General features: G+C 41.0%; 3 protein-coding genes across 6 annotated transcripts; 1 reads left to right on the plus strand and 2 right to left on the minus strand.

Annotated features, from left to right (window-relative positions):
• The first annotated feature begins 6,462 nt into the window (after positions 1-6,462).
• Positions 6,463-25,578, plus strand: ptk2bb (protein tyrosine kinase 2 beta, b). 4 transcript variants are annotated; one of them, XM_047573222.1, is made up of 31 exons: positions 6,463-6,608; positions 12,659-12,894; positions 13,153-13,331; positions 13,421-13,508; positions 14,534-14,613; positions 14,744-14,806; positions 15,041-15,095; positions 15,178-15,318; positions 15,424-15,498; positions 16,538-16,639; positions 16,765-16,882; positions 17,010-17,049; positions 17,154-17,188; positions 17,326-17,370; positions 17,454-17,551; positions 17,663-17,744; positions 17,853-17,953; positions 18,057-18,172; positions 18,930-19,030; positions 19,214-19,303; positions 20,935-21,139; positions 21,985-22,093; positions 22,176-22,235; positions 22,326-22,448; positions 22,532-22,684; positions 22,901-22,936; positions 23,236-23,260; positions 23,383-23,417; positions 23,611-23,745; positions 23,851-23,931; positions 24,720-25,578. In XM_047573222.1, exons 2-31 carry the CDS (start codon positions 12,697-12,699, stop codon positions 24,933-24,935), a joined length of 2,985 nt encoding a protein of 994 aa, XP_047429178.1. In that variant the 5' UTR covers positions 6,463-6,608; positions 12,659-12,696; the 3' UTR covers positions 24,936-25,578. The 4 variants fall into 4 exon arrangements, with proteins under 4 accessions (XP_047429178.1, XP_047429181.1, XP_047429180.1 ...); XM_047573225.1 differs by having other exon boundaries at positions 23,386-23,417; XM_047573224.1 differs by having other exon boundaries at positions 17,157-17,188.
• Positions 25,579-25,720: 142 nt separating this feature from the next.
• Positions 25,721-36,461, minus strand: chrna2b (cholinergic receptor, nicotinic, alpha 2b (neuronal)). The gene is made up of 6 exons (XM_047573228.1): positions 35,756-36,461; positions 31,618-31,769; positions 31,226-31,270; positions 30,990-31,099; positions 28,955-30,122; positions 25,721-28,068 (listed from the first exon to the last, which is right to left on the minus strand). The coding sequence occupies exons 1-6, from the start codon at positions 35,811-35,813 to the stop codon at positions 27,943-27,945; spliced, it is 1,659 nt and encodes a 552-aa protein (XP_047429184.1). The 5' UTR covers positions 35,814-36,461; the 3' UTR covers positions 25,721-27,942.
• Positions 36,462-36,878: 417 nt separating this feature from the next.
• Positions 36,879-40,992, minus strand: si:ch211-142k18.1. The gene is made up of 2 exons (XM_047573235.1): positions 40,451-40,992; positions 36,879-37,907 (listed from the first exon to the last, which is right to left on the minus strand). Exons 1-2 carry the CDS (start codon positions 40,990-40,992, stop codon positions 37,769-37,771), a joined length of 681 nt encoding a protein of 226 aa, XP_047429191.1. The 3' UTR covers positions 36,879-37,768.
• Positions 40,993-66,552: the final 25,560 nt, after the last annotated feature.

Raw genomic sequence — 66,552 nt, forward strand, 5'->3', positions numbered from 1 at the left:
CATAATGTTATGCCGGTGTATATGCATGCTGGGAAGTTATATTGAATTCATTATTTGAATGAGTTAAGTCTAGTCTCAGAAGGACAGTCAAACGCCTCAAGTCAGAGATGAAAATTAAATTAGTCATTAGGCGATATATACGCACAAGTGTAATTTTTATGGGGTGCTCCGATGCTCCGTCTGGTGAGGGGGTGACCTTTGTCTCACGTCACTGCCACTGCCATTATCTTTCTCTCTTTTGTGATGCATCAAAAAGCCCTAATAATACAATAAGTGTCCCATAAACCTGACTCACAGTTTATGGTGGTGCACAGATGCACTCAAACCTCCCAACAAATTGACCCCCCCTCCTCCCTTACCCCCGCCCATCAGGCCACTGCGAGGATTGACCTCTGTCATGTTATTACACCATCCGATGCCCCTGGCAGCTGACGCTCGTAAAAGCCCACCGAAGCATGCCCGCCATGCCATCACCACCCTTTGTACGTGTCCCAACACTCCCCGAGTATGCACCCCCCCGCCCCCCTCCCCCTGGGTCACATCCCTCGAATGCCTCGGTGTCGGACTGCGTCAGAGGTGCAGAGAGGTGACAGGTAAATGTGTCATCTCAGCCGCGCAGTTATTATTTCTGTGTCGGGGCTTTAGGTCGTTCACTTGCACAACTCTTCCAGGCATCCGGGTGGAACTGAGCTGGTCCCACTGGAAAGCAAAATAAAGATCTAAGCTGGGCGGCGACTCTGTGTAACCAGAAAGTTTTCAGTCAGCGCACCAAAAATAACTTCATATCCGGGGCCTTATAACAGATGCGCGAGCTGGAATTCAAACCTCACTTTAGTCATCCTACAAAAACCTTCAATTAAATCAATGCCCCATTCATTCTTTGTGGGAATTGTATTCTGCATCTCAATAAAAGCTGTAAGGGGTCTGAAATCATTTTAAATGGGTGACCTGGGCTTTCAGGTGACATTTAGTGTAAAATCAGGGCGTCGGTAACAAGCTGGTGAGCAGAGTATTTAACTGCTAAAGAGCCGGGTATTTGGTGGGAGTTAAAAGGAGAGGGAATATTTGCATTCATCAGCTGAGCAAGAAACGTGACCCTCAAATGAATGTTGCTCCATATCTGGCAACTGCTCGCTGGCGTGTCAGCCATACCAACTTTAGTAGGTGACAATGTGTCAGTTTGAAAGAAAAAGAAAAACACCGTAGTGTGTAAGGACTGAACTACTGTGAGATAAAAAATAAAATATAATTCATTTTCTATATAATATATATATATATATAATTCTCACTTGAAATTCTCCACATGCAGTAACTCACAAAACAGGGTCTCTGATGATAGAATTATACCATTTACACTTTATGTTTTGTGCTTCATATGTGTATTAACATGCATATATACATATGTGGTATTATTTTTTTTATGCACTTAATAACTAAATGAATGATTAGCAACTTTTTAACAAGTACAATAACTCTATTGAACACTAGTATTCCCCCAATAATCACAATAACAGCACAATCAGAACAAAACCTCCTCCTATAACGTGATCAGAAGGACGTTTCAATCAGATTTCACAAGGGTGCTGTAAACCTTTGATAACCTGTTCAATCGGAAAATATTAGCACTTAATAACCCCGCAAACGTTTGATCTGATTGTTTCTGTCTGGGTTGAAGTGGGCGCATTCTTTCATGTTGGCTCGATCTGAAGAACTCATCAGGTGATGAGTTTCTGGACAGAGACAGAAACAGAAACACGCCTGTGGCAACAGAACAGACGAACAAAGCTGGAGTCGACGTGGGACTCTCTCTGTTAACTTCTTCTAATGAAGGAATTCAGTGTTGGCAACAAAGTAAAAAAACAAAACCTTCTGTTATATATGTAGAAATCTGATTCTCCACAGTGGATAGAATGAATTTGCGCATGTTGATATGTTGGAGTAAAGTCACATTTATTATCACATTAATATACGTTATGGTTTTATTTTATATTACGTCCATGTATTCAGTAAAACAGGAATCTGTCTTGCTTTTAACGTCCTGAGAACCGAGCTTTAGCTTGGTATGCGTTTTTTTATTTACTTAGAAAGACATAAGAAGTATAAAAACTAAACATCATCTTTGATCTGGAAGTAAAAATGATGTCCCCATGGGTGGACATAGGGATTATTGCACCATATATTATAATAAAGTCACCAATGTGTAACAAAATATAAAACTGAACATAGTTGTGCAAAGACAGAATTGCAAATAATGAAGTCCCAATGTCCTCAAACAAGTATTTTCTAATTAGCGAAGTTATAGCTCGTCACTATAGATGGAATTTGTTTGTTTCATCTCATTAAACTAGATAAGTAAATAAGCATAAAAAAATCTGTAAAATTTCATGAGGTTTGGTACCACTTTTGTTGTGTGATTGGCTCAAAAATGAATCCACTGCCTGCTACCATGTTTTCACACCAACTAGTATCTAGTTATGAGGATAAAAGTTTAAATGAAGCAGAAGAAGCTGCTATGAACCTAAAAACTAACGTCCCCATATGAGGACGCAGGGTCTCAGAAGGTTAATTACATAATTAACACACACATATATATCTATATTACATTTGATTCATTTACATATATTGTGGATTTCAACTTTTAATAATGTTTTCTTCTTCACAGAATCTTTTATGCATGTTTGGTTATTAAGAGCTTCATTATTAATTCATTTTGGAACTTGAATGAAGTTAATCTTATCTTTATTCCCAATTCTGCATTAAATGACAACTGTCATTTGCGTTTTGTTTCTTTGTGGAATTTTTTAGCTTCAAAGAAAAATCTGCATAGTAATGAATAAACCTAATGAATCATTTATTTTTCCGTTAAAGCCCATTTCCCCATCATTAGATTCTTTAGTGATGGTCTAAACCTGCGTTCCTGACCAGTCTAACCCGTTTTTAATTACCTGCTGTTTTTTTGCTGTTTTTACTGCGGGACCCATTTTTACCACCGCTGTGACCTTTACCCTTCCCTCCAGGAGGCTTAATTGTATATCATTTTAAACAACAGGCCTCTGTTCAGCGTACTTCTCAAAGGATTCGCATGAGATATTCCTGTGCATTTTAATTTGTTTGCTAAGGCCTTAGCGCGGGTCCCTGCTGCTTCTCGCCTTTATTGTAATGCAGGGCAGGTTTGTAATCCAGTCCTGGCCGGGGCCACTTCACACCTCGGTGAAAACTGCGGCCTCCCGCTGAGTTTGGACGGGAGTCAATGGCCACTTTTTACAGGGGACGCACACACGCGTAAACACTAGAGACCTACTACACACCTGCAACCCAAACCAAATAACTCCCCCGCGCAATCTCTTTGTCCTGCAGGTGTCCTTTCGACGAGTCAAAAGGTGAACAAACAGAGAAACAGGGAGCAGTCAGAGCTAACCATTACTCAGAGAAGTGATGTCAACAGCTCTCTGACCTCAGAGGTCACCGGTGGAAGAATATGGTCTTAACGGCCATCGAGGGAAAGATAAATATTCCAGACATTATTAAAGAGACAGAAGGTGGGGGGACCTGTAAGATCAAAGCATTCCTCATCAACCATTCACACAGCAAGCACTCAGGGTGTGGACGTCGGTCATTAGAGGGGGATTCTTGAGCAGTCATTAGGGCATTTATAACAGTCCATCCCTCATAAAAGAGCGGCCTCTAAAAATAGGTGCAAGTCAGACCGATTCGACCACAAAAGAAATATTTGCTCTCTGGGTAGTGAGCGCCGTCAGACGTTCTGGGCAAAAGTGTCACACAGTGCCAGAATAAACATCAATTAAATTAAACACAACAGGCCAGACTCCACGCGTCAGCAGATATTATGTGTTCAGTGTTGACGTAATTGCTCTGCGCTTCATTGCATTTTAGAGTGAAATGTTGTTATTGTTACAGATAAAGTTATGTTTTTGCAGTTTAATCCATATATTTTTATGTGTGTGGTTTTTTTTTTTGTTAGACCCACAAACGTCTGTCAGACGGACTCCAATATCTCTCCCATCAGTGCCACACATCCTGGTCCAGGTGCACATTTGATTTGATTTTAGACTATTTTGAACTTTGTTCTCAGATAACTCTTTTTTATGCCATTGTATAGCCAGTGTTTAGGTCAGTGTTATTCAGGTAGAACATGGGCATTTCAGGAATTTTAGCATAATAATTAAATTTACTGCAATCTATTACCTTACACTATTAAATGTATATTAAATTTATACTATTATACAATTTTTTCCTTTATTTTAATGTTGTTTTGTTTCCATCATGTCGCTATATTTAACAATTTATTAATTACTTTCAGCAAGTTCTTTTGTTTTTTCATCTCTCTTGTAACCGTATATTCATTACTTAGACTTACATTTAGTAACTTGCTGCATTTGCTTTTTTTCAAAACAGGTAAAACTAGCTTTTCTATATACTCAATAAAGATTGTAGAAATACCTCAAGTGAAAGTATTTTGGAACTTGGTGTTTGTTGCTCTTCAACACCACCTGAGCATGTAAAACTGGCCCCTGACACTAATTACTAACGCACATTAAGACTATATGTTGTCGCCAGCGCTGAGGGAGAGGCAGAACATATATTTAATAACAACAGACAGCTCTGAGGACTCGTCGGTGGCATCCTCTCCTCACGCAGCCCCCTCCCCTTACCCTCACTGTACCGTAGCATCCAGTGCTCGCGTTCTGTGCCAGAGGGTTTGGAATAACTGTGTGAAACAGTGACAGCTGTAAGGGAGTTCAAGTCTGGGGCAGAACGACACCAAACCACACCCACCGCCCAGCAGAGTGGAGCGGTGTCAAGGGCAAGAATCTGCAACAGGTGCCCGTCGAGCTCGGATTTGTGTGCATTCAGACAGTAGCAGGCACGGCCACTGCATTGTTGAGCTTGAGCATTTACAATGATTTCACTGTTGGCCCGGGCACAACGTGATCATCAACACTGACTTTTTAATGCCCCATCCCCCCCGCACCCTTGGCCCGAAACTCCAAAATCATCACCATAACGTCCCCCGCCTCCTCCTCGCCTGCACGCCTGCATTGCTGGATGCCACCTCTTTGCTTGGGGCCGTGCCAGGATTTCAACTCAGGGTACACAGGTGGCTTTTTGGCATGCTCACACAGAATGTGTTTTGCACCCCTCCCTGGGGAGTCGGAGGTGTGTAGGGGAAAGGGATCATACATGTTATGGCAATGTCCAGCCAAGGAGCTAATAATAAGATTCACAGATATTCCAGTCGTTAAGTTATTGCAAGCACATATTGCAACGGAGGAATGAAAAACTTTCAACTTGAGGTTGCCCAGTCATGTTACCCGTTTTTACTTGTCAAGTATAAACTTGACACTAAGTAGATTTATTATTAATGATGCTTGGAGAACATTTGAATAGGCACGATACGATATAATATGTCACAAAACGATACAATACGGTACGATACGATACGATACGATACGCCTTATTACTCCATGGGGAAATTTATCTTGGACTTCACATATATAACTGATACCATCATAATTATGAAACAAAGAATAAGCGGGTAAACAACCTATAAGCAAAAGCAGCACATACTGAAATCTAATCAGAAATCACACATTTGGCACATTATACCTGTGTATTTTTATTACACATATAATACAGCCAGCGGTTGTGAACCATTAACAGAACAACATGAAACTATTTCGCAATCCCTGCAGGGTCAAACAACATTTCATAACATTTCAACAGTGACAAGTGTTGCATGACTGCACCACAGAATTTATAACCTCAGCTCATTTGCAATGCCTGCCTCAATGTGGGAATTTATCTTTGGTTTTTATGAAGCAAAATCACAAAAGTTACAAAACTGTAAAATGTTGTCTCTCAGTGTGCATGGGCGAATGTATGACTACATTAGTGCAAATATAATCTGTGGTGTCTTTCACATTGTTCATCTATCTAATTAACTTCAATGTATTCAGTGTCACTTCCAAATATAACGAGATGTCATTCAGTATTTTTTTTATTCGTTCCTGCTTCATACTGATGTATGTCTGCACTGGATATACCAATTCCACACTAAGCCACTGTTCCTTATTTATTTATTTATTTAGTTTCATTCACGACTTGAATTATATATGAATGCATCTCTAATCAATTAAAACAAGGTTGAACCTTTTTTTTAGCGCATATCGCCCTCTGCTGTTGGGATGGCGACGTTACAACAACGGCACAAAAAGAGTTTCAACGAAAGCCAGGGAACATAGGGACATTGTTAAGCACGCGATGTAAATAAAAGATCCATCTGTAATGTAAATCGAATTTACGTTGATGGGATTTTCATTTACACAAGCTGAAAAATGATTTAAAATACTTTACAGTGGCCAGTAAGTAGCAATCGGCTACTTAAGTATGTTCAGCCTGAAACAGGAGATTCCTGGAATAAGGAAGTGGGCCCACCTTAGTTCAGGACTGCAAAGGTGAGGGAGTGGCCACCTGCCACCTTCTGCTCGACTAACAGTGTGAGAGACAAGCTATCAGGCCTGGACTCTGCGAGAGGAATTACACTTTCTGCCAAGCTTTTATTCTTGTGGGAGTTGAATCAGAATCAGGTAAGAGCCGAGGTTTTCTAATGTCTATGTCCATGTCAGTCCAGGGATTTCCAGCTTCTCCTGAGGTGATTTGAACTAATGCTGAAACAGGGCCCACAGTTGTGGAGGTTAATGAAATAAACAGACAGGCCTGCATGTGAACGCTGGAGTCAGGATTCTTTAGTTTTCCATTTCATAAATAACTTATATTTTTACTTTTTAAAAGTTTTTTTTTTTATTGTTGGTAGGTAGGGGCAAAATGTGAAAGCTGCCTTTGAAGCTTGTTCGGTTTCTGTTGTCAAGAGAATCAGTTTGTTTCTAACGGCACAAGTTGAAGAACTAAGTGCTGTTTTCTCCCTGGAGAGAGGAGCTTGTTCATTGTCAAAGCGTGTCTGTGCAGGTGAAGAGGCAGCCTGCCACATTCCAGAGCCCGGGGTCATGACGTTGCAATATGCAGACCCTCAGCACAAACCCTGTTTAGATAGCAGGCCGGTCTGAATGCCTGAGTTGAGAAACACCCACCGGGAAAAAATGGCCAACTCGCAATAAGTGCTGCTGTTTTATAATGTACAGTCTAACTTCGCCACAGAAGAAGTGGCTAATTTTTAAGTTTACTGACGTGTCAGCAATGTCCTAGATGCCTCAAAACTAATAGAACTAACAGAGAACAAGTAAAGGGACGCTTTAGTGGGCTAGATAACGTGACTGCTGGAGGTTTTCCTTTAATGCCAGTACCCAGAAACACCATCTGATGACACTCCGGGATGGAATGGATATTAACGCTGTCAGGAGTGCGTGTCATGACAGATTTTGGCAATGTCTGGTGCAACGTTTCATTGCACCACTGAGCAGTTTACTCAGAAAGACAGCAGAGAAGAGCGTGGAGGGCTGAACCTCAGAAGAAGCTGTAGCGTGACAAAAAAATTAAAGGATTTCAGAGGCCAGCTTAAGAAGATCTAGCCTCCCAATAGCTGTTTTTCGACATGAACGAACAACCTTGATACGCTGTGGATGGCTTAGATGGGATGGTCTAGTTATTATAAGCAATTTGTTGCTATTTATCTTCTGTAATTAACTGTAATGATTCATTATAAATCAGATAATCGAGCTGTCATATTGTCCCTTAGACATGATAAAAAACTAAATCGAGAAAAAGGCAAATAATGATAATAAATACAGTTTCTAATTGACATCCTTTGACCTAAAGCCACGAAACCCGATGTCCCACTTCTTATTTTCAACGTACTAACTCCATACGTGAATCTGTCGGCTGCACATCAGCACTGACCAATATCTGACTTGTTGACTGTAATCTGTGAATAAAACTGTGTCGAAGACCAAGTCATAACATGCGTAGTGGGTCGTCTGATCACACCGTCTACTCATGTTCAGTCATTATCATAGTATTTGATCATGTCCTTTATCTACGTTGGAGTTTTTCTTTCTGAATGAGGCACATTCCTCTGATGCAAAGGGCGTCAGGCAGCCCATCAATACGTCTAGGACACATTGTGTGTTCACACTTTCTACAACAGTTTGCCTTTGAGCAATCAGGTCTCAAATGCATATTCATTCACGTGTCTTGCTTGTGTCGCCATCTGTACATTAGGCTGGTGACCCGTGCATCAGGGCGCATGTTAATTGATACCAGGTCTGAATATGGCCTAAGATTTGATCACAGATGAAAGCGGTTGCATCCGTGGATGGATACCCGGCATTACCGCTTGAACGGATGTGTGTGTGTCCAAGACAGTGGCTGATCCAGAGGTGATAAATATCTTTAAACGTGGCTGTATTTGAGAAAAGAGGAAGCTATAAGGAAATGTCCTTTTGCAATACAGTCTTGGAGCAATAATTTCCCCTACAAAGCAGGGTCGCGTCTGAAGGCTATTCTGGGCACCAATTGTGTTGCCAGTTAGTGTTGGGTATTGGAAAAACTGCTTAAAAAACAGCATCATTGAGGCTCATTGAAGGAAAGCACATTTCCTAGTAATATCATATTTATTAGTTTGTCAAGGAACTTTACAAACCAACTGACCATAATCATAATTAACTTCAATACCTATCTAAATTGCGATCATTTAAAATGTTCCTAAACTTTTCAAGGAGCCAAGAATAGCTTTCAGACGCGACCCTGCTTTGTAGGGGAAATCATTGCTCCAAGACTGTATTGCAAAAGGACCTTTGCTTATAGCTTCCTCTTTTCTCAAATACAGCCTTGTTTAAAGATTCCCCACTTGTCGCTGCGGAATATAATTCTTATTTATCACCTCCGAATCAGTCCCTGTCTGGAACACACACATCCGTTGGAGCAGTGAGGCACAAGAGTATTTCCTGATCTCGGTAATGAATATTCCAGTGTTATCGTCCCGCTGAGGCCTGTGTTGTGGCTGAGAGCTAAAAGAGTTAGTTTTCACTCCACCTCGGTCTGAGTTTGCAATAAAAAATCTCCTTGGGGAACAGTTGTTACCATAACAACGCAAGTGCCAGCATGACAGTGTGAGAGAAGCAACAGCGCGGCGTGCCTGGCAAGTGTCGTTTTTTTGTTGGAGTGCTCTGACAAACAAGCAGAAGGAAGGGCTTCACGGCTGTCTGTGTGTTTTAATTAGGGGGCTTTTGCATAATATTGTTCAGAGCTTTATGTTTTCCTCCATTTTGAGCACTTTGTCTGCTTGATGCGGCTGTTCTAGTCGTAGAAAACCACCTGGTGATGAGATAATTCATATATATGATTCACACCGATCAGTCATAGCATTATTACCACCTCCCTATTATTGTGTAAAAAACAGTTGTGACTCTTCAGAGAATGGACATGGGTCTTTTAAGGGTTTCCTGTGATGTCTGGGAACAGAATGTTGTTAGTGGGGGTCTTTGGGTCCTATGGGCTGAAGGGAGGGGGGCTCTGTGGATCATCTCACAGATACTTGATCAGTTTTACAGATCAGTGTGAATTTGGAGGCCAGGTCAACACCTTGAGCTGTTCTACATGTTTTTTGAGTTGTTCCTGAACCGTTTTTGTGTGTGTCCGTGTCAGGCTGCATCCTGCTGGGGATGGCTCAAGTGCCTGGTCTGGTCTAGGTGGGTGCTACATGTCTTAGTAACATCCACATGAATGCCAGGTCCAAATATTTCCCAGCAGAACACTGAATCGTCACAGAATGGTCAATGTTGTTCACTTCACCCGTTGGTGGTTTTAATGTTATGGCTGATCAGTGTAACATCTAAATGTTAAATTCTGTCTAAAATAAGTATAAAATCGGAGAAAAACATAGCTTTAGACCTAAAGGTTTGATTAGAAAAGTAGATGATGTAAACAAGACATCGGTCTAAATGAGCTTGTGAAGCAGCAAATATAATCAGTGACTCAACAGATTTATTCGTTTTGGTCTGTAAAATATCAGACAAAGACCTCTTATATTTACCAACAAAAAATACCCATGAATTGCATTTTTTCTCCTGAATTGTCCAAAAGACAGGGTTATTTTAATTTGTTATTGTGTAAGACAAACATAAGCAGCAAACTGTGCAGACATACTGTAACTAGGAATTGTTTTAAATTTTGTCTTGGAAATGTATTAAATGAGTCGTAGTTAATATGCAAATTGATATAATCCTCTGATTGTGTCTTTCTGTGCAATAGTCAGTCTGCATGGCTTTTAAAAGCAGCGTTTGTGTTTGCTGCAACTAGAACCTCTACATCTCTGTGCCTCTTTGTCCTGGGTTTTAGTGTTTGAGTGTAAGAAACCCAAAAACTACACAAAAATCTCAACCACTTGTTAAGTGAACTACACCAAAGGTCGCGGCAGGACATTCAGCAGTGGCACAGAAAACATAATCAGGGCTTCTTATGGCATCGATTCGTGTGCGCTTGTTTTTTGTCCGTTTCTTCCCCCATCTCCTTCTCTGTTGTTTTACATAGTTAGATAGAATTAGCTTGAATTAGCCCCATTCATCTTTCCCTCAGAGACAACAAAGCTAAATATTTTGGCACGGGCTGATTTTGCAATCTTCTCTGAGCGTTTGCAGCAGCTGTGCTTAACATACATAAGACACTGTGTTTACTTCGTAGCGTGCACCACGTGAGCCAAGGGATGTATTTGTGTATCGAGGCCCTTCACACGCTTTTAAGCTGCGAATGTCGTTTTTTTTCTTAGAAGCGATTTTCACCCTGTCACACCTAAGTGGCGCAACATGCTTCCCACTCATCTTCTCTGTATTTTCCTTTCTCTCTTTTTCGCTGCACTCACACACACACATATACACACAAACACACTCACAGAGCCCTGCTGGGGAATTCATGGCCTCAGGCTAAGAAAACACAACCCAGCAGCGGCAGAGAGAAACTACCAGAGAAACTCCCTCCTCGGCGGACGAACAGCATGGAGCCGCAGTTATGAGGAAACACTTTGTGACAGCGGAAAGCCATGTTTCTGGTGGACAGTGCTGCGAGGCGGGCAGCTGGCAGAAATCTCATAGCTGCACCAGGGGTGTTCACAAGACTGTTGTTAAGTATTTAGCTCGCTCTTACTCTGTTTGCTGAGTCAACATGTCCTCAAGTGTTTTTGATTGACCTGGCAGAGTCCAAGAGGTAAGAGCAGCTCTCGGTGTGTTTTTTTCTCTTCTTTTAGTTATTTCTTTTAATTTTTTCATCAGGTCGGTTGCTGCAAGTATCATGTAAAAGTTTAAAGTACGTCTGCGTTTCTTTTTTTTAACTAGAGGACAAATCCGAGTTGACTCCAGGTGTGTCTCTGTACAGCAGCGTGCTCTTACAATCGTTTATGATCACTCACCGTGTTTGTTTAAACCAAGTGGTCTTGGGAGAGTTTACTTTTTAGTTTTTCTTGGTTTTTAGTTTTCGCAATACACTTATTCACTTTCTGTGACCACTGCTAAATTTAAATCTGGAGCCAGGAGGTAGTTAGCTTAGCGTAGCACAAAGACTGAAAACGGAGGGAAGCAACTAGCAGAGACTCCAAAAAGTGATTACTGGCAACCAAGATAGAGTTTGATAGATGCTCCTGGATGTTCTCATTTCCCGACCTGAGGTGTTGTTTTTCTGACTTCCATGTGTTCATGTGCTTTAAATATAGATTTATGCTAAATATATCAATGTGGCATTTCTTCCACCAGTCTGCAATGAAAAAATAACGCAAAAGTTAAAGCCATTCCTACAGGGGGGCATGGTGGTGGCAGGATCATGCTATTGCGATTCTCTGTGACAGGGAAACTGGTAAAAACTCATATGAACTTTTTTCACCAGTTCAGTGGTCAACAGAGGATTAGCTAACACACCACTTGAGCTCTTCAGTGTCGACATTTTTGTTGCTCAGACATTGAACATAGCATAACAGATATGAGGGCAGCGTCTGCTCAGGCTTCTCATCAAAGTCTTGTCAGTAAAGGGAGTTGTAGGGAGTGAGAATATTCCTCATTCTGTTAAGCTGGTATTGCCTACTACTGCTGTTGGCTAGGCTAGGTAGCTGGTGTCTTCTTGTTGGTTGCTAGCTGGTAGCCGACTGCTAGCCTTCTGGTCGGTTTTCAGTTGGACTGGGCTTCTAAAGACTTGTTGGCACAAGGGATTGCAACATCTCATCCTGTGTAATAATTAATTAATTTTTGGAGTCTTTTCACCTCAAAGCAAAACATGTGGCTAGAGCTAAGAAGCTTCAACGTAGGTTCGTTGTCCCTTGTGTCCATGTTGCATTTTCATCAGTTATGTAATGATTCAGGGAAAAGCCTAGCTATATTTCCTTTTAGGAAATACAAGTCTCTACACCGTTGCGCTTTTGCTTGATGAATCTCACAGGTCCTCACTTGAAAAGACATTTCGGAAGGAATGTAATCAGCCAATCTCAATGTGAATCATAGCTGCCACACGGCACAAGATCACAGTGTGAATGTGAACCAAAGCATGACTGTAGTACTATGATGAAGCAGCATCAGAATGAACAGGATGTACTCTTATGGTGAGGATGCAGCGTCAGCTTTGCTCAGTATGGACAGATTTCAGTCTCGAAGAGCAGTGTTATACGTATTTTTAAATACAGTCTTTTTGCTTTGTCTGTTGATAGGATGATGTGGATGTGATGATGCCGGCCCAACCTTGACAATGTATGAGGTGATGTCCGGTGACACTCTGTCTTGGAAGGTGCCCAGTCCAAGGCAGAGTGCCACAGAGTCCAGACCTGAGGAGAACTTCACTGGGGAAGGAGGGCCTATCAAAATCCTTAAAGTATGCTTCTCCACCAACAATAACCTGGGCAGGAACTTCAAGCTGGTCAAATGTGACAGCTCCTGGCAGATTAGGGTGAGTATAGCAAACGAAAAAAACTCGGCGAGAGGAGTTCATGTGTTGGAAGACAAAGACGAAGGACCTTATCTGAGATAGTTTCGATTACAAAATCAAAGAAGGAACTTTAGCCAGAGAAAATGTTTTGTTTGGCCTCCTCCGCAAAAATAGTCCAGTTCTCTCTCAGCTTAAAGAAACAGGCAGAAATGAAAGTTTAATAGGTTACTCCCAGGTTTTGATAAAGAAATGATGACTAAACTTGACTCGCCCCTTCAGGGCATCATACGTTCAATTCTGGTGAGTGGTCGACTGGGGCCAAACATCGAATTCGCAGGATGCTACGGTCTCCTGCTGAAGCACCTGAAGTCAGAGGAGCTTCACTGGTTGCATCCAGATCTGACTATAGGAGAGGTGGAACAACGCTACGAGAGCCATCACGTGGAAGCCGAGTGGAGGTACTGTACTGGTGGATACCGATTCAAGAGTCAAATGTCATCTGCTGGGCAACATCTAAAACTGATGAATGTTTTCCTCTTGGGTCCAGGTATGACCTCCGCATCAGATACATCCCTGTCAATTTCCTGGATAAATTCAAAGACGACAGATCAACCTTTCTGTATTTTTACCAACAGGTAACAGCAATATGTATCTACACTGCATTTGGCGTTATTACACCAAAGTGTTGTTGCTCCTGTAAGATTCACTCCTTGTCACAATGTCCTGTTGAAATGATCTGTAGGCGCTACTGTTATCTTGTCATTTGGGCAATTGGTAGTTGTATTATTTCCATTTTTCTTCCAAACAAACTTACATCTGTATCTGAACAAGTGGATTTTGTTGTGGCTTGATATGTGAGTGAGATATGTAGTAAGATTTCCTACATGTCATTCACTTACAAAAAGAACAGGTTAGTAGCTACTAGATGTAGTAGTATTTGAGGATTCAAGGGTTTTTATTTGTCATTCGCAACCGTACAGAAGCATGAGATGGAACAAAATGATGCACTCAGGTCCTGGATTATTTCCCATACGTAACTGTAGTGTATATGTACTAAATAAAAACAGTTTAGATCTATATAGATGTGTATTAATATAGATAAGAATAAAAGATAAATGAAGTGGTACATAAATGTGTGCATAGTGTAATAAAATGTAAAGAGAACATGAAAGAGACCATTGAGAATATCAGAATATTTACATTTTCCTCAGACACAATATAAAACTGTGACCTTGGACCTTTTTCATCTTCCCAAAAAGTTCCGCTTACAAGGTTGTGCATACTACAAGATGAAACCATTCATATGCACCTTTCTTGTAAACATGGTAATGCAACCTCTTTTGAAGGAAGACTGTTAACCCAATAATTGAGTCATTTTTCTAAATAAATTAGCTGCAACTTAGACCACAACACTGGTGAGCGACAGTGTTGATAGTAATAAATGAAGTACAGGCACAAATTGTATTGTGATTTTGTATTTTATTGCCCAGGAGTTGTAGTAGTAGTAATAGTAGTAGTAGTAGGTGGAGGAGGAGCAACAGGATTAGCAATGCCAGTACCTTATGCGTGGGGATGATAGATAATGAATAATTTTGGTTATGCAAAATGGTGCAGCTTTATTATTTATTTATTGTTCTCATTTTTTTACACTTAACAACAGGTGCGTAGCGATTACATGCAGTATCATGCCAGCAAGGTCAGTGATGGGATGGCACTGCAGCTCGGTTGTTTGGAGATCAGGTGAGTCAATGTATTCCTCAGCTCGCCCACTCCTTTAGTGTCAGACCTTTTTTTTTAAGAAGTGATAGGTCCCAAAACTACATATTTACAATAGTCCCATTATTTCTTCTTACCATGAATTCTTTTGCAGGAGGTTCTATAAAGACATGAACGCCAAAGGTCTAGAAAAGAAATCTAACTTCGAGCTGCTGGAGTAAGTTTTTCTTCCCTCTGTCAACATTGTTGTGACTTGAAAACCTTTTTACTTGAGTTTTATTGGTGTGGGTTGATTTGTATTTACTTTGAGAGAGTGGACCTTCATCTTATTAAAAGGACGGTTAAAGTATTATAATTCAGCTAAAAGCAATGTTCTTAAATCACTCGGCAAGCTGGAGATGCCTCCTTTTCTTCCATTTTACTATGTTTAATTTGTGTTTTACCACTTTAGAAAAGAAGTGGGCCTGGACCTTTTCTTTCCTCCGCAGCTGATCAATAGCATGAAGGTAAACCACCCTGCCTGTGACACATCAGCTGTCGCTATTGAATGAATCAGTGTCGTAACAGCCTTGCGTTGTTGTCATCCAGCCTAAGCAGCTACGGAAGTTGATCCAGCAAACGTTCCAGCAGTACGCCACCCTCAAGGAGGACGACTGCATGGTCAAGTTTTTTGAGACCCTCAGGAATTTCGTCAACTTCGATGAAGAGGTCTTCCCATGTGAACTAGTGGTGAGTGCCAGCATGTTCACCCTGGCGCACACTGAGGACTACGATTTATAGGTGCTCCAAATGCTGGTTCACTATTAATATTAGAAACATTTTTTTTTTTAACAGCAAGGTTGGAGTCTGTCAGTGGAGCTGGTCATTGGGGGGAGAGGCATTCGACAGCGCACACAGAAAGATGCAGCGGTACGTGAAGAAGATTCTGAGGATTCTTATGCCACTTTCTCACATAAATGTTTGTTGCACGCCTGATAATCAAACCAGATGTTTTAATAGCACTGGGATCTGGCTGATGATAACAAGGGGGGAATGAAAAGAACTGGAGAAACTTACGTATGCTTGGTCCACGAATCACTTAAACATTGCACTGCTAAAAAAAAGTTGAGGTCATCACATCTGACAAGAATGGAGAATCAGTTTGGAGCTAATCATCCCTAGCTTCCTTTATTATCAGCATTGTTGCCTTCTGAGGTCAGGAAGCTGCTCTCAGCCAAGAAATAGCTCACTTAATCCTGCTGTAAAACCACACCTTGTTTACTGCTTGGCTTCCATATGCATTAAAGAATTATTTTATAATGTACAGATGGCCGCCGTCAATTTAGGCATAACTTTCGCAAAAGGGTCTGGTGCATTTTGCAACAACAGCTATACACATCTTAAACTTAAACTTGTCATAAAACCCACCATTACTGCCTCCAAAGCCCCTGATGATGTCGTAGCTCTTGTAGCTAGCATGTTTCCCTTGTGTATGCTAAGCTAACTGCCAACTCACTCCAGCTACATTCTGACAAAGCTTGGACACTATTTGTAAACCTTCACAATATATGATATATGACAGTATTTGTATATTATTAATACATTTATGATTAAATGTTGTTAATAATATAATAATTGGTCTCTGAAGCCTAAAATCTTATCTCAGACTGCTGGCTAAGGCTAAGGCTAAGGCTAAATATCGTACGATTGTTATTCATGTCGGCAGTAATGACCAACGGTTACGCCAATCGGAGGTCACGAGACTTAATGTGGAATCGGCGTGTAAGTTTGCAAAAACTATGTCGAACTCCGTAGTTTTCCCTGCCCCCCCTGCGCAATCTGACCAAAATTTCAACTTTTTCCTCATGGTGAACATAAAAAATGCTCTTCTGTGGTTTCTAGTGTTATGGAAAAAGAACGAAAAAAAGAACATTGAATACATTTTCAACCTCTTACTCTTGTCGTGCAGGCTGTGTTTCTGGCTGACTTCAAACAAGTCAAAAGAATTCAATGCTTGTCCCAGGGCGACGGCAAGGCTCTCCTAAACCTTGACGTGGAGGGCGCCAAACAAGTAAGTGCCATTATGACCAATGGTCCAATATGTCTCTATACATTATTAAATTGTTCAGAAATCTGGCTATGATGCAGAAGAACGTCACTTGTAAGTCATCTTTTCCTTTGTATCCTTATCCATAGCGTCTGTCCATCAATGTGGCCTCGGTCCCTATGGCTGAGAACATGATGGATCTCATTGATGGGTACTGTCGCTTGGAAAATGACACAGATGATACCGTTATCTACAGACCAAATAAAGGTGTGTGACTGCACTATTGTGCTCTCCAGATCACTGTAGTTGTACAGTGAATGCCATGAATATGTTGTAAGGGCAGATCTGTATAAATTACTTTGAATTGAATTCTCATAACTAATTTCTACCTTAGATGGCAACACACGGAACTCCCTACCTGAGATTCCCACGAGGTGAGTGTTTGTTTTGTTGAATCGTGCCGTTGGTGCTTTGACCGGGCACAATTTCCAAATTTATGACCAGAAATTAACTTTCTCATTCTGTCTTTTCTCTAAAGCAGCAGAGACACCGGCTCGATCAGACACAGCATGGGTGAGACAAAAGTTTTCATGTCGTCTATGTCGTCACCTTACAAAAAATATGCATAGGTCCATATTAAAGGGGATGAGGTGAGATTATCATTTAAAAAAACAAAAAAACAAAACAAGTTCTGTGTTTTGGATTTTCAGGTTCAGATATCTACTGTGAGATTCTGGACGAAAGGCCGAGATCAGGTTAGTCGAAAGTTTGTAGTCACATCAGCAGGATGATGGCTGTTGAAACTCATTTCTGAGCAAAATTTACTGCTGTCGTCTAGTTGTGAAGTACGGGATCGAGCGAAGTGACATCGTTCTCGGACGGATTCTCGGCGAGGGCTTTTTTGGTGAAGTGTACGACGGAGTGTACAAAAAAGCTGTAAGTCTACGGTGACAGCGTTAGATAAATGACAAAGCAGAATCACTGCAGTTGTAATGTTGTGTAAGCGATGCGCAGCGTGATAACTTCTTGTTGTGTTTAACTGAACAGAGTGGCGAAAGGGTAAACGTGGCCGTGAAGACCTGCAAGGACTGTTCACCTGACGTGATGGAGAAATTCATGAGTGAAGCAGGTAAACGGCGAAAAACTGGTTTAAACTAACCACTGTGACTAAAAGTACAGTGGTTACGGTAACCATGATAACAACATTCATTAATTATGAACTGTGTGTATTTGCCAGTAATTATGAAAAACCTGGACCATCCCCACATTGTCAAACTGATTGGAATCATCGAGGACGATCCCGTGTGGATCGTCATGGAGCTCTATCAGTACGGAGAGGTCCGTCTCGGAAAACATTTTTCGATTGTTTTACCTCTGCCGTGGGGCCAGTGCAGAATAAGCGAATTCCCTCCTTTTCTTGTCATGTTTTTGGTTCCTGCAGCTTGGGAACTACCTGACGGAGAACCAGAACAAGCTGACGAACACGACTCTGGTGCTGTTCTGCGTGCAGATCTGCAAAGCCCTCGTCTACCTCGAAGGGGTCAACGTGGTGCACAGGTGAGAAGCGAGACCAAAGGGCCATTGATTAACTTCACTTTTACACCATCATTTTCCGCAAAAACAGATTGCACAGATGAATGAATACAATATATAGTCCCACTATAAACATGTAGAATTTTAAATATTAAATCAGCTCCCTTATTTTCTTATGTACAGAATCAAGGTCTTACTTTCTGCTACAAGGCTTCTATTTCTTCAGCGAACAGTTTTACACCAAACGGGGCCATAAAAAGAGATACGTTATGCTCTGGGAACAGTCTGATCATTCTAAGATGTGGTCAGGTGTGATGTAATTTTCACGAGCTCGTGGTTAGTAATTATTCGCAGTGACGGTGAGAAAGAGAAAGCTTACATTCACATAGGCAAAAAAAATAAATCCAATTTGGGGACAGTTAAAAAGCACAAGAGCTATTTAAGACACTGGTGCATGATTAGATGCGGTCGGTTGTTTTCGTCCAACGTTATCAACAGGCACCCTAGCAGCCTCTTGTGAATTTAATCTCACAGACAAAGTAAAGTGATATTTGTCTGCATGGAAAGTGTAAATATTTAGTATGGTTTTAGTGTTTTATTCACAAGGCAAGCGCAGGTCAGCCATGAAGAATAAAAGGCCGTTTAAGGTACACATGCCCATATGTCTGAGTGTTTTTTATCACCCAAACTCATTATGATTTATTTTTATTGTATCCCACCTACGCAATCTCCATCTAGACCTTCATTAACTTCTATCTTTTCTGTCTTGTTTGCGTCACAGAGACATTGCTGTTCGAAATGTGTTAGTCGCCAGTCCAGAGTGTGTGAAGCTCGGAGACTTTGGTCTATCCAGATACATAGAGGACGAAGAATACTACAAAGGTAACACAGTGAGAATAAAGGCACACACTGTACTTTTTATTTTTTTTTTGAGTTGGGATTGTAGCTTTAATATTTTGTCAGATCCCCCTTTCTTATCAAGCATGAAACCTTCCCTCTACATTTCAGAATAATTTGACTGAGTGTTAACGTCCTCGTCAATAATAATTTCTAATTTCTCTGCAGCGTCTATTACTCGACTGCCAATCAAGTGGATGGCCCCGGAGTCCATCAACTTCAGACGCTTCACATCGGCCAGCGATGTCTGGATGTTTGGTGAGTTTTCAGTGGTTGCATTGGCCTGCAACAACTCAGCGACACGTTAGCCTGCGCAAGGCAGGAAGACAGGCTACGCTCGCTCATGGAAAAAGACAAGTGGCTGGTTAATCATCAACTCCGGCAGGTGTATGGTTTTACGACATGGATATGGCTGGGATAGTCTCTTTTGGTGCATTTTTTTTGCAGCCGACTATTTGGAAGTTCTAACTTAAGACTTATGATTTTCTGGAACATAACCAAACTTAACCTTGTTCCACTTACATCTTAGTCAAGGGATCGACAAAGGCAAACCACCATAAACAAGTTGCCTGTCCACATTTATTGCATTGGAAACAGGAAGCTGGTTGTAAACTTGAATTAAACTCACCGGTGCTACATTGACACAGATAGATTACACTTAATTTGGAGGTAATAAATCGGAGATTTTCATTTGTCTGCGTGCGTAAACCATGATTAAATGTGAAACACGCCAAAATAGGGCCGCAACAGTTTGGCCACAAGTGGATGTGGAGTGTGAGCTATGGTGCCATAAATGATATAACCTGATACAGCCATCCTATAAGATATACAAATAGAAAGTGACTTCTGACCACCTGCTTGCACCTGATGAAATGTTTTATAAGTTTACGAGGTTTACAATGAAGGATATTGCAGCGTGGCGCACAAAGGAAGCTACGGATGATTTTCTGCAAGATTCACAAAACTTGAACTTGAACAAGTCGAATGTCGGCCATAGCCTACACCAACACAATCTGCAACCTTTCGTCTACCCCTGTCTCTGGCGTGGTGCGTTCACCGTCATCAGGAACATGGAAACACACTCAGCATTGTCAACCAGTGGAAAAACAGTTGGTTACAATAAATTTACTGTTGATAATGATAAAGGCACGTGTATGAAGTAGTTATAGTTAAATATCTTTGGAGTCTAGTGGGTTAGGGGACAAATTGTCTGTATAAACCAATATCTGTATTTTAATAGACACAGTCAGTGGTGATTGTGAGCTTGAGCAGGCTTTGGCTGCATGCAGGCAAACTGTCTGCGTTGAGAGGTTAGCAAGCTAACATGTCCAGTCAAGCAAACCTGCTGTGGTGGTTTCAAACTATCGCCCGAGTGTAAAACTCTCGGCTCATTCAGCTCCATTGTCTCGTCTCAATTTGCTAATCGGACTGTGTAAACACAGCACAGGCAGGCGCGACCTGGGTATCCATTGTCTGTTATCTGGATATCTGGATATCCCCTGGTTACCCTGGAATCTGTGAAGTCTAAGCTGTTGGATAATGGCCGATGAGCCGAAACTGCAGGCTGAAAATGTCACCTTGAACTTTGGGATGATTTACCAGGCGTTTTCACACATATCTCACATTTCAGGACTAACTTAACAGATCACTCCAGCAGCCCTTGTAGTCTATGGAACACCTTAGTAGACCATTATTCTTAAAAAGTTGTGCCAAGTTGCATCCCTGCCTTGTGACGTGTAGGTTTTGTCTTTCTTAGCACTGATGTACCTACCTCCCTGTGATTGCTCACCTCCCCTGTGTGGTCTTATCCCAGGGTTTCATAATGAATAATGAATTACAGGGGGGACATGTTTCATGCATGCTTTCTGTCTTTCTGTGTTACTGTGCAGCTGTGTGTATGTGGGAAATAATGAATCAAGGGCAGCAGCCGTTTTTCTGGCTGGAGAACAGAGACGTGATCAACCAGCTGGAGCAGGGCAACAGGCTGCCCAAACCGGACAACTGCCCTCCAGCCCTCTACTCGCTCATGACCCGCTGCTGGTCCTACGACCCCAGGGAGAGACCCAGCTTCACCGAGCTGGTGGTCAAGATCAGGTATTTCTTTGTGGACAGTTACACAGAATGCAAAAATGGACTGAAGCGCCGACGTTGGAGCTAATCAGTTACGATGATGAAGACTTTCACCAGTTGCATCTTGTGTTGATGTTTAATACACATGATAAAATAACCAACCAGAGTTCATTCAAATTCAACATTTATCGGTCTAATATAATATATTAATTTGGTAAAAAAACACAACTGGAGGGACAAATCACAAACACCAGCGCACTAAATCAAATCTATGCATTTGATATAAGAATAATGAGAGATGATTTGGAAGTAACAAACTTTGTTGAAGCAGTAGGAGCTTGAATATTGAATAGACCGGGGGTCTACAACTTTTTTAAGGCCAAGGCCCCCAACCTGATCATTTTGCATTCAACATACTAAAATATGTCAGATTCATGTTAATGTGTATTTAAAGGAATTTGAATTTGTGGAGGGAAATTAAAAAAATATAGAGTAGAGAAAGTCTAATCAACCAAAGATTTCACAACCCCCCTGCAGTACCTCCGTGGACCCCCGAGGGGTCGCGGACCCCCTGTTGAAGCCCTAGCGGTTAGACCCAGAAGTGATATCACACAGTCCCAGACAGACTGATGAAGACTTTGACATAGTTGCAAATGAGTTTAAAGAAAGGGACGTCACCGATTAGCTCGGATCATTGGACAAGAGTAGACGGAGGGAAGTGGGAATGAGGTGATTCTGTCAGTGTGGGACAGGAGATGTGACAAATAGTCTGGAGCGGCAAAAATAGCCCAAACTGACTGCAGTGTGAACACCGAGTCTCACTCTAAGCTTTTATCGGTTTCATCTTTCTCTTCTCGCAAATCTCTCAGTGACGTCCACAAGATGGAGAAGGAGCAGGAAGTGGAGAGAGAGCGAGACAGGGCAAGGTCCACCAAATTCTTTGACCCCAAGTTCAGCTTACATGAGCCTCCTCCCAAGGTGCGTGTCCATCAAACTCACTCTCTGTCTTATGTCACAAAAGTTCAGCTTTAACGCATTCGAATTCTTTTCTTCACCGAAGCCTTCGAGAATGAAACCAGGCCGCTTTGGGAACACGCTCAGTATTGGTCTACACATTCAGGTACTGTAGAGGAAGATTTCGTCCGAGATGACAGCTTTTAATCGTATTTTTATGTAATGTTTCTATTTGTGTGTTTGTTTGTGCGCGCAGCTGAACGAGGCTCTGTGCGCCAGCTCGCCTGACCTGGCCAGCCCGAGCGACTATCAGTCCCCTGTTGACTCCAGGAACACGCTGGCACTGCCTGTCAGGTCCCCCAGACGTCGCAGCATGGGGGTAAGAAAGTCTCCCGTCGTTTTTCGGCTGATGCACTAAAGCCACGTGCCAGGAAGTAAAATGCTTTCACCGTCACTTCCCAGGAGAGTGAGTTCACCCGGGTGGAGCCGAACGGCAGGGGGGACGCCCAGCGCCTCTGGCAGACGGAGCGGTGCAACATGCAGGACACACTCCGCCAGCAGAAAGAGCAAATGATGGAGGACAAAAAGTGGCTGGAGAAGGAGGAGAGACTCCTGGTGGGAAACAGAGCATCATTCACTTTTGTCAGGCCCCTCTCTGTGTCTCTGTGCTGCCCTGCTTCCTCATTAAGTGTGGCCCTGGAGGCCGATATCAGCCCGCTTGTTCACCCTCGACGCCCCACTAGTCTTAAGTTGAATATCCCCCTGATAACAGTTCCAAAGAGAGGGTCCACGTCTGTTTTCTATAAAATGAACCTGCCTGTTCTTTTGCAGGACCCCATGGGACCGGAGGACGCTGTCAGTCCAGTGGTAGGTGTCCGTGACTTTAATGTCAGTTTAAAATTAAATGTACAAATCGCTTTTAGCTAAAATTCAGCCCGCAATAAGTTAGCTTTTTTTTTCTCTGTGTAAAAGCCTTTTTTTTACTTTACTATAATAACTTTATTTGAAACGCATTTAATGCAGCCTTTGCTCAGCTGCATCATTTCCAACAATTACCTTTGTGCGTTGTTGTCACAGATAACATGAGCCGTTGAACAGGCCGTGATAGTGCTGACAGCATTTATTTCCTCGTCCTCATGACATCTTTTTTCTCCCCGTTCTTGTAGCCCGCCGAAGCCGACGATGACAAAGGCAAGTGCTCGAAGAGATTCGCATTAAATTAATTTTTGAAGATTGTCTCTGTCAAAGCTCTTGTATCTCTTCCGTCTCTTTATCTCCCTCTGTGTCATATTGCTCATGTGTTTGTCCCGCAGCAGTGCCCGAGAAGCCCCCGCGGCTCACAGCGCAGGTAATTACATCCGTCCGTCTCCATGCTGTTCATTTATCAGCTCTGATTTTTAGATAAAAGGACATTTATAATGTAGCCTTCAGCTGAAAGGGCGCAGATGTCACCGTGCATTTAAATTAGAGTCCAACGATCCTTTGTGTGAAGTAATAAGGAGGGGTATTTCGGTTATTAAAACACATTGTACTTTACTTAGCCGGCGCCCACGGCCGAGCTGGACCGCTCCGATGACAAAGTGTATCACTCCGTCATGGACGTGGTCAAAGTTGTCGTCCAGCTGAAGAACGACATCACTGAGCTGCAGCCGGAGCAGTATATCACCAAGGTGAAGGTAAGACAAACGATGTGTTCCCATTTCGGTTTTCATGTAATTTTACTGGAATTTTGTGCGAACTGCCCGAGTCATGCCATTTTCTGTGTCGATCTCTGCCCACAGTCTGTAGGGATGGCCTTAAAAGAGCTGATCGTCAGTGTTAATGACATACTGCCCACTTTACACGAGTCCGTCAGGACCGAGGTACAGTATCTAACCTGCTGGTTTTCTCATTTCTTTACTGTGTCTTCATTCACTTCTTCCCCTAGTTCGGGCGTGTCAAACTCATTTTAGTTCAGGGGCCACATTTAGCCCAATTTGATGTCAATGGGACCAGACCAGTAACACAATAGCTTATTAACTGGTAAATAATGACAACTCCAAATGTTTCCCTTTGCTTTAGTGCAAAAAAGAATGTAATGAACAACCATGAATTTCACAAAAGTTTTGCAAAAGTTTTGGTTGATTAGACATTTTTTTATATACTTTAAAGTTTTGCCCCACAATGAAAAATGTTGACCCATGACTTAACTCAAACAGAACCCTTAACAGAAGTCCTATTCAAACTAAATGTGTGTGATCGTTTTACTCCTGTTCTGGAAGACTCCCAAAATCCATATCTTGTATGTCCAGGCCTCAAATTAACTATCACACCATTGGTACTAACCTCTCAAACCACTGAGAACAACAGAAGCAAAATATAAACCTGATTGATTTGTTTATTCATTTTTTTTTTTTCGTTGCTGGCAATTGGTGTTAGTCTTTGCACTGTGTTTAAGTTCAACCTTATGGTCCAAATACAGGAAACGTGAAGCTCCATCACAGTTGGATTTTGTTTCTGGTAGTTCTTGGACGTCTGCGTGGTTTGTCTGTAACTAGAAACACTGTTTCTACAACAGTGAAGCAAGAACTGTGAAACTGAATCAGCTAAATGAAATTCAGACATCTTTAACTTCTACCATTGCCTCCGCTGTTTTTTTTTCCGACCACAGATTGAAGGCACCCAGAAGCTGCTGAACAACGACATGGCGGAGCTGATCAGCAAAATGCGGCTGGCCCAGCAGAACTCCATCACCTCTTTGAAGGAGGAGTGCAAGAAACAGATGCTGGCTGCTGCACACACTCTGGCCATGGACAGCAAGAACATGCTGGATGCTGTGGACCAAGCACGCGTTAGGGCTAATTTAGCTAAGCCCGTTGCCCCCTAGTGGACTGTACACTCTTTTTTTCTCTTCTCACGAGCAGACTTTTCCACACGTCAGTCAGAAATAACATTTGCACATTGTCAGAGTTGAGCCTAAAGCAGAAACTGAAACTGTTCTTTGGACAATGTCATTATGTAAATGAATGTCACCTTAATATAAATATGGACACATATATTTAGAACAGTGTGTATAATGCAGTGTCCTTTGGCATCGTATCATTGGTTTGGATAAACTGTTCTCATTTTTGATTGGTGAGTTATTTACTTAATTATCTGATAACATTGATTTTCATTGTAAATATAAAATATGTTTCATGACAAATACATTATGTTTTACAGCTGAGTAATAGCAATGTTATTTACACACACAAGTGGTTTACTTATTTAATCCTGTCAGGAGTGAAGTAAAAGCCACTAACAGTTTTATACATTCAGAATTGAAATGTACGACTCACTAAATTGTTAATTGCTGTGACGTGAAAACTACAGAGACTGGGTGTTTTGTAGGTACTCAATAGCAGAAAGAGATGGACTTTTTTTGTAGTCAAGTCTTTTATCTTTACGTTAAAATTTGAAATTCTAACACATAATTCAAAGGATAAAAACACACATGTATAAGTCTTTATTAAAGCTTTTCTCTTGTGTAATTTGACGAGTCCTTTCTTCACTTTAATTTATGATCACCAATCAAAATGACTAATGTGAAGTATCTATAGCAGTCTGCATTTATTTTGGACCATAATCAGTTTTGCAGAGTAGATCTGGTAAGGCCATATTTAATTTCCTTTGATTTGAAGATTATTTTGCCCTTAATCTACTTTACATATATTTCGTTCCGTTCCTTGAAACTTAACCAGATAACTCAGTCAATGCCTATGTGATGCATTCACTACAGAAAAAGTCACACAGTTGTGTTCGTTCCAGTTTCTGTATTTTGGCATATAGCTGTTATTATGATAGACACTGTACTTATTGACTTATTTTGTATCTGTGTATCCAACAGTGAGGTAAGCTAAAAGTCATGTGTCAACATTTCCGAGGTCAAACCTGCAGTTCATTCCCAGACCTGCTCTGTTTTTGTTGGAAACAACTGTGTAATGCTTCATGCCGTTTCCACATTTTAATTTCAATCAAAGATTTTCAGAGGTTTTCCATGGGGGTATTTATTACATATTATTTTCGCTCAAAAAAATAAATAAAAGAAGCTTGTATAAATCCAATTAATGGCTGAAACAAGTGATACTTCCAGTATAATCTACTGTAAAGGGCTGAGAAACCTGTAGAGCTTACACAGAACAGCCAGACTCGCCCAAGGTTTTTCGGTCTGGCACAAACACAAACCATGGCTGCAGTTTTTCCATATTTATTTTTACCCCGCTGGTGAGGTTTTTGTGAGTGACAACATCAGTAGCCTACATTTACTGAGGCTGGTGCATTCATTGACCCCATAGGATGAATCTTAAATAAATAAATAAATAAATTCGATTAATTTTATGTCCACGTAGCAGACTAAAGTGTTCATGTCAGAATCCGTTTAAATGTGACAGTGATGACACTGATCAGTGTCGGAGAGTTTCATGGAAAATGCCTTTTGGATTTCGACTAACGTTTAAAGCCCCAAGAGACCATGGATGCACACAGAGAACTTAAAAGTAATTCAGGCCTCGGTGCCATGGTTTGGGATTTTAGTTTCCTGTTTTATTTTGATAGAGTCACTTTTCACTGTGTCATATTTAACTTTACTTCCAATTTGTTTGCTTCCTGCCTGTGTGATTGTTAGCGCCCCCTACCTGTCTGGATCCACCTGGTTGTCATTGTCCCACCATGTGTGTAGCCTATGGTCTTGACTGAGGGATTTGAGTTTCCCCTCATTAGTTTCTGTTTTTTTTTTTTTTTTTTTTTTTTGTTGTTGTTGTTGTTTTTTTTTTGGACTCATTCTACTGAAATCCTGCAGTGCCGTTTGATGATTACCCCCAGTAAGTTTTTTTAAATTATTATTTTTAGCAGTTTTACTTCCTTTGTTGCTCTTCCTTCCTTCCAGTCCTGTTAGTCACCTGGCACCTCTTTTGAACAAAGCCATAACACAAAGAAAAGCACTTCCCCTCAAATAAATGTTGTTGAAATATTAATGTGCAGCTGGCTATGAGAGCTATTTTAACATGAGCAGTCTGCACCTCTTTGCTAATCCTAGGTCTTGGATTTGTCAATTTGTTAAACAATAATGTGTTTTGTGGTTATAGCAGTGGCTAGCCAGCCAGCTTAAAATAAAACAACTTGTAAATAAGGCAAAAGTACAGTAGTTTGGTCTCTGTTGTCAGAGAGTAGCTAACATCTGTATGATACACTGATCCTACTCTCTGTAAGACAGCAATCACGTTCCTGCTGTTTCTAAATTTAGTGTAATTAGGTCATTGTCTTTTAATTTGTGTTCCCTGAAACTACAGGAAGACAAAGTACCTTTACCAAATTATCTGACCTTATTCAGCTAGCGTGTTATGCTAACACGCTAACCATCGTCAACCTACCAACATTAGCATGCTAACATAGCCTACTAAATGCATTGACAACATGAAAATTATATCAAATTAATGTATAAATTATATACATTCTTCCCGTATTGTTCCAATCTGCAGGGCTCTCAATTTTTGAATTTATTTAAATAAATTGTACTATCTATAACGTTAAAGTAACGTAAAAGTTGAGAGCCCAGAGTCTGTGAGTGTTAGCATGCTAATGTTGGGTGGAACACGACCTGAGTTATATTCCAGGTGAAGAAATACACCCAAGGCTGACAAGCTGACATTTGATCAGTAGCCACACAGGAGAAAGCCTCTGGATATATACCCCGCTAAGTGTTAACGTGAAAATAGCAAAGCGCTTCTCATTAGTCATAATCTTAGTTTGGTGATGAGTGAAGAGCACTGTGACCTTTTGAGACCAAATTGGTTGAGTCACATTCAAAGTTTCTGAAATAGAGTTCAGCTACATTTTTTAACACTTTGCAACAAGCATTAAATCATGCCAGCGAGCCACGGGGGCAGGAAGAGGCCAATTGTCCCGAGCAGGCACACAATGATGAACATCCACAGGAAGATGCGGTCAATAACCATGGCGACATACTTCCAGTCCTCTTTCACCTGCATAGAATAAAAGAAGGAAAACAAGCATGAGGTATATAAGTAAATGCATGCTTGTTTATTGATATAAACGTGTAGGGATGGCCCTGTATATATTTGTAACTTCAGTGGTCATTTGCTGCATGATGTGTTTGTGGCAGTTTGTTTTCTGTAATTTGTACAGTATTTTCAGGCATAACATTATGCCCACCGTCCTAAAACACTTGTCACCACTATGGTGTCACGAGACACACCATGTCTATTCTCATCAGAGAATAGACTGAATTGTTTTTTCAATTGTTCCTAAATCGTTTTTGAGTCTGTGTGTCATTCTGGTGGAGATGGCTGCTGGTATCAAGTTGCTATGGGGTAAGGGTTGCCTGGTCTGGTCTAAGTGGTATGTTTATGTAACATCCACATGAACCAGGTCCAGAAGTTTCCAAGCAGAACACTGATCTGTCACAAGATGATCAATGTTATGAACTTTTCCTGTCAGTGGTTTTAATGTTATGGCTGATTGGCGTATATCTATATTGGTGTATAATGGGAGGAAGGCATGCCACTGTCGTGTATCATAGTTAAGATGGATGAGGAAGTGGCAAGATTTGCCATGTGAAACTTGGTGTAAATATTTTGAGGCATAAATCATTTAAAATAAGATGGATTTGAATTGGACAATTTTTTTTTTGACTTTCTTTGTGGGCATTCAGATTGTCTCCCTAGGAAACATATACAGCAGTGTGACGAATATGTTCCCTGGACCAGCAGCCAATAGTCAGTAATGAGCAGAGGTCAAGAAGTCAAGGCGACGGTGAATGTGAGAGTGCAGATTCAGTCCTGAGTCAGGGAACAGTAATAGAAATTAAAAGTGCTCACATCGTCGATGTATTATTTAATTAATACTCACACTGAAGTCAGCGTCCTCAGCCCTCAGGTGGTCTGCAATGTAGTGCACCCCTTCCAATGCACGTATTACACTCGGTGAAAGCAGGAATGTTGACTCTGACACAGCACTGTCAGCTTTAGCTGGCCGCTGAGCGGAATTAACTCTGGCTCCAGTCAGCTGTCTGTTTGTGCCCGCGGCCCCCTCCTGTCGGTTCTGGCTGCTCTGCGTGTTTTTTTGTTGAGGCGGCGGCGTCGACCCCGGGGGCCTCGGCGAAGGAGGCCGGAAGGAGAAGTAGGATGTCAGCGTCCCCAGCTCCAGGTCCTCGTAGCAGCTTCTCTCAGAGTCTTCCGGCGCAGTGCCGTCTTTCAACCAGGTGGCCGAGGTGCTGAGGCAGTTGCCCGATTTGAACCCGGCTATTCTGAGGTGCCTCCGCTCCGCCGCCGCCTCCTGCTGGAGGAGCAGCAACCTGCGTCGCCGGCCGTCTGGGGCAGGCCGTCGCATGAACAGCCAGCGCGGGATCAAGTCCAGGAACACGGAGTGGACCCAGCGGGGCATCTTGTGGGTGCTGGGGGAGCGGTGGTGCACGTTGAGCACGAAGACGGTGATGACGATGGACAGGGTGACGAAAATCATGGTGAAGAGCAGGTACTCGCCGATGAGGGGGATGACGAGGGACGTGGAGGGTATGATCTCTGTGATGAGCAGGAGGAAGACGGTGAGGGACAAAAGCACTGAGATGCACAGGGTGATCTTCTCGCCGCAGTCCGAGGGCAGGTAGAAAACCAGAACCGTGAGGCAAGAGATTAACAAACAGGGGATGATGAGGTTGATGGTGTAGAACAGGGGAAGCCTCCGGATGATGAAGAAGTAGGTGATGTCCGGGTAGATTTCGTGGCAGCAGTCGTACTTCTTGGTGTTGTACGTCCCCACGGCGTTGATGATGGCCCATTCGCCGCTCTCCCAGTAGTTGTTGAGGTCCACGGTGTTTTCAATCCGCTCCAGGTCGATCTTGGCCTTGTCGTAGGTCCAGGAGCCGAACTTCATCTTACAGTTCTGCTGATCAAAGGGGAAGAAGGTGACGTCGATGCTGCAGGAGCTCTTGTAAATGGCAGGCGGGACCCAGCGTATTTTGCCCGTGTGGAAGAGATGAGCTTTTGTCATGTGGGTCACAGCGAATTCGCCGTCGGCACTGGAGGAACAGAAGTCGGGGTGTGAGTGATTGTGGCATAAAAGTATCTCAGATGAAAGGCAGATATAGTGGAAAAATGTACAGCAGATAATCAATCATCAACTAAACTATGAAAAGTCCTCTTCCCTGTTTTGCTGTGAAAATATTGTAGAAACCACGTAGTGAAAAGATTTTCTAATAATAATCTTTGCCATCAATCTCTTCTCTATCCTTCTCTAAACCTTCTGCAGAAAGTGTGCTTTCTGATGAGAAGTCCTTATCATTTCATCAGTCACCTCTTTTAATTTAACTTACAGATTATAATTACACTAGCTCGTTGGAGCAGAACTCCATCATCAGCCCACTCTCATGATGTGATGGGGGGAGGAGTCTGTAAATTCAGACTGAAGCGGTGCACATACGAAGGATGTATTCAGTTTAAAATACACCAACAAAATGAAGAATTTGAATCTGGAACATGGACTAGATGTTTATTATTAAGGTGTAAAATGCAGGAGAGGAGCAGAATGTGTGTATAGGACGTCCACTAGATGGCGCCATATCCATACCACATGCCGTCTAGTCAACAGGCATAGTTTTGAACCCATGTATCACGGTATAATGAGTAAAATCCTCTTATATCTGTGATGTAATTCATCATCCGTTGTAACATGTATGGAAATGCTCAAATTTTCTGCAGACTGCTGATTAACAGGAAGTTAATTAGAAACTATTTTAAGAATTTATCATTCATTTTTAAAGCAAGCTCAAGCTATTTAGTTATGAATATAGTTTTAGTTTTATCTCTGTTCTGTGAGAGTTAAATACCCGTGACTCCAGCCAGATTAAATGTTCAATCCTTTTTTTTTTCTTTAATTTTAGACTTACTTGTTATAGAGGACGATGTCTGGTACCCATATGAGCTCTGATGGCACTCTTATGGACGTCACGTTGTCATAGTCGGACGGTCTCCAGCGAAGTTTGTAGTCATTCCACTCCTGGAGGATACAAGATTTTGCAGCTTGAGATCCTTTATTTTTTCATGGCACAAGTCTTTAGATTAGGGGTTATTATGTCACCATATCCCTTCTTGTGGAAACATCATCTCAATAATGAACACTGACCTGTTTAAGCCACACATTGGTCGTCATCATCTGGTTCTTCTCATCCTAACAGGGATGGAAAAAGAGTTAAAGCTGTCAGCTGTACTTTCAGGCCAGAGGTCGTCAAATATCGCTTTCAGCTACTTCCAGTATAGTTGATGGATGCAGAGTGTTGTCCAGAGTTCGTCCTTGCCACAGTAGCTAAGAATGCTTCATGAACTTGCACATTTATTCTAAGTACAGACAAAATTTACCTCGAATGATACAAGTCCACCTATTTAGGACTGAGGTTTTCAAGATTTTTTCAAGGAAAATTAGACATAAGTGAATGGAATCGATGTGAACACATTAACTGTGTAAAATATCAAATAATTACTCCATGCATCATCACCAACTGCTGCAAACAGACTCACCACGTCGATGAGCTGCGCTATGGAGAGGCCGAACTTGACGATGACCACGTCGGAGATGTTCGGCACAGGTCTGGACCACTTGTTGTAACCAGCAAACAGAGTCTTGAAGAGCTCATCCTCAGCGTGTGAGTGGGTCTTCTCATAACAAAGAACTGTGGATAAATTAATTGACATCTTATTTCAGAAGTAGCCTTTTATTTCAGTGTTAAACTTTCACAGAAGACAAAACGGGCTTGATGAGTCGTGCATTTTTTAAGGTTTAAATGTACTGTTTATATTCTATAGCTCTGTTGGATTTTCAACATTTAAACCAGGAGGTCTTCAGTGTTTTTGATAAGAGCCCCCAATCTACTATATGTGTTCTATATTAAACTCAGCTAGTGCATAATTGTTATCATTTTCTATTCAGTATTAAGCTATTCAAATAATACTTTTAATTCCGAGGCATGCTGAAGGAAAGGTAATGTTTTCTGCCTCCATTTATCATGTTAAATGTGTATTTAAAGAAAGTTAAATTTGTGGGAGGACAAATAAAACAAATCTATAAAAAATGTCTAATCAACCAAAGATTTTGCGACCCCCCTCCAGTACCTCTGCGGACCCCCTCGGGGTCACGCACCCCTTGTTGAAGACCCATGATTTAAACTAATTAACCACTTCTTGAGCTAGAGCCGTTGGGATTCGCATAAAAGCGTTTTTATATTTTGACTCTGTTTTAACTCCGTGCTTTTGTAGGAATTCGGCTTTTAATGACATTTAATGAATGCAATTAAATGAAAGAGAAGGAGGCTGGTAGTGTATGTAGGGAATCACACCCGTGCTCCCTCATCCGTGTCGCCCCTAATCCTCACTTAACAAAGAGCAGTAAATCTGGTTGCCATGATATTGTGGCTTTTGGGAATGAGGGTGGGAGCGGCGGGAGCTTCGCTGAAGCCTGCTCCAAACATCCGAGAGGGTAAAGTCTTATCGACTTCTCCACATCTCGGCAAATCTCTTGATCTGAGCTCCCCTCCGGGGTCGCCCCGCTGAACTCTCTCCAGTTGAGCAGGTGGAGACTGAGAAGCATCTCTTGCTCCCTTGACAGCGATCTCAGCTATACAATCTCTAAAGTGTTGTTATTAGGTGCGCGGGGCTGCCATGGCTGCCTTGATTAAATTGATTCTGAATATGCAGTCTAGACAGATTTGTGTACAGGCTCAGTTAGTCTGAGTCACTGTGTTGTTTCTCGGCGGCGGAATGAAGCGCATGGAAATAGACAGGAATCCCGTCCTTTGGGGATTACTGCATCCACCTTCATCAGTGTAGTCGGAGTCAATTACACACATCATTAATTGCTGGTGTTAAGTGGAGGTGAGCTGATTTCTCACTAGTGGAGGGTGTTTATTGTCGAGCTGTCTGTCACTGTTACAGCTGATGCGTAAAATAATCAACTGGCGGTTATCTTACTCTACTTGATTCCTGCATTACTCAGACATGTTCCTCTTTGAACATTAGATGAATGAATCCACCTATAGGTTATTGATACACTTATTGCTAAAGCTCGATTTTACTCTCATGTGTGTCTTTGTGAGAATACTAGAAACAGCTACTTCACCCAAAGGTGACAAAATCCACCTACAACAGGTATAAAAATGATTTTATTTTTACTAAAACAGTGAAAAAATTGAAATCTGCCATTTTGCATGGGACTCATTTTCTCCTAAAAAATACTTTTTTGCGTGTATTTTCTCTTAGCTCCCAGCAAGAAAAAAAGAGGTGTATTTTCCAATATGTCCAACAAGACACATTGTGACAATAACATTGCTGAATTCAGATGTCTTGGCAAATACCTTGTTGGCACCCCTCTAGAAATTTATGTCAGGAGATGTGAAAGTACATTTGAAGCAAAACACAAAATATAATGAAATTCCTTCGGGGTCTTATGCCACTGATGCCTCACTTTGTCCTGAGCTCTTTCGGATGGTTTAGGGTATAATGCAACCCGGTGAAGTGTGCCACCATCGAGGGCGTCCAAACGAGACCTAGGACGGCCTGGATCTGGCATCAGTCATGGTTGCTAAACCGGAGCCACATCAGTTCCCATCTACGGGTGAGTGGTGGCTCTGTAAATAGCACGACCAGCATTTACAGTGGAAAACAGCAGCACGGTCCAGTGGACAACCGAGTGAAAGGCTTTAGTGTTGTACAGATCTAATCTTAGGGATCTGTTTAAAGGATTTAATATCCATAGTAATTGCTTGGCGTGGCTTTACCAGCGAAAGGTTGGCAGATCCAGTCTAAACAAGGTTTTTCTACTTGGTGCCTTACAATGCACCCCGTCTAATGACTTTTTATTGGCAAACATGTCTTAGCAGTATTTTGTACAAAGCGGGCCTTGGAGTAGGTAATTAGTATGTGAATGTGCTGTTAATTTGCCCAAGGTACACTTGTGCTCATCTCATGCCATCATGAAGCAATTCCAATCTGGCAAAGGAGCATGCACCCGAGACGTCTTATCTGCACTTGATAGTCAGGACGACACGCGTTCATCTGTCCGTGCATCTGGGAACGACCAGATGCGGGGCTTGAAAGAAGGCTCTCGGGTGCCATAGATCAAAGCCTCCTGCCAGTGGAGTCTTGAAATGAGAAGACTCCTCCAACACTCGGCGCACGGGGCTGAGGCTGTTGGACGGTGGCCAAGCCTCTTGGCGGTGTGTATAAAACACTGACCAGTTTGGCTGATCGAGTCAGCAGCTTCTCCGGCCAGAGGCGCTCTTGGTGAAATTGGACTGTCAAATGCTTTCAGTAAGAAGTTCCCTAAAAAGCAGCCAACTTTTTTCTTTTTTTTTCCTTTGTGGAAATTACTGGGCTTAAGTTAGAAAGGTGAAGCGTCATAATGAGAGGGGAACTGGCACGACGTCAAGTGCCTTCACATCCGGCTGCTGTAGCATGAAGAGATGCTGGGAGGGTGCACGCGTGTGTCACATGGACACATGTCATCGTAGTAGCTTGTGCACACAATATGTGCTTCCATTTGACTGAAAGGATAACTTAGAAACGTTCATGGAAATCTCCTCAATTGACTTCTAGACTGATCAGAAATTTCACGGTCATCTTGACGGATTTTAAGCTGAACGGAGATCAACTCTCAGACACAGTTTCTACAGATATGTTCAGTATACATACGTTTGTGTAGAACACGTAAACATCAATATATTATGAACTGATAAAACCTGGTCCAAATGACGTCTACCAGCACACGTTTACGTCTTGTTTTTACGGTGCTTTAACAAACCTATGACCAATGGCATCCCCTGGAAATGTAAAACTGTATCTAGCTGTTGCTGCAAATGCTGTGCTTTATTTTCTGTTATATTATATATTATATTATATATTATATGTATTTTTTTTTTTTTTTATACATGTGAAAAGCTTTCTGTGTTTGTCTTCAGCATTTGAACAGAAAGGCATACCTCGTCCACTATCAATTCATGTTGTGTGTTTTGTTAACGCTGACATGTTTCATTTGAGGCCACTATTGGTATGGGAGTGAAAAATATCTTTAAATGTAAATTCAAGGGGGAAAAAAACGTTTTCTTCTACAGACTTTTCATTCACAGCCTAATAAGTATTATTTCTGAGCAACGTCACCATCGCGCGAGGTATTTTTGCAAATATCAGAAATGCATTGTGGGAGCAGAGTGGAAACGCACAGGTGACATGATTGAGAGGTATCGTTAGGCGACATCGTGGTACTAATAAACATGTGAGTATTAGGAGTAACAAACTGTATAAATGATTTAAATGTGTACGTTAAGGAAATACATTAATACATTTTTACAATGCAAACGTTAGAAATGCATTGTGGGAGTTAAGAGTGAAAACGAACAGGTGACAATAGAGGTTATCTTAGGCTACATTTGGGTGCTAATAAACGTGTTAGCCTTGAAAGTACAAAAATATATAAATGTATAAATTAAGAAATTAAATCAAAATTTCTTCTGTGTAGCTAAATAACCAGTGGCACGTTCACACGACAGAATTGGCCTCGTCCTCGCGCTCAAGTTTCGATTTGCGACGTGACTCGTGCGGGTGACCCCTCAATTCACCGCACTTTTGCGAGTAACTCGACAAAATCCGTTTTTTAAAAACTACTCACCTGTCTGAGCGAAGAGAAAAATAGCCGTCCCGACCGAGAACAGGTGGCTGTTTACCATTGTGCACCCTGGTAGTAGTAGTAAAGAAGAGTCCAACTTCACCAGAGAGGACGGAGGAGGTTCCGGCCGCTGTCAAAACGTTACCTCGAAACAAAAGCGTAAACGGCGACGCGTGGGCAACATCTGTCATCTTCGCAGCCGGGAGGCATATCAGGTCCACTTCGCGTTTGCTGTCACAATGGGCTCTTTTATATCGGTGCGTGAAGAAGGAGCGACAAACTTTACTCTCTGTGTGAAGCTCAGCATCTGGCTCCGCTCACTCTCCGCGCTGTTCGGAGCGGATGAGAGCGAGGACTGTACCTTCAGTTTCCGCGCACCGAGAGCTATCCATCACGCGGTGCTGAATCAGGGAGCGGCGCTGGAAGATTGTGTCGTACCTCCTCTGCGATTGATCAACTATTGGTCCGTGAAACTGCCCACGCGAGTCTGAACTCAAGTGATTCAAAGTAGTCCGATTTGCTCCTGTGAAATGTCCAAACAATTGCGCATTTTTACGCAGGGTGCCAAGAATCCAGCGTCCTTGGTGATCTAAGGTATGGTGCTCTTTTCCATCTTAAAACTAAAAGATTCCCTACTACTGCTCCACTACTAGGAATGAATTGGACACTTAGGTGCGTTAGACAACACAACAGAATCCACCAAAACAGACAGGACACCAGGACACATCTGAGCATTTGCGCTTGGATCTGGCGCTATAACAGTCTCTCTCTTCCTCTCTCTCTCTTCCCCTCTCTCTCCCCCATCTCTTTCTGTCTCTTACACACACACACACACACACACACACACACACACACCCAGGCTTGAATTCTACACCATGAAAAGGACTGGTCTGTTACTTCAAAAATAACTGACTATTTATTGCATGTATTCTTTAAAATATATTGAGTAACAATGATTGCATCTTCACAAACAATAATTTGGTCGAAAGCAGCTAGAGGGCAGACTAGATGAAATAATGTGCTTTGTGAAGTTTTAGTCCCACACCCCCAAAGTATTGATGACTGTGTATAAACTGTAAAATCATGGTGGTGAATTCAGAAAACATCTCAAATGGAAGCTTGCAAATCAATAAACAAAATGATCCTTTATTGTTTTTTTTTATTTGTCCACGATATCATATACTAAATGACTTAATAATAATGCAAATATCAATATCAAAGTGCTCCCTGATGATTAGTCCAGGCGTGGTTAAAGTGAGAATAGCACAATGGACACTGCACTCAAGTGAAATTTAACTCCGATGTCTGGATTTAGGGTTTTGTAAAATCCTGCAAGTATTCCATGTGGAGATTCATAGTCACTTCCTCCTAATCACAGCAATTGTCTAAATATTTATGAACTATATTATCCTCGTGTAGTTTCCTCCTAACAGCAGATTTCCCTTTGTCTAGCTGTCCCACTGGCACTCTTCTTCTTTTTTGTTGTTGTAGAAACAAAATTTCCATTGCCACACTACTGATTGTGAGTGTATCCTGGCCTCCATCCTTACCCTGGAACCAGATGGCCAATGCACAGCTTCCTCTGGAGAAGACTAACAGAGTCATTATGTTCGCTCTCGGAAGGCCCATCTAGTTTGATCCATAAACACTCAACTTGGCTCAGACCTGCACCACATACTGTTGCCACATTTGACCTCACTAAATTTCTCGAATAATGCCTTGATGGAAAATAACATTTAATCAGTTGTGGCGAAAAAGGATAATGTTTTTTCTTCCAGCGCTTTTCTGCTGTGTTCCTCAGCCTCTGCATTCCTGTCAATGACACATCTCTGTGGATTAATACAATTCATTTTCAAGGCTGACCTTGACTCAATGTTACATCTTAGTGATGCAGAGCACATATACTTAAAAATTAGGATATAAAACTGGCGGGAGGTTTATTTCCCTCATTTCGACGCTAAACTTCTTTCACAGGTGCAGAGATGGCGATTTATGTGGATGTGTTTCAAGTCGTTCTTAGCGGTGGATTTTCACAATGTCTTTCAGCTGCTTGGTGAAGGAAGCATGCAGGGCCTGTGAGGATCTCTCCAGCCTGCCGGCGATGTCTGCTGCAGCACGGAGCATGTCTTCAAAGGCCAAGGACTCTTCTCGGATTCTGCTCCGGAAGACGAACAACGCAGGTCACACGTGGAGGGATGTGAAGGAGAAAGCAGCACACACAGGAAGAAACATTAGTGGCGAGACTGAGTGAGTGAAAGAAGAGCCGAGTACATGATCCACATTATAGGGTTGCTTTGAAAGTTGGTTACACAACGGAAACAGACTGTAAAGGTTAAAACAGAATCGTTTGAAGTACCAGTCGAATATTTGAATAAACCCTCTCATCCAGTGTTGTTCCTTTATTATTTAATACATTGTTGATTAATACTGAAGACACCAAAGCTATGAAAGAACATGTATGGAATATTGTAGACAACAAAAATGTGTTCAACAGACCATAATATGTTTTATATTTTAGATTTTTCCAAGTAGTCGTCTTTCCTACTCGTCGTTCTCTCAACCAGCCTCTCGGTGCCGTGTGTGCTTTGTGAAGAGTAAATTTGTTTAATTTCTTGCCTTGGTAATGTGTTTGACCATCATCCATTGTGTTGTGTAGAGAAAGGGTCGGTACACAGTGAATGGGCCTATTTAACTAATTTTTAATCCATATTACGTCATGAACCACTCAACCAAGTAAAGAGAAATGACAGTCCAGTCATTACTTGAAGATATGAAGGTCAGTTAAAACCGGAAGATTTCAACAATGCTGAATGTTTCCTCAAACTCCAAGTAACACATCTTTGTAGCAAAAGATAAATACATTTGAGTTACATGCCTCACAAACTGCAAATTAACGGCACCTAGAGCCTAGACAAATGCTTCATCAAGTTCAAGTGGCAGACACATCTCAACATCAAATGTTTAGAGGAGACGGCGTGAATCCACGCCTTGATTGCTGCAGTGAAGCCACTACAGAGAAAGAACAACAAGACAGAGAGGACTTCTTGGCCATTAAACATAGGGAATGGACATTAGACCAGTGGAAATCTGTTCTTTGCTCTGATGAGTCCAAATTTGAGAAACCCGCCACATGTTTGTGTGACACAGAAAAGTTGAGCAGATGGTTTCTACATGTGTTCGCTCTGTGCAGCATGGAGGAGAAGGAGGAGGAGGTGTGATGGTGTGGGGTTGTTTTGCTGGTGACAATACTGGACCAGTGAGTGAAGGTAAAGCAGCTAACGAGTGTTCAGCACCCCTGGAAACAACCTCAAGACGGCTGGAAAACCATTCTAGGTGACTACCTAATGAAGCTGATTGAGAAGAGTGTGCAAAGCTACCTTAAAAATTTAACGTCTTCAGAATTAATCTACAATATAGAAGAAAAGAATAAAAAAAGAAAAAGCTTCAGGGTACATTATGTACATTATTTAATGCTTAGATGCTCCTGTCTTTAAAGGTTATGCTGTTGAGTAGCAGTTGAATTCAGATTTATTAATGATAAACAATACATCTGGTTTTCTTGGAGACATTTTCTTGGAGACTGTTGGCCATCACAATTCCTCAGTGTCTAAAGTTATTCTGTCTAATGACTTAAACGACTGTTGAATGGGGCATCCTGGTGATCTTGCAGTTGAGAGGTTCAGAAACTAATCAGCTAATTGATTAATAGCCCCCCCACTGGGGCAATTTGAGGCCTGATTTGAAGCCAGTACTCAGTTTCAAAACAGAAAAAGAAGCAGCTCTCAGCCAAAAACACTGCTTCTAGATAAATGTTATTCATGACTTTTATTCCTGGTCAGGAGTAAGCTTAAATGTTAGTTTACTATATCTAGAACACTTGGGTCTAGAACCAAAAACAACCATCAGTACATTTGTAGCATTGATGGCTAGCTAGTTGGCTAGTTTTTAAGTGATATTATAAACATCAAATGGAGCATAAATCTTACAAAGGTTAATTTTATGTGAGAAATTAGTAGCTAAATTATGCTTCCTTGGGTAATCTAAGCTAACCAACTGCTAGCTTACTGACCATATACCATAACATAACGTTGGTAACTCATGCCTCCTTTTTTACATGGTCACTGGCTTCCTTTTGTTGTACTTGGTGCTAGAACTGCTGAGAAAACAGCGACGTTTAGAGACATACATGGTAGTGACATGTGGTACCTGCTTGAACTTTCACAGGCCTCAGCCCTGAATGACCACTGGTTTGGGTATATTTGGTTTTGGACTATACATCTCCCATTACTAAATGCTGAACTCATCTGAATTGTTTGAGGTGCTTAGGTGAGAAGGGCTAAAAAGGCTCAAAGTCCGCGCACAAAATGTTTAATACAGACCCTTCACAGTCACCCAGCGGCTGAGATGGATGTCTGCTTTCAGGCATTGATGAGGTCAACGGCTGGATGAAAAGTGTTCGCTCTCTGTATTCACATAGTAAATCCTTTACACATGAATTGGCTGATGCAACGAGGACCAAGAGCAGCCTACGAATGGATATTACTGACTGATAAAAGCCAGTATATCTTTTCTCTGTCATAATTTTTACACACAACCCCCTTTGCATTAACAAGAAAGAGCATTTGTAAAAATGTTTTCTTTACATTTAAGGCACTAACTTTATGAAGCTCTGCAGCACCACATGTCACATTTACTCACTTCTGCATCCCGGAGGAAGAGTCCAGCACATTTCCCTCCAGCTGCTTCTCTAGATCTTCCTCAGCTTTCTCCACCACCTCATGACAGCTCTTGTGGTCCTCCTGGATGCCGATAATATTTTCCTTAATCACATCTTCATAGCTCTGAACTCCCAGCTCTGCACCCACGAACTGCTCTAAATTTTCCACCACTGCCTTATTCCCGTGCTGAATGGCCTGCAGGTAGGCTAGTTCCTCTCGTTGGGCCTTCAGCCTTCGAGCTGAGGCTGCGTTAGTGCTGAAGTGGACTGAGCACTCGTCTGGTTGGGGCTCGTAGTGGAGACTTGGTGAAGTTGATGGTGAGAACGCTGCCGACGTGGTCCAGTCAATGTTGTTTTTCACCCTCACAGGCTCATCGCCAACTGCCTGCAACGTGTCATTGGCAGCTATTGTGGCAGAGTCGCTTTCAAGCCCTGATCCCCAGTCACCGTCCCCACTTTGGCACAGTGCTGGGGTCGCTATACATACCCAGGCCAGGATGAAGTGTATCCAACAGCGCCACATGGTAACCTGAAAAGATGCAGAGGTGAGTGACTATGACCTTTATCGCCTTAGAGTCCTGCTTTAGAGTAGATAAAATATTAAGTCTGATGACCGCGTACTAAACTTCAGAAAAACTATGGACATGATCAATACAAGTTGTCTCATTTAAAACATCTTAAAACGTAAGGAAAAACAACCCTGAAAACTGAAGGGATATTATGGGCATACCCTTACTTGTCCTCCGTCACTTTTTAAAGTCAAAGCTAATCTACCTCTGCCTCCTCACTCATCGGGGACAAACACTAATTTTCACTTGCCTCAGCTGTGAACCACATCAGCAGAGCCGAAAGTCTAATTTGATAGTTTCCCATGGTGCATTCTGCACTGCTGTATTTTAACAGCGTTTTAAACCACTGTGGTCAGTCTATATGTCAAAAGAAACATTTCAAAGGCTTAACGCGTTAAATGGGAGTTCTGTCTTGTCACATTTAGCTTTTTATTGTTAGTGTTTCCTAGCTGTCCTTCCTTCTGTCACATCTTTTGAAATGGCTTCTCTTTAATCCTTAATGCGATCCCGGATTGAAAATGTAGCAGTCTGAATGTCACATTGCATATTCACCATTGATCATTTCAAACGAGGAATAGTTAACCTTAAAGTTAACCTTTCCTTGTGGTTAATCTTTTGTATGATGGTATTTAAACTTTTAAACAGTGATATATTTTTCATCAAAATCTTGGATTTCCACACGGTCATTTTTTTTTTTTTCTCAAGTTCAAAAAAAAAAAAAAAAAGACTTCAGGTACTAAGACTTATATTTCCTTTCCAGACCTTCGTTCCTATCACATTATTAGCCCCTCTAGCTCAGATTTCTTGCTCGAATTTCACAGCCTGAAATTCACAGAGCCAATTTGAGCAGCTTGGGTTGTGACATGACTTGAATTTCAAAGTCAAAAAATTTGAATAAATCAAAATAATTTCATTTTGTTTTTGTGAATAACAGGCACATGTAAACAGAGTAAGCCATGTGTAACCTTGTAAACCCTGACAACACATGGGAGTAAATTGAATCGGTCAGTCACTAAGGCCAAAATGAAAAGGCAGCTTTCAGCTGTTGTCTCATATTTCTCATTGTTGAAGATATGTTGTTTCTGTAGGAATCCACGTTGCATCATACTCAAACTCTTGATTGTTTGTTTATGCCTTTCAACAGTTGTTCTGTGCTGTAAAATATTGCACAGCTTTGTGCGCTGCTTTGGTTGTGGTTATTTCGTGGGCAGAGTCCCACATTCTGTGGTGGGACCACGGCTTAGACGAGTTCTACACGCTAGGACTGTAAAACAGACGAGGCCCCTTACAACAGTGTTTGTGTCTAACAATTGTCTAGGGATCTTTCACAACATCGACCGCCTTGTAACACCTTGTAAACCCTAACCACACAAGAAAGTCAGAAGTGCTCTTGCAAAATTGTATTTTCTCAAACTGATGCCCCGTCCGCTACATGCGTTAAAGCTTTCAGTGAGTTTACCATGTTTCATATTCTGATTTTAGCTTCTCTCCTTTTTTCATCTGGAAATATATTTAAAACCCCAAACCAAGTCTGTGAGGTCCAGACACCGCACATCTCTTCCTGACGTCAGAGCACATTTGGATTTCTAATGGGCCTTTTACAGTAGCTTCGAAACTATTTCTCATAGTTGAACAGGAAATTTGTGTTGGCCGACATGCACCGTTTCTATGCCTCATTGAGAAACACGACTGCCCAGTCGTGCCCACCACGATAACGGACACTGTAAAATTGTCTATTTATTTTAAGATGAGTCGCGGTGTGGTCCAGCCCATAAAACAACCAACTGTTGGATGCCCCTGTTTGAGAATAAACTGTGACCTGACATATGTTGCAGCTGCAGCTGTAAGATGAGTAGCAGACAGAAACCAGAGCCACAGCGCAGAAGCCTGGCATCATGACGTTAGTGTAATATGATTGCTTTTCTTTAGCCTGTCATGTACATTGTAACAGACAGCCTGATATCACCACCGGAATAGAAACGACTTAATGAGTTTTTCCTGAGGTGACACATTTTATGAGGAGAATATGCATTAGATCCTTATCGGTAAAAGTCTCACCGTATGAATGGGGTTAATCATTTTTATCATTTCAATATTGCAGCTGAGAATTTGAGTCACAGAAATAATTAAAAGTCAAAATTTTGTATTATTTCCAGTTTTGCTCAACAAGAATCAGAAATCTTTTAATCTTCCTTAACTGCAGAGCTGCATGTTCAAAAACTATTTAAAAATCTGTGTGAAGTTTTCCTGCACTAATGTATCCACATCTTGCGGCAGAGCGTGACAGCATTCGGTCAAATGATATAATAAAACCATATGGAAATGTGGTTCGTCTTAAAAATGTAACATTATTGTGTCTGTGTTCAGTTATCGTCGCAGTAAAAGGCACAAGTCAGAGGACATTTAGTGACATTAATTCAGGCTCCATAAAAGCCCACTAACCAAAAGCACACACGCTCCTCGCTGCATCACAGATTGGCAGGAGCAGTCGCCTTTTGTCTCCGGAAAATGTCTGCACAGTTTCCATGCAGGCATCTCATGGTTGAGTTGAAGCTGTTTGCGTAGTGACCTTTTTTGGCTTCACGGTGAAAGATATGTCACTGCGAAGTTGCTTTTATAGGCTGACTTTTCTTTTGGCTTAAAATAGCCGAAGTGTGCCGGCAGAGGGAAAGCAGCCATTAGCTCACACCACTGCTGGAACGTTTTGGTTCTTCTTTGTAATCTTTAAAATTGGTCCTTCTGAAACAGAAACAATATGGGCTGACTGACTGATTAACATACAGCTGGAAAGAAACCCAGATCACTTATTTTTGAACAACTTAAAACTCAGCTTTATTGACTCTTTAATTATTAAATAGATGAACTGTTACTTCAGATAAAGTGAGTTACTGTTTGGCCGGACGAATTATAGAAAATAATAGTTTTCGGAAATACAGATTGTTCTTTTTTGCCTGATTGGAACAAGTAATTGATTATCAAAAAATGTTCTTTAGATACAAGCTGTTACAATAAAGCATGAATCAGACGTCTTACACATGTGAACCTTGTTGAATTTGATACTCTTCTCTAACTGCTAATCTGAGAGTTTGTAGCGTAGCTGCAGTTCAGCCTTGTGGCCCCTCTTGTCTGGGCCTGAACAGGTGTGTTTCACATGTGTCACAACACAGTGTAACTTCAATGTTGCTATGACAACAAGTTTTTGGGGGACCTTTTCAGGTTTTTTATAAAAAGTAAAAATCATGGCTCATCCCATACACTGAAAACCTGCATAGCAGCTTAATAAGGAGAAATATAAGTAGAGAGGAAACATGATGCATGCACACTCATAAACTCTGCTGTATTTACAGAAACTCCTTTTGTGAAGTAAAAATGTCTTTACATTTTTGTTCAGTTCAAAAGTAACCATTTCCACCCAGACACTCATTTAGTTAACCTTACAACATCAAATGCCATAATAAAAATTACAACATGCTGTTCAATTCTAATTACATTTACTTAGTTTTTACCTAATACAAGATGCATCAATGTCGTATTCTGTACTAAAACTTAAAGCAAAACCTCAAACTTACCCAACTCCAGTAATTTCTCAGAACTAGATTCTGCCACTTCCACTTTTTCAGTCAGACTCATGGACTCAAAAGATCCAGGACTAACATTTGCAGGCAGAGGGAACAAATACTAACTCGGCTTCTTTCTTCATGTCGGGGGGAAAAAATGCAGACACACGCGCACACACAATTAGGGTTTGGCTGGAGAGTGTGGTCGTCTGTGTGCCCCTGTCTGCCGTCGGGAGGGGTTGGGAGGGGAGGGGGATGTTTTCAGAAAAGGCAGAAAGTGAATGATTTCTTTCTTTGCAGTGGAAAGAGGGGCTGGAAAAGGGAGGAGAGAAGAAGGGGTGTAATCTACTTCACATCTGGGGGCTCTGGTCGGTGAAAAGGAAGCATGAGAGTTCCTTAGCATGGGGAAAAAGGATTTTTCTTAAAACCGCACTGGATAACACATTTGCTAGTTATTCTAGGAATGGGCACATTAAAGTGCGCCTGGAATGTACATTATACATTTAAAACAACGTTTAGCAATAACATCCAGTATTTGGATTGTTCCTCCTAACTCATCTTCCTATGAGGAAGAACTTTACTTTTTATGCCACCTCACCAGCAAAGCCTGGGCTGGAGGCATCATGTTTTGCTTGTCTCATTTTTGATAACACAATCAGTATCTCAGGAGCTTCCTAAGGGAATGACTTCAGATTTGGCACTCACATCATTTTGGACTCAACTGATTACCCTCTTCTCTGTGTCTTTTACAACCAGGACGAGGCTCCTCTGAAAGCCCCCTAAAGCCTCGCTGACGTTTCCACTGCGCCTAAAAATGCACAAAAGACAAAGACGAAATATAAACCGCCCTGTAAAGGCTATGCACTAATATTACGAAAAGAAAGACCTGGAAGAAGTTTGTTTCATTCGTAACACTGATGTTTGCCTTTACTGAGCTTCAGTCTCTGATTCATTATTTCATCCAAAGCTGCAGACAACAGAAAAAATTGCCATTATTTCTGTTGAAAAAAAATATAGAAAATGATGCCGTTAATGACCAAGCCGGGTTTGTTTTGTTGACATTACGACTCCTACGGAGTGTGTTTTAATATCAGGTATAAATGAAATATTTTTCATGTGCTCTACTTTCACAAATGTTATTCTCTCAGACTAATAGACCAACAACAAAAATGTTAATAAAGTGAATGAACATTTCTGGAATAATGCCACGGGCAGATGGATTCCCTGACAGAAGTTCAGCTCTTAATCTTGGAGGTACAAATCCAGTGCTGATAGCAACCAACCAATAATCCATATCAGTTATGGTTTGAATGATTCATGATACCTGCTGCAGTACAATGTTTCACTGGAGGGTGAATTTTAAAAGGGCATGGAAAAGATCTATGATTATTTATCGACATCAAACCCGCAAACCCTCTGCAACACTGAAAGGTTCCTCGCGCAGCTTAACTCACCTGAGAAGAAGATAAACACATTTTCATAGATCACAGATAATAAATATTTGATATAGGAGTGTGTCACCCCAGTTTCTGTGTCGTTAATAAGCACATAAATCAGCCTTTAATACGGCTCTGAGTGATGGAATTTGTAAATGCATTTTTTTTCCCTAATACTAACATTTTACAAGTTTATTTATTCCATCTTTTGCATTTACAGCATAAACAAACTTAAAATAAACATCAACAAGTTCTTTAATGCATGACACAGATTTCACTCTTCACTGAAGAGATAAATACAAGTTCAATCAAACCAAACAGATCATTTTTAACATCCTGTTTTATTTTTTAATATGTTTTGTAGTTTCAGTTCCTCCTATGCTCCTGATTATCGATACCTGCTTCCTATTACTCACCTGCCCCTTGTTTTGCTGCCAGCCCTTTGTATTTACTCCCCTGGTCTCTTTGTTTAACTGCCAGCTTGTCTTCCTTATCCACTGCTTGCCAATACTTGTTTTTAGTTATTCTGTCCGGTGTTACCGGCTTACCTTTGTTTTGTTGTTTCTCGGTTTTGTTTTCTCCCTTCCTGGAGTCGTTCACTAGAGTCATGTATGAATTCCTTTCTAACATTTATTGAACCCGGAATAAAAGTTGTAACTGTTATTTCCAAGAGGGCTCTGATAGACAGCAGGACAAATACCACGCAAGATTACCTGTTGTACACATGAACGGCAATCCACACGAAGTAATAAAAACTGAAATTAAACATCTACAGCCAGATGTAAGTATGCATTTGAAATCCCTCTAAAAAACCTTTAGTAATGCTAATTCCAGGCAGAGTGAGCAGAATGCTAAATCAACTTTAGGATTATATAGGAATAAGAAGTTGTGGGAACAGGGCTTTGTATTAAAGGCTTTGCCCTATTGATATTTTTTCTTCATGCGCTCTCTCTGAATCTCGGTCTGTGATCTGCCCAGGAACATGTTTCTGTAAGTCAAACTAAAATTCTCCAAACCACAGAAGCAGTTTAAATTTAATCATAAGCCTTCACAATTTCTCAAAAACAGTCTCATGCAGTCTTTAATACTGCTTCCTAATTTGAATTATTCTCGTATTTCTTACTCCAACATTTACAAGAACCTTGAAAAAGATTTAACACAACAACACCTGAGGGCTACACATGTTATCCTCGTAGCACACATGGCCAGATGGTCTGTGTCAAACACCGCAGTGTTAAAGCCCTCAGCTATGTTTGGACATGCATGTAGCATGTCTGAGATGCTTGTTTTTTCCCCCAGAGGACAGGAGGGCACCATATGGGAACTGTTCATTCATCCCCAATGTAAACCACGTCACATAACTGACTGCAAAATCCTTGACATCTGCAATGAATGTTACATGATGTAGCAAAGAAATGCAGCCGCTTCCAATACATAAGTAGGAAAGAATATGCAACTTCAGTCATCCTTACCTTTATTTTTTTGCACTTTTTTGCATTATATCAATATCAGAAAATTTCTGGAAATGAAATGTGTGTATTTTATTTTTAAATTAAAACCTATTTAATACATAACAAAATGTTCATAGTTCTGCTCTGTTCTGCATGTAATTATTTAAATAATTCATAACAAAGCTATGTATATTTTTTCATTAAATTTGTCCCTTGACGTTCACTCGGGTAAAGTTGAATCATCTAACAAGATTTATTTTCAAATGAAAGCAAAGTATGAATTTACAAAGTTATCCCCTGGAAGGATTTACAAAAATACATCGTAAATTAGTCTGTGACCATGAATATATTGACCAAGAAACCATTTCAGCGTTTTCTAATTGACCGGCACCTTGGGTACCCCGAGGGCTGTTTTTCACCAAGTCCAAGGACTGTGCGCTCTCTGCAGCCACTTATCCACAGCAGAGCCCGAGCAATGAGTGCCACAGTGTGCTGGTGCTGATAAACTCTGCTAATCCACTCTGGGACCCAAACACAGTTCAGACTCTTCTTAGTGCTTACAACCAATGCGCTCTTCCACTTTATCCATGTTCCCTTTTGCAGCACAGATTGTGCAGCTTTGGGATTGTCAGGCAGGGATTTGTGATAACATTCACTTTTTTTTTTAATTTTTTTTTTATTTTATTTTATTTTTAATCTATAACATGTCAACTTGTGTGCAACAATTAATAAATCTCTCACTGTGAAATGTAGGTTCGTTGCCGGTGGATGTTCTGTAACAGCCTCGATTTGTCTTCTTTTACGTCTCGACACACCACGCTGACCTCAAATCAGTAACACCATCAAAAGCCCATTTATAAAGATGTGCTCGAACAACACCACAAAGTGACTGACATTCACATTTTGGCGTGTTGGGTGGTTGCTGTGTTTACATGGACACTTACACTAATAATCAGGAACACAGAGGAGTGAAGTAAACCTTTGCTGAAGCTGATGTAGACAGTACAGAAAAATACAGGTCTGTCTTAGTCGTCTTCATCCAATTCAGTGTTGTCATTGCAACTTTATAACTATCACATAACTACTTCTGTTATATTTCTGACGGATTTGACGTCACCAGGTCATTGATGTTAGTGTCCATGTAATCAGTTAAGCTAGAATCATGAATCACAATCCGTGTAAATGTAATGTCCTGTATTTATTTGTTTTAAGAGCTTTTAGTTTCTGAAATGCAACATGTAATGGTTACAAATCCAAACGTGATAATGTGTATTCTGTACATTTTTAAAGAGGCTTAGAAAATAAGAATTTAATTAAAATGTTATGCAGCTCTCTGCTAAATTGTCGATATGTCAAGTGTTTTCAGGGGTCATGACTCATCATTAAATGTTCAACTGTCTTTGAACCTAGTTTTTTTGTGCAGCTCTTTGTGGCAGCTTCAGAATATTGAATGGATCCTAACTCTTATGATTTCCCTTTTCAATGATAAATACAGACAACTGTCACCTGCTGGTATGTAGAATTATTTCTGTCTCATGCAGAAGCATGAAAAAAAGAGAAGTGTACGTGCTAATTAGCTGTGGGCTGTAGTCTCTGTGATGTGTTTGAGTGAAACTTTATGGCCAGACACAGGCGACATGAGGTGACGCCGCCACTGGCCTTCATAGGTGCTTGTTCTTTCATGTTGCTTTGGCATGTGTGGGCCTCAAGCGAACAGAATGCTCTGTTATTATCTATAATTGACAAAGCCTCGAGCACTCCCACTAATTCCTTGATCCACTGTACTGGTTCCTTTTAATTCCATCCCTTTTCCAAGAGGGCCACAGGTCAGTTATACCTGAAGTGGTGCCATCTCACCCTCTGTGCACTTCATATTTGACCTCTCATTAAAACAGGAAATAAGGTGAAGAAAACCTTAAATGACATTTAGATGGAAACTAAAGGGCTGTGAGTTGCAGCCTGGTGCAGTAAAGGGGCACTCGGCTCTGCAAAAGCTTGCTTTGATATGTTTCACAACAGATTCCAGCCGGAGAAAAGAAAACACAGACCTCCATCCAGACCTCATTATATAAGTCAACTAGCAGGAAACAAGGCAGCCTAAGGTTATTATGAACACTGATCAATCAGACTGACACTGATTTGGACCAATGGAAGTATGCAAGTGTCTGCACATATCAAATGCAGTGTTCCTTAATGTCTCCAGTTCTCTTTGCTTATGTTTAATGTAATTAAATATCCTTGGATAAATGTAAGATAAATGGTATGAAGGCAGGCTACAATTTAATCAGGCAAACATAATTAGCCGGTTTGTATGCTTCCTGGAGACCACAAGGACAGAATAGACGACTGCATAATGGAAGTCACTGCTTGACGCCATCCTCTTACAGCTATGAAACCACTCACCAGGAAGGCTATAAAACAAGCTCAAATGTACATCATAGATATAAATATAAGGGTTCCAGATATAAATCCTGTTGTAAGACATTAACCGTATATACAAAGCATATATGCACATATCTATTGTTAAATCTGTTTCACATTTTTGATGGTATTTGTTTTTTAATGTCCTCCTATGTCATGTTGCAGAAACATACATTTCCATATACAAATCTAATGTGGAACTTGACCATTAAACTGTAGCTGTGTTAAAAGGTTGGGCATTTTCCACAGTGTAGCTCACAATCATTAAATCCAATGGAGATAATGCGCTGTTGACTCCATGCTCACTTTTTTTTTTCCCTCTGGTTCTTTTATTGATTTTGTGCGGCTTAGGAGAGATGTGTTGCTCCGGCAGGAGGAGAGTACGGTGCTGGAGAGAAAACAGAAGGAGCTTTGATCACTTCCACAAGACTGAGAGGTGTAAAGTAAATGGAGTGTTGGATGTTTCAGATAACTAATTTCTAAGTGACTTGTTTTATATGTCAGTGAATCTTAAGTGTTACTGACTGCGGTTTAGGCTTTAACATTACTGGAGTGTAAAGGTACGGACACATCAAACTGACACCAAAGAGCAGCACATGTGACACTGATTATGTCTGAGCCTAAGATATGCATTAAGATTTGAAGTAACTCTTCATGACAGCAGGTGGCAGTAGTCTGTACGCATCATTCAAAAGGGTAAAGCAGAAGGGCTACTATTAGCAGGGAGGCTAGGACAAGCTACAAACTCTACACAGCTACAGTTTGTTTATTCTAGATGATCAGATGTGTTCAGATTATGTGAAGACGTAAAGCGGGAACACATTCCTCATGTGTTGCTTTGGTCCCGTCCATTTGTCTTCTCGTACACTGGTTTGCTAATCAGCCAGCCGGAGAGCTCGTCTCGGTATGACATAGCTTTTTATGGTCAAGTCTTTCAAAGTTTTAAAGACTGAAGTGATGATGTCACCAAAAGTGCAATCAGTGTTTTTTAGTCCAGCGTTCAAAGCCAGTCTTTTAACTCCACTTGCTGTGTCAGCTGCTGTAGGCTGTGTGACCAAGACACCAAAGGAGTTCAGGAATAGCTTTGCCTGCAGTAGTTTCAATACAATGCTCAGCCAGCCCAACCGCCACTGCGCACATACACATTTTGCAGCCACAATTGAAGCACAGCCATGACTGCAGCCACAATAACAGAGACAGCTGCCATCCCACATCTGCAGTAATAATCACAGATAGCCTATGACAGACACAGCTGAGGGGTAACAGCCACTGTCTGCGATTGGCTGTAAACCTATTATACAAGATACTGTATTATACATCTCGGCTTTTCTTCCACTGGTTGAAATAAATCCACTTTGTAATATAACATAGCACAAAAACAGACATGTTAAGTAATGACACCTGTAAAAAGTCTGGTGCTCTGTAGAATAAGACTTGCAGCCTGCTGTGCTGTTTATGTTGCCTTAGCAACAAGTCATTTGTCAGATGCAAAAAAAAACGCATTTTAATCCTAAACACATTTCCATACAGACGATGTTTAGCAGTGATGTATGGTGTTTACTTAACGAATATGCTGACCAAGTTACCCATCATATACACACTGAGCTGTAAAATAGGCTCCATCACTAAGCAAAAATATGAGTTTTTTTTTTTTTTTTTTTTTTTTTTTGAGGTTGTATTTTGATTATATTCACCAACAAACTCTCCTGCAGGGGAGAAAAAAACACAACCCAGCTGGCTAATATTAATGTTTTATGTTGAATTGCAGCATTAACTCCTTTCTCCCTAAAGCAATACACATGGATCAACAATGGAAAGTATCACACAGTTAAAATATGATGCACTCCATGAATTATGGCCTTAAAAACCCTTACGAGAGTCTATTGATGGTTCTGCCTGGCCCAGTACTTGGCCGTTTGCTACAGCCCAATATGCAAGAATAATTATATGAAATCTGCGCCCGTTTATCTCGCATACTTTATCAAATTAAACAGAACTGATTAGATATGTCATGTTATCATTTGGTTTCATACAGATATTCGTATACTTTCTTTATTTGCAAGATAAAGTATTTCATTCCATTCCTTTGGACACCCCACATTAGCTAGTTTTCTAGGCGGCTAAACATGTTAGAAAACTGAAGAAACAATCCAAGACGATAAGATAACAAAATATCAAAAAAAGGAAGAAGATAAGCTTTACTTCATTTATTTATTTTGGCATTTTAATAAAAGTCTCCACAAGTTTAAAGGTGAATGTTGAACTTTGTTCTGCAATCCTTGTGTATGTTTAGTGTCCCACCTACTGGCAGAGGTTTAGTGTCTCCTCATACTGTCCGACCTCTTGAGCAGGTTGTTCATTTGTTTGATTTGATAGGGTCAGTATATTTTTCCTGCAGCCCTTGAAGTAAATAACAGAAATCAAAGCAGGAACTCTAAAGAAAACACTGTTTCTGAACCCTTGGTGTTCTTTTGCCACGGCCAAGCCTAACAAATCTTAAATAACAAAGTAAAACCTCAGTGGCTTCTTCATTTCTCCAGTTTTTTTTCTTTCTTGCTTCTTGCATTTTTAGTTCTTCTACAGTCTCCTACATGTTAATCCCCGTTTGTGGCCTTCTTTTTTTTTGCTACCCTTTTTTTCTATCTTCCCTTTTCCTTGAAAACATCCATGAAGTTAAGAGCGTCGCTAGAACAGCGATAGGAGACCTCCAGGCACTAATTTACTCAGTATAGCAAGTAAAGAACTAAGTCTGTTACACCTTTTAAGTCACGGTTGGAATATTACTTGCTGAGCTTGTTTTATTATATAAGGTTGAATTCATTGATCTTTTTTTTATTTTCAAGTTATTATATGCTTGACCCTGTACATGCATGCGCTGTCCATAAATGGAACTGGAGGAGCTACACCGTGCCACAGTCGATGGATGTGTTTGATTCCATTTAGAAATATTTGTTACAGTATTTGTTGTCTCTCACTGAAATGTTTGTTAGTACAGCAAAGCTGGTTCCACTGGTTCTCAGCTCTCCTTGAAATGAAGTAATAACCATGACTTTGATGACCCCCTATCAAGCATCAAGTAAGAACCAGGAGACACCTGAACATTTTTTTTCCCCCCAGGCCATCTCTCTCCTTAACAAACCCTCCCAGACCCCCATCATTCCCATAGACATTTAAAACCGTAGACCACACCCCCCATTTCTGCATGCACCATCCACAGCAACAGTCATTTCTTGCCTGTATTTATTACGGTCATTGCATCACTGTACACCAGGTAAAATTCCTGTGTATATTGTACATTTAGCCAAATAAGAGGTTCTGATTCTGTTGAAGTGTAGAAAACTGCACTTTGTCGCACAGATATGAAAGCACCAGTTAGTTATGTGTTGTCAAACCTCTCAGTGAACTCACAGTATATGTATATCTGTCTTCAGTTCTGATCAGAGTTTGAACCTGATAATGCAACATTTTGATTTCATTATTGGGAAAGTTTCAATCGATGCAGAGAAAAAAATACAAATTCACCTGCACGGTGCTCAGATGACATGTATGGCTGCATCTCGTTCTTATTCTATCATTACTGCATAAATCCCACCCTAACGATTCCATTGCCTTGGAAGATCTTTCCCTGAAGATGATCAGTTCCCAACAGAGTGACCCCAGATCAACTTTCTGCTGCAAAGGTTTTGTGGACAAGGGATAGGTGTGTCTATAGATAAGGAAAAAATGCATTTGCTTTGCATTTAAATGAAAGCATCACATAGGTTGCTTTGATTCAAATGAGTTTGGAATTTTGGAGGAAGTAGTGGTGTATATTCTTCTCATGAGGAAGACGTTTTCTGACCTGTATCCACTTCATCGTCTGTCCCACTCTGGAAGATACACAACAGAAAACAGTCAGTGTGAGGAAAGTGAGAATCGAGAGCCCAGCTGTGTCCTAATCTAAGCAGGAACTTATGATCAATACCAGGCAGCCAAAAAGGCATGAGAATAGTGAGGGTCTCAGGGTTACAAATATATCTAGCCAGTCTCATGAGCCAAACTGAACACCGTGATTCCAGTGGTGCAGAGGCTCTTCGAGTGCTGACTGCGCTTCAACAGAAAATAAATTACCAAAAGTTTTTCTTTAGTCTCTTGGCAGCACAAATGTCAAAGGTAAAATTTGATTGGACAGAGCAGACCTATGAGGATTGAGCTTTTCCTTCATCCTGCCTTGATGCCGGTCTCCAAACAGGCACAGTCTTCCTCTACCTGCCATTGACATTCTGATCACACTGGTGCCAAACACACTCAAGATAGCTCTCTGAAGGAATCAGGCCGTCCTTCAGGCAATTCTGCCTTAATAATGGGATTTCAACAGTTTACAAACAGACTCAGTGGGCACTAATGTGGGAGAATAATATTTCCAGGAAAAGGTGCACATGGCTCCCAAATTGAATTTAAAACGTTACATAGGCTTTAAGAAGGGACTGTGGTACGTGTAATGCCCAGGAAATAATACTTTGCTCCACTGAGCAGCCAAGCACTGGGCAGAGGATTAAACCATGTTGCCACACACTGGGACCGTCTTAGTACACTCCAAACATTAACAGTGATTTTAGTGGATCTGTTTACTGTAAAGTGGCTGTGGTTAACCCTCATAGTGCTAATATCCAGGTGCGTGCTGAGCCTGGAATGCCTGTTGTTTTGGTTCCTCATTTCCTTTGCGTGTCCTGTTCTCTCACCTTTACACAATACACTTCAATCTACTCCCACACTATCATTACTGACACACTGCTGCATGAGATTTGACAGTCGACGAATTTGCTCAGTGATCGCATTACGCACATGGATATTCTGCAAAGCTCTGTCACGCCAAAGTGTGTGTGTTGCATTTTAATAAGCTGTTCAAGGTGGAAGGAGCTGCACTGAGGATTCTTTAATGTGAAATGAATCAGCTCGATTCTGATGGTCCTCCACCTGAACAAATGTCCATGAGCTATTTCTTGATTTTTGTCGTCTTGTTTCGTGATTGCGGACAGTGTCAGTCATGCATCTTTCACATCTCACTTGTGAGTTCCAGTGTTGTCGTATATTGTACATGAGCAGATGAGCTGCTGGTGTTATGTCCAAACACCTTCCCCTGCTACCATTGTTATTTTTTGTTACCTATGACGTCCCCGGCTTATGACATTATTAGATGGTTCTGTCAGCAAGGAGACAGCAATAGGAATCAGAGGGCAAACAGACATCAGATTTGTCAGTGGAAAAGGGTTTTATTAGAAACACAAAAAAACAAACAGCAAAAACAAAAGAACACTGACTTCATGTTGTTGACGGTACATTTGTGTTTTTACCCCGAACTGCAGAGTGACTTGCAGCCTATTATTGGATGATGAGACACTGTTAAGAGTATCCATGCACATTTCATGCATATTGGGCTGGAGCACCAATACATTTTTTATTTTATAATAAAGAATAATGAATAAGGATGAAACATTAAATACAGGGAAACTAAATCAGATGGATCTAAGACAAATAAAATCAACTAGAGAACACAGCTGTTTAAACAATGCACATATTTAAAAAGAAACATATATAAAATAATATATATAATGGACAATAATTTATTTTTTAAGTCATCAAACAATCACTGCAAAGACGTGAGAATAGTAGTAGTGTGTTCTCTTCTTCTGGTCCTACATAGCACATGATTACAATATATGAATGAAAGGAAAAAAATAAAAAATATCCAGGCCAATTTATGACTGAATTGGTCTGATAGTCGGTCCACCATATTGGCTCAAAATGCTGTAATCAATCTAATTAACTATGAAGTATTGTTAATCCTAATGATTTTGATCCCAAGTTGTCATTTTTATCTTTTGTGAAATGTCTCAAAAATCACATGGATTGCCGTGAAATTTGGAAGATAGACATTTACAGTTCCACGTGGCACCACAATCAGTTTACCTAATACTTTGATGTAAGAGCAAATACCTGCAAAACTTCATCCTCAACTGTAATTTCTGTCTGATGCTTATTGAGAAATGTTAGCATGCCAGCAGGATAAGGGTGAGTCTGGTAAATATGACCTACCACACCTCAGCATATCATCACTGTCACTGTGATCATGTCAGCACCCTGATGTGTGTTTTATAGACTAACAGAGTCACTAACTTGTCATGGTCAAACATGGACATGGAGACTCAATGGTTTGTGAAAGCTGCTGTGAATTGACCGCTTACTCATCTACCTGGTGGCGTTCTTGTGTCACGTCTTTCCATTGTACGTAGGACTCACAGCATTTTACTGTCCTCATATTCAAACTGTGAATGGCCACCAGGCAATTTGTTACACCTCTACTATGTGATCAGTGTTTGCATTCACTTCATCCGTGGCTCAAATCCACACAGAAGCAGTTAGCTGTGTCTTTTCCACTCCTCTTCCCAAGGTTAACAGCCTCCCTTTGGCTTTGCTGTGAAACCATCTTCAAAGATTGGCCACGTTTTATGGTATATGTGATTACTAAGTTGAAGCACTGCAGCTATACACTTAATTGAACACATGATATATTGTAACAGTGTAAAGCCTTATGATCCGCTGCAAGAAGTGAACTAAAGTGCAGAAATTTTGCAGGTCAGCCTTGTCATGGTTAGTCTATTCCCTGTTAAGGTCTTTAACGTTGTATGGGAGTTCATCAATCAATATCTAATCAAAATGGACAAATGGGCTCGGTTCAGAGGGTACACCTCCCTGACCTTTGAAGAATGTCTCCCTCATTGACACGATTTTTCCTTGTAGCTGCCGTTCTGTGAGTGACAAAAGAAGCTTTTTGCAAATGTATTTTTCAGATTCAAGGACCGTCTCTCCCTGTGTTATTCTTCCACTTATGAACTACTTCTTCCTCTAATGCATTTTGCATTGACAGAATGCAAACAGCGTGGCGTGTTTATGTATGGTGTTCTGGGGCAAGGACTCGGTTCAGGACAATGCTGCCTTGTTCCTCTCACATTACTGTGCTTAGTTACAAAACAAGCTGATGGCATGGCTTTAGTCAGGGTCAAACACCCTCGTCCACCTCCATGTATCAGATTCCATGTTGACTCTGGAGAACTATGATTTAGCTCTCATATCGTCTCGGTGGTGGCGGAGAAGTCGCGTGCAGGAAAAGGAGCTTATCCAGTCAGTGACCATGATTTAATGACTCTGAATTTGTGACATATGCCGTGTTTCTGACTCCTAACACCACAGAGGTAAATACAGACACTATTAATCTTTCAGATAAAGATGCATCAGGAGTAGGAGTGTTGCAGAGTCAAGGTTGAGTCTGTCTCTTAGTCTATTAGTGTTTGTTGATAAGTGATGCCTTTATAATTGTCAGAGCTTTCTCTTTACATTCCCCACTCAGTGGCAGATCTGAGCTGCTAATGGCTCCTGCTCTCCTCCTCTCATTCAACTCTCTGTTAGACTGATGATTACAGCAGCTAGTGCTGGCAGGCTTTGGGTTGGTAAATGATTTACTGAATTTCATTTGAATTTTTTTAAATGCATCTCAAGGTTTAGAGTGCTGTATAGAAATCGTTTACAAGAGTAAAATGTCACAAGACTTTACACAAAGTTACACACTTGTGATGGATGTTGTACTTTTTCTGTTTTGGTTACTGTTTAAATTATTGGCTGATTAGTGTTAAACCTGAGAAGGTTACTTCGCTTAGTCATCCATTGTCATTTCTGTTTACAAATATCTTTTCGTCACTTTAATTACCCAAAGTTCGGGGTCTCTGAATCTGTTCCAATTATGCAAATGACGCACAAGCTTATTAGTTTTGAAGGGTATGTACTGGTTTTGTTTCTGGAATGTCAAATCCAGACACTGCACTTGAAAGCAATTACCTTTTTTTTTTTACATAAAAAAGCCCTTTTTAGGTTGATCAAACCGATCATTAAATTTTTATGACAGCAGAGTCCATGTGTATAATGTGATCAAGTGGATGTGGAGATTGGGAGCAGGAGAGAGGTGACTGACATCCACTAAGAGACCTACTGCTGCCAAAGAGTTTTTATGATGCAAGAATCTCCTCTCCCCCAACTTCTCTGTTTATGGTGCTGGCACTCCGAATAGTTTACAGCACTTACTGTAGTTGGGGGAAGTATGACATGACAGATAGTCGGGGCTCTCTCAGCACATTTTCCACTTGACAGAATAATAATAAAAAAAAAAAAATGCTGGGAATATTGAAGGTAAAGGCAAATATATGTTTGACATTAAACAATCCGCTTCTTAAGACATTGCTTTGTTGTCTGTGGCAGAAAATTAATTGTCTTCTATTGAGCTTGGGAGACCTAAACTCGTCCCTACGAGAACTGGGAAACTTATATACTGTGATTATATACTTCTAAATTTGTGGCTTTCATTCTGCACTGTTTACAAGTGCTTATAGTAACTGCCTTGAATGTAAGAAAATTATTCACCCATCTGAAAGCAAAGTGCTTTTGAAAATGGTTGACAGTAAATCACATGAAATGACATTTTCCCTTCACTGGGGAAGCTCTGCTCCTGATAGGCAGCTGTTCAGTTCACACTTTATGGGAGACTTTCAGGGAGCTCTCTGCTGCTCCATTCAATTCCCTAATTCACTTTCATCACAGTAAGTGGAAGTGAGAAGACATCTGAGTCCTTTAAAGAGACCATCAGTAAAATAATTTTGGATGATTTATAGTTCGCTACCAATACTTTTTATTACTTCCCTTTTGACAACAAGGTTACAACTTTTAATTAAGTCTACACAGTTCATCTTCTCCAGTACTGTAGGATTAACAAAGCCTGAGTTTATGTGGGCAGAAGAATATCTTGGTCATCATCTCGTTGAGCTGGTGTTGACAATCAGGCTGGGTGAAGAAATATTGTGCAATATTGGGTTTTGGGACACGTCAATGCATATCTTATTGGAGTGGATCTCTGTCCTAAGTGATGAAAACAGCCACTGTCTGATGATTGATGGCCCATTTACTTTCATTATGCAGGACCCTGTTAACTTAAGGACGCTGCCAAACTTCCTTTTAATAACACATTTCTGTGTGTAGCGTAGCTACTGTGCATAACCTGTGTGTTTGCAAAGCATCTGCAATGTCACCACTGCACAGTTTGCCTTTATGTTGAGCAAACAAGACAAGACACCCTATAGATTCCCCCTTCTTTTCAATCTACAAGGCACAAACAAAGCATTGCTGTAAACCATGTGAACAGTGATGCAATCATACTAGTTAAACAACAAGTTTATTTACAGCTTAATATTTCATAATGTATCGTAATTCTTGTGCACATCCAAATTATAGTGTTGTTTTTAAAAATATTTGGCAAATGTGTCGACCACACACAGTACAGCAGACAAATGCTATTTTGAAAGAGATTAATCACAGTCTATCAATGGTCTCTGTGCTGATATAGTGTGACAAATATACCTATTAGGTGGTAATTAGGCTTAGATTAAGCTGAAGGAAAGCAGTGACAATGAAGGATGTGTTTCTACTGTGACTAATAATGTTTTTAGCCCTTAAGTCTTGCTAGTGACTGACAGTTTTGATACCCTCCACTGTTCACCGTCAGTATAGGTCAGTGTGTCCACTGAACACGTGTTCTGTCTTGTGGTTGTTTCCTGAGTGTTTCATAAGTTGAATAACTAAGTAGGCTTGTGGAGCCTCAGTCTTAAATCTACTGACCAGCTTAAAGCAAGACTCTGACAGAGACAGATGATCTGAAGCATTGGTGCACATGTTAACGCAGTTCTCTCGACATGTTATCACACTTACTAGAGGTGACTGTAATGTACCGAGGCGTAGAACTAGCCTAAATCTTCCCAAATGGTCTTGTCTGTAAGGGGTACACATAACTGGAACAAGTTACCAACACACATCTGGAACAGCAACAACTATTAAAAAAAAAAAAAGACAATTACTCACTTAGCCTAGTTTTCTTAATCTGATGTATACTCACTGGGTTTGTCTGTGTCTTCTTTGGTTTGTGTCAACATTGTCTTTCTGTGTCAGGTTCTTCAGGTAATTGTCTGTCTTAGGATTGTTGTTTTAAAGTCTTCTCTGTCCGTGTTGTGTAGCTGCCTTGGGACTACGGCTGAAAATTAGCATGAGTGCTAAGTCCGGAGCGTTTACACTAAACGCATCAATGTTGATTAATGTGCATTGTCCCAGTTCAATAAACTAAAAATAACAATAATAATAACTTCACACAATACAGGCAGTATTGTACAAGTCTGTGACATCTCAGGTTCACTCACCAAAATCCATCACGTCCTGAGGAATTTTTCTTCAGCAGAATGACAAAATCTATTTTCTAGCCGCGCAAGCATTCGGCCTGTCGGTTGGTTAGTCCCACAACCGCAGGGTGACATTAGATTGGTCTGCATGGCATCATTAGGTAGAGCCTCTACCGTTGAGAGCAGTGTTGCCACTAGCAGCAGGAAGTTGCAAAAATCATCTTGGTAAAAGCAAACTACAGCTGGTGTTTAGAAAAGGCATGTTTGAACAAAAGTGCTGAACTACATCAGTGATGCTTCCCTGCAGTGTGAATACATTTTAGCAGAATCAGTAAATACTGAACAATTCATGGGAAAAGTTCAGAATCTGGTGTACTACATAATTTTATCCTGCAAAGGGCAGTAATACGCCAACAGAAACAAAGGAGCAGAAATAAACAAGTGAGTCAATGCTTGCTGGTCAAGCACACGCCATGAGCTGAGAGGCCTCCTCCCCCTCCCTCCCTCTCACATCTCTCCCCCTCTCCAAAGGCTGACAAGCCTGGATAAATATCAACAAAGATGCCAGGACAATCTTACAAGCAACAAACTTTCCAGTGATGCAAAACGTCTGATGCAGTGGTTAAAGCGCACTGCCTCTGGACTCTATAGCAGTGTAGACGCGTTCTCTGGAGTAATGAATCACTCTTTTCCATCTGGAAATCTGATGGGCTAATCTGGGTTTGGTGGTTGCCAGGAGAATGGTACTTATCTGACTGCAGTGTGCCAAGTGTGAAGTTCGGTGGAGGTGTGGGGGTGGTTTTTCAGGAACTGGGCTTGGCCTCCTTAGTTCCAGTGAATGTAACTCTGAATGCTTCAGCACACCAAGAGAGTTTAGACAATTCCATGCTCCCAACTTTGTGGGAACAGTTTAGGGGTGAACCCTTCCTGTTCCAACGTGACTGTGCACCAGTGCACAAAGCAAGGTCCGTAAAGACATGGACGAGTGAGTTTGTTGAGGAAGAATCTGACTGGACTGGCCTCAACCTGATGGATCAACTTTGAGATGAATTAGATGAGACCGTGAGCCAGGCCTTCTCGGCCAACATCAGTGTGTGACTTCACAAATGCCATTCAAGAAGAATGGTCACAAAATATCCCAAACACACCTTCCCAAAAGAGTTGAAGCTGTTATAGCTGCAGAGGGTGGGCTGACATAATCATATTAAACCCTATAGATTAAGAATAAGATGTCACTTAAGTTCATATGTCTGCAAAGGCAAGTGAGCGAATACTGTTCCAATAATAATAACATATATAAGAACGACATAATAACAAATACAACAAAAAATATGGTACGTTGAAAATAGATTAACAACCTTTGCTTTAACTATGGTATTTTAACAGTTAAAGCCAAACTCCACTGTGATGAGATCATGTTAGATTGTTGAGACTGAAGTTGTATTTTTGTGTTTTGAATTTTCTAATCAACTTCACTGAGTCACTTAATTTGTTCTCAATTTTTAATGTCTAACTGACTAATTTATTATAAACACTGCTGGCTGTTGGTTGAGTTTTTTTTTAATATGCACCCCTGTACTGCTAAGTTTACTGAAGTGAAAAGAGATGAGTGCACTAAAAACAGCAGATAAATATTATATATATATATATATTTCTGAACAGAAAATTTTCCTGAAAAACAAGTTTGACACGTCTCTTTTAATTAATTTTTGTTCTGACGAGCTGAACTCTTTTGCAGCGCAGCAAAACCCGTTACAGTACCTTTTGCCAAATGAGCCTATTTATAAATATTTCTGCTGAAGTGCTGCAGCTGTGCAGTGTAGTAAAGTGGTGCTCCCTTCAATGAGTCTGCCTGCAAGAATTCATTATCTTGAAAGCAAGCGTGGCAAAGTCCATGGGCAGGTGGTACGGGTAATTTCACATTTCTCCTGTGCCCGGTGAATGAGGATGCCACTTTGTGTTATCTCTCAGCAGTGGAAGAGCACATTGGCGAGGGCCGTCCAACTGTCAGTGCGTCTCTTGATGGCCGTCTGATTAGATGAAGAGCTCAAGTCCACTGCAGTAGACTATGTTCACTTTCTAACATTCACACTGGAACTTTCTCGCGTTTTATAGCTGCAGTGCAACTCCAGACTAGCAACGGTGGAGACAAACACAGTGTGAGTTGTTTTGTTGAACCCTTCACATGAAATCTCAGCTTATATCCTCGCACTGAAATTCCAACACAGAGAACACAGGCATCTGGAGACGTGTGGAGGGATGTGAGTCATATTGATCTCATTGCACTGAGAGCGGTCTAACAGGGGTCACTGCATATCGTCCAGAAATGAGGCTCCTCTGGTGCTTTGTAGGTTCACTGATGCAAGAGGCAGAGAGACGCAAAAATGGGCAGTCGCAACCCATATTTGGTTGTGTTGAAAAGACAGGAAGTGTACGTTTAACATCTGGAGAAACTTGCTATCGTCATCTGTAAATCCTGAAGCTTCATATCTAACACAGATATCATACAGTTCCTAGCTTGTAGTGCACTCACAATTGTCTGAGCTTGGGTTAGAAGAATTTTTGACGCAGTGCCGGATACAGTATTTGTGTATATTTTCAGGAGGCTAATAGATCTAGCACTCCTACCTATCTCCTGATTTTTGTTTATTCCAACTAAAGTCCCGTCCATTTAAAAGGCGATTTGCTCGTCTTCCTGTGTTTTGTAGCTGGCGAACGTTCCTGTTTGCTTGTATATCCCCCACTGCAAATGTTTAAAAAAAGCCAAGTGCACCATAGTATTCAAAATAGTATACAATTACATGGATTACTTTGAGTTGCATTGTATCTGTGGAAGCTGCTGTAAAAATCCGCCTTTTGATTTTGTTTGAATATGTGAGGAGCTGCCTTTCCAGAGCAACTATAAACAGTGCCACTATCCTGCTCTTGATCTGTTTGGTTGGACACTGGATGGATCCCATGGCGGAGGCATTTCTAACAGTTATCTTGAAAGCTGTAACCTGAACAGCATGACAGTGCATTTGTGTGTACTTCAGGTGCTCACAGAACAGAAATGCGTACACACAGTTCATCACAGGTGGGAATTTATCTCCTGTGTTTTTCCATCGCTCAGTCATTTCCTGAGCCTTCCCACATAAAACACAAAGACAAGTACAAACTGTGCCTCCTCTCCTGTGGATGCAGGGTTAGCACCATTAAAATACACTCTGTCCTGAACATCACTAATCACGTGGGGTGCGTACTTGAGACGACACCCTTCTGTGCTGCTGAGGAGTTGCCCATTTGCTATGAAATGTAATCCAATTTCATTTCTAATAAAATACATTATTTATATGGTCTCTTTTACACAAACATCGATACAAAATCAGCACACAGTAGTGTTACTGGCAAGTTTTACTGATCGTATTGACTACATTTTGTTGCTTGTTTGTTTCAAGCTTTTGTATCTTATAGAAATCTGTAGATTCAGCACAAGAACAATGACGGTGATGCTTGAGACACAGAAACTATGTGCAGTATGCATGAGGCAGGAAAAGTTTGCCCAGCCCAGACAATATTCTGAAGTTAAATTGTGGCCAGGAGTTTTGCTGTGTTGTAAAAAAAAAAAAAAAAAAATGTTAATGCATTTTGACCCATATGATTGTGAATTAAAACCAGACAGCGATAAGGAAGTAATGATATACAGTGAAAAAATAAAATGGGAAAGAAATTCAGAGTATATAGAGTTGTGTTTCAGCCAATCTAAACCTGACCTCGAGCAGTGAGATGGAAAATGGCAAGCGCAGCGTCTCATTAGCGAAGGTGTCTTATGGATATGTAAATAATGACCACTGTGGAGGGGGAAAAAAAAGAATAAGAAAAAATAATCAGAATGGGAATGAAAAATGATTTCCTCAATAACATATCCGTGTTTGCCTTGTTGCAGACCATAAATTAAATACATTGGTAGCTTGCTAAGGGTCACGTTCTCATTAACTGTGTTTCAGAAAAGAAAAAAATGGATTTATTCAAGCAAGTTCTCCTTAAAATTTTAATACCTTAGTCAGATATACAGTGTTTGTAGCACGGATAGAGTGGAGTGATGAGAGTAACATGTTGGTAAAGACAGACGCAGCCCTTGATTTTCTTCTGGTCAGTGGATCACGTTTGTGCTGCCGACATATCTTTCATGACACAAGGTCAATGGCTGATCAATGAGAACCATCATTGGAAGAGAAAATTGGCAGTTATAACTAACCCCATAAGACAAGAGACGATGATGTTGAAAATAATTTATAGTAATTGGATGTTGAGGTCTTGCAGAGGGTAAATCAAGCAAGACGGACAGTAATCGGTGTTATTAGCTGCGCTTTGTGAAACATCAAACCTTTATTGGATAACCACCATATTAAACTTGAGCAGACCCCTCCTAACTTCCTAACAGTGCACTGTATGATATGTCCATGTATTATTTTAGATTTTTTAGCTCAAATCTATCTTCACTTAAACAATCCAGTATCGATTTATTAAGTCTTTAGATGGATTTTTAAAATATATGCCATCTCCTTGATCCGTTGTCAGAAATCTCACTGGGGTTTTGCGAGACTGGTTTTGCAAGACTTGTGACGCCACACATAGAGAAAAGTCCACGAGTGAGGGAGATCTATAAGAACACCTTCATGTCTATAAGCAGATGCGTGGAAGCAATTTGCATTTGAATAGTATGGCAACAGAGCAGAGCTCGACTAAAGCAAAAGCTCTGGCACTAGAGTTTAAATATGAATTACCACAAATGTCTGAAACCGATGACTACAGTGGTTTTGTGAAACTCTCTCTCATAACTTGCCAAAGTTGTTGCTGAAACTCTAAACTGAGACTGTAATGAATCAGGACATCAGTAGCGATATCTAGCTCTAATTCTAATTAGGGGTCTATGAAATGCACAAAACCGTCCACCAACAATGTCCACATCAGTGGGAGAGGGACATTATTGAGGACCAGTTAAGTTTAGTTTTTATTTTAATCCTTTTTATTTGCAATCTGGTGGACAGACTCATCCTGTTTCCAAACATCATAAGCATCATATCTGATCTAGTTATATGCCTTTTACGTAATGTCTGCACGTATATCATTTGATTTTATTCAGACTGAAGAACCCATGCAAATCGGATTTTAATTAGCAAAGGTGTTTGAAAAAAAATACTGTCTAAAACTGAGCTGTGTTCCCTGTAATGTTCAGGACTATTAAAAGCGGCCATACTTTCCAGTCATCGACCTAAATGAGATTTTCCAATAGATTTTATGGCTGAGTTTAGCCATTATTCCAAGTGCAATATTTGTTGTGCATGAAGTTTGTAATTGCTTTTATCAAATGGTTTTCTCAGTTTTTAAAAGAGTACAGAACACCGCCTTGCACACTCACACATTTACAGCATTAATCAATAACTGATTTATTTTGAAATTCAAACAAGGACAGAGTGTCAGCGGATGTTCACTTGCCAGAAACTACTCATCAAATTAAACACACTGTAGTGTTGTGATCACAAAGGACGCTGTTGTTTTTTTTTGTGGACGCTTAATGAAACACGTCTGCTGGTGTCAGAGACAACAAAAGGTCGGAGGACCTGTTTTCCTGTTGCTTATGAACGCAACGCGTGTCTCTTCACCGCTACCAAGGTGACCCAAATGATGGACACGAGAAGGTTTATTCCTTCCTAAAGCACCTTGCACCTTCTTGGGTGTACAACATTGTGTCATAGCCACAGGGCACACTGCCTGCTCTCACGTGTACATGTGTGCCACATCACTTTTAAATCTCAGCAGTGGAAAGCGCAGAGAAAGAGGCCATCTCCTGTAAAGTAAGTGCATGATGGCAGACCTGTAAATGTCCGTGAATCACTGCATCATAAATCTCTCGACTTCAAAGGGGAGAGTGAGGATGAGGCACTATCTCATGAGTGACATGTCAATTATTCCTCCCTCCCACCTCCACCTACTTTATATGTGGCTACTTGCCATAAACACTAGCAGCCAACAGCTATCCCAGGCATCTCGAAGCTTGGCCTAAACACATTTTCAGCACCGGGCAAAGACATGATTGATTTACAGTCCACCCTTCCTCATCACTTGGGAGAAGATTACTCTTGAATTGAATAATTCAGCAGGTCTGTTTAGAACATTTGTCACTTTAACTTTGGGGCCGGGGAAGGGATTCGGTTAAATTGGATGACGTGGAGCCACTGGCCATTTCTTCTGCCTCCCTCTGACCTGCAAACAGGTATTAATTAGAGATCAGCTTTAAACAATCACAGTTCTTTTTAACAGTCGTAGAAGATGTACAGCCTTTTCCATCAATGCCACATCACAGTCGGCCAGCGAGTTGACTGGTGTCATAACAACGCACCACATCAAAACCGCTCT

This window comes from Mugil cephalus, chromosome 21 (assembly GCF_022458985.1).
Source record: "Mugil cephalus isolate CIBA_MC_2020 chromosome 21, CIBA_Mcephalus_1.1, whole genome shotgun sequence".
Classification (NCBI taxonomy): Eukaryota; Metazoa; Chordata; class Actinopteri; order Mugiliformes; family Mugilidae; genus Mugil; species Mugil cephalus.

Bases quoted from the DNA above. Each gene is read 5' to 3' on its own strand.
- si:ch211-142k18.1 (XM_047573235.1), bottom strand. From the start codon at position 40,992: ATGTGGCGCTGTTGGATACACTTCATCCTGGCCTGGGTATGTATAGCG. The intron at 37,908-40,450 runs GTGAGTAAATGT...CTTCCGGAGCAG, and splicing joins TCTTCCTCCGGGATGCAGAA to AATCCGAGAAGAGTCCTTGG.
- ptk2bb (XM_047573222.1), top strand. From the start codon at position 12,697: ATGTATGAGGTGATGTCCGGTGACACTCTGTCTTGGAAGGTGCCCAGT. The intron at 14,614-14,743 runs GTGAGTCAATGT...ATTCTTTTGCAG, and splicing joins CTCGGTTGTTTGGAGATCAG to GAGGTTCTATAAAGACATGA. The intron at 15,319-15,423 runs GTGAGTGCCAGC...TTTTTTTAACAG, and splicing joins TCTTCCCATGTGAACTAGTG to CAAGGTTGGAGTCTGTCAGT.
- chrna2b (XM_047573228.1), bottom strand. From the start codon at position 35,813: ATGGTAAACAGCCACCTGTTCTCGGTCGGGACGGCTATTTTTCTCTTC. The intron at 31,271-31,617 runs GTGAGTCTGTTT...CATCCCTGTTAG, and splicing joins TAGCGCAGCTCATCGACGTG to GATGAGAAGAACCAGATGAT. The intron at 31,100-31,225 runs GTCAGTGTTCAT...TGTATCCTCCAG, and splicing joins CCAATGTGTGGCTTAAACAG to GAGTGGAATGACTACAAACT.